We start from the raw sequence: 60,948 nt of genomic DNA on the forward strand, positions 1-60,948 counted from the left end.
GTACCCGTGGTTTTCGCGTGAAGATTATACCTTTAGTGAGCATTCCGTTATCTTCTTATGTGCTATATTTATTTCGGATGTCAATTGAAGATAGAAATGGTGAAGTAAACTTTGGGTTGTACTAGCCCGAAGGCTATAAACTACACTGGGTTTTATTACCAGGGGGATTCTGAAGTGGCAACTTTATGTCATAACTTTGGTGCCTTGTGTTAGGTGTTGAGAGTTAGTTTTCCATTTTCTTGAAGCATGTACGCTTGCGAGTGCCTCTTGTTTTTGTTAAACTATGCTGTTGCAATGTAGCAGAAAAAGGTCATTGCATGCGTGTGGGTGGCAGGGACCCTCTGTAGCCTGCGTAAGGCATTGATGTGTGTTTTTATTTTTAGTTTGTGGCACATCTCTTATTAACTAATTTCTGAGATGCTTAGCTCTTTGTGGTCTCAGTTATATTTAAGAGTAATTTTAGATGATTAGAACTTTGTGATTTTTGTCAAAAAGCATGCTTCTTAGTTTAATTTCTTTGTGTTTAAATAAAACAATAAATAAATAAATAAATAAATAAATGGGGGGTGTTATACTTGTTCTTTAAAAAAAAAATTAATAATAATAATAATAATCATGGGGTGTTATACTTGTTTTTTTTTTAAAAAAAAGAAAAAAAAAAAAAAAAAAAAAAGAGGAGCCCAGACCGCTCGAGCGGTTGGGCTCGCCGCACGAGCGACCCAGCTCGAGATGCATACTGCTTAGCGCCGCTGGAGCAGCCCAAATGCGCCGCAAGAGCGGCCCAAAATCACCGCTCAAGCGGCCCACTCGGCGCACGAGCGGCCCAGGTCCAAGCCAACCCAAAAAAATAAAAAATAAAACAGCCCAGACCGCTCGAGCGGTTAGGCTCGCCGCACGAGCGGCCCACTCTAAAAAAAAAAAAAAAGTTTTATTTTGTTTATAATTTATAATGCATAAATAAATAAATACATAAATACATACAATTCATTTTTAAAGAAAAAAATAAATACATAAATAAATTTTAAAAATAAATAAATAAATATACAATTTTTTATTACATATAAAAAAAATTAAATAAAATAATTGTTTATTATTTATTTATTTATTTATTTAATAAATCGTATTTTATTATTTTTTTATTTCCTATTTTCGGGAAAAAAAAAAAAAAAAAAAAAAAAAACTTATCTAAACCCCACAAACCCACTCTCTTCCTATCTCAATCACTCTCATTCTCAGATCTCTCTCTCTCTCTCTCTCTCTCTCTCTCTCTCTAAACCCCACAAACCCACTATCTTCACCATCTTCTTCCCTTCTCTTCTTCTTTCTTCTTCCTCCCCAAAACCATCTCACCGCCGACGTCCTATAACCCTCTCCGTCCGTCGAATCTCCGGCGACCACCATTTTTTCTGGCGAATCACCACTCTTTTTTTTCTCTTTCTCCACTTTTTCAAGGTAATTTTTTTTTCCTTTTATGTGTAGATTGTGGAGTCTTTGATGTTGTTTTTCTGTTTATTTATTTATTTTTTTTAGATCTATTGTTCATCCAAAAAAATAAAAAATAAAAAATTTTGCGAATCTGGGCAAGAACACCATCGCCGCACGTGCGGCCCCCACTCGGCGCACGTGCGGCCTATGCTAGAATTAAAAAAAAAAAAAAAAAAAAGAGTTAATAATAATAATTTAGTTTATTTTTATTTCCTTCATTTGTTTAGTTTAAATAATTTCATTAGTGATTCTAGTTAGTTTAATTAGTTAGTGGATTATTTTTATTTTTATTGTGTTTGTTTAGTTAGTGATTTCATTTTTATTTTTATTTTTATTTTTTTTTATTATTATTTTTTTTTAACTCTACGATGTAATTGTTCATTTAATTATTCAGTAGTTTAGTTTTTTTTTTATTTTATTTCATGATTTTTTATTTCATTTTATTTCGTTTTCTTAAAAAAAAAAAAAAATAATGTTTAGTTTAGGTTATTTTATTCTATACTTTAACCTCTTCTGTAATTTAGCTATTTTATAGCTTCGTTTATTTTATTTTATTTTATAGTTTAGTTACTTTAATTTAATGTCATTTTTATTCATTTATTTAATTATTTTCATTTTTATCTTTTAAAAAAAAAAAATTGGTGATATGAGGATGATCCGGTTTTGAATGATTTATGCCTGCATGCTATTTTTGATGAATGTTCATATAATGGTTCCATATTTTTGGTTGTGTTGGTTGAACTATTTTGTGCAGATATGGCTTTATCATCCCGCCGAGCACCCAAACGGCCTCGCACTACCAACATTGCATTCAGGGATACGCCAACAGATGCTTGGGCCACCAAACCGGTGGTATGTGATACATCATTTGATGTGGACTTCTTTCGTCGGCATCAAACCACTACATGGAGTATTCAACAACTTGAAGACCGGGGCATCTGCACTGTCACTGAACCGGCATACCCGCACATTGTGCGCCTCTTTTATCAGCATATGTACGTCAGCGACGAGGCCCCGGGAGCTCTTTGCTCCATTGTTGACGGAGTGGAGTTAGTGGTCACTCCAACTTCAATTGCCGAGCTCCTCCACTGTTCTATGGACCCTATCAATGCAGAACAGTTCCCGGTATTCACTCGGGAACTCACCATCCCGGAATTGGTGACTGAGTTTTATGAGGGGCGTCAGGAGGATGACAACCGTACGAGCATCAGGCGGGCTAATTTACCACGTCGCCTTCTCTTTCTCGATGTGGTCCTGAAAAAGAATGTCATTCCTATTGGCCACAAGAAAGAGCGGAGAGGGGACTTCCTCCGTGCCTTGCATCGGTTTGACCTCGGGTTTTGGATTGACATCCCTACCTTGATCTACAATCAGATGTATAGAATTCTAAATGAAGTCAAAATCCGCAATACACGGGGTAGTTCTACATGGGTCCTCCCTTTTGCCAACCTCCTTACAGCGCTCATAAAAGACCAAGGGACATACCCACTGTAGGCCATTGAGGTTCAGCTTCCGCCGCCCCTATTTTATGGTAGAACTCACTGGCGTCAAACCACTGCTCGCCTGCCGCCTCCACTAGTTCTTCCCGAGGCCCCAGCAAATCCTAATGATGCCCCAGTTGAGCCTGCAGCCGCACCAACGCCGGCACCACCGTCATTCCGTATGACGAGGGCACAATATCAGGCTATTATGGATAATCAAGTCGCCCTTCAGCAATCTATGGTTGATCTCCGGAACGACTACCAGGCTGACCGGGATTATTCACGGGTGGCATTTGATGGGTATCAGCAGTCAGTTGCCTCTTTGCACACTGACTTCTATGCATACCGGGATTCGAGTGGGCAGCGGTTTGATCAGTTTGATTGGCAATTTGATCAGCATGGTACTAGGGTTCATGATGAGGCGTTCGAGACTCGGACACTGATGCATGCCCTATTTGAGCAGCATTTCCCACCACCACCACCAGATCTACATCAGTGATTTCTGTATATTTCCTTTATTTTCTTTCATTTCATTTTGTTTATTTTCTTTTCCTTTCTCTTTTATATGTACTTAAAAAAAAAAAAACAAATATCAAAAACTGTGTTTGGGTGTCCTTGCCTCGCTGGATATGTGCCCATGATGTCTGGTACGCTCCTCTCTCTCATTTTACGATCTCATGCCTACTTGCTTACATTGAGGACAATGTTATATTCCAGTTGGGGGGTGAGGGTATTTGTAATAAATATTCATGTCTGTACTTGCTGCACTTGATTTGCACCACTTCACTTAATGTTTACTTTGTGCCAGTATGGTAATGATATGAACATATGTTAATTGGGGAACATAGTGGGCATGTATGAAAAGGGTTTATTGGGTAAATACTCACATGTGATGTTTGCACTAGGATAGTTGTTTGTGTTTGTGGTATTAGTACACTTGTCATGAGTATGCCTTAATTCACATGAACACACTATCATAGCAGTGACCTCTTTCTTATAATCCCTGGTGTACATCATTGATAATGGTTGAGGTTGCAGAAAAGAATAAATGAGTAGCCAAGATTCTCTTTAAAAAAAAAAAAAAAAAAAAACAACAACAACAACAACAACAACAACAATAACAACAACAACAACAACAACAACAACAAACTTGACTTGTTTGGGTTTGTAGCCTCTTTAACTCGAGTTATTAAGCCCGTAGGGGTGTCTCTACACCTAGTGCCCTAAAACCGTCTGGTTTGGGAGTCATTGGCCCAATACTTGCTACATGGGTTAATTAGAAAGCTTAAGGGACCTAGACATTGCACAGTTAAGGAAAAATAAAGAGAATGACTAGTTCAGATTCGTAGCCTTTTCAGCTCGAGTTATTAAGCCCGTAAGAGTGTCTCTACACCTAGTGCCCTAAAACCGTCTGGTTTGGGAGTCATTGGCCCAATGCTTGTTACATGGGCTGAATAGAAAGCTTAATGGATCAGGACATTGCACAGTCTTTCATATAAAAACAAAAAAAATAAAAAAACAAACAAATTTGAGAAGCTTGGTTGCAACAGTTTAGTTTTTTTGTATATGTTGAGTGTTATTATGAGTTACACTGGGCTATTATAGTGGACAGTTAACTAATATGGTGATGGCACTTTACACCGAGGGTACTAATGATGTGTCTACTAGCATTCACAAGTACAGGGGACTCTACTTTTATATTAACTGAATTGTGGTTTAAGCTCAATAGATTCCTTCATACTTGTCCACTATGTCTTTAATGAATCATCATGTTTTAATATCACACTGTAGTGACACATAAGTTGGTTGTTGTGTGGAGTAGTGTGGTTAATTGTTGTTGAGCGGATTTGAATATGTTGATGTTTGTGGGCATCATTTCTGAAAACCCTCACGAGACTATACTTGTCCACTTGGGGTAACCTTGTGGTTTAAAGGCTTGTTGCATATGCTAAATGCAATCGTGTTCCCTACGAAAATGACTGAGAGTATTTTACTTTTCTTATTTCTTTTGTTTTGCTTGAGGACTAGCAAAAATGTAAGTTGGGGGGTGTGATATAGGCCGAAAGGTACCACATTTAGGCCACTTAGGTTATATTTTTTGTCTTTTAATTTTATTTATTTGGTGGAGATGATGTGTTTCGTGCACACGTACAGATTTGACTTGAAATATGAAAATTCAATCAAAAGGAGGCGCGAAATCAGATTCTCCGAGGGAGACGTGAAAAATCCAAGTCCACCAGACCACCGCACGTGCGGCCAACCTAGGGACGCATGCACGGACTTTTTGGTTTATTTTGCTCCAAATAAAAGATAGAAAATCAGTCACAGTTAGGGTTGGAAAATTGAATACAGAAAGGAGGGAGGCTAGGGTTCCAAAGGGGGAGACACTACCAAAGCTTGGAAAACACTTCCATGGGGGCTTCTTCTTCATCTTCTTCCTCTTTCCACTCCTCCATGAGTGGGTAGTCGTCTTTTCTAGAGTTTTGATGAAACCCTAGCCATGTAATGGAATTTTTCACGAGCTTTCATTGTAACTTGGTTTGAATGAATGTATGGATGTTTTAGAAGTTTATAAATAATTGTTTCGTTCTTCTCTTCAAGCATTTTACTCTCTGTGATTGTTTAATGTTTTCCATACATTAGTATTCTTTGTATTTGTATTCAAAGTACAAAACGAGTCATGCTATGAGAGACGGGTCGTTTTGCTAACATAGTTTAGAGCAAACGACTCGTACTACTCGGGATGATTCGTGCCTATACATTGAATGCAACAACCCTCTTGATCAATATTTCAAACTTGTAGTTGTGAAATATTGGATAATTCAAACCGAATTGCGATTGATGGTTGATGTTAAGTCTCATTCATGTGGTTAGTGGTGAATTCTCTACCCTAGGAATTTTTTTCCCGAAAATTAATATCTTAAACCCTAGATTTTAATTATCAATATAATTCTTCAATTTTATTTAATTGCTGTTTAGGTATAGAATCAATCTTATCTTTTTAATCAAAATTAATTTAGGAATTTTGCGATTGAATTAATTTAATTTCACAATAGTCCCTGTGAATCGATACATGGACTTGTCATTATTCTGATTTAATTTGGTATAGTTTAGTATTTAATTTTGGTGTGTTCAACGACCCATCAATAACACCAGTATATTACTATTAGTTGTCAAAGAACATAGACAGTATATTACTACTATCTGGCAAACAATATATTAGTATTATTTGTTTTTCAAATAGAATATTATTTTGTAAAACCACAGAAAATAATTTCTGTAAGAAGAAGAAAGAGAAAAGGAAACAAACGAAAAATTCTGTAAATAGAATAATTCGAATATGTCTTAAGATTGCTAGAACAATCTTCTGTGTACAATAAATAAATAGAAACTAAATCAAACAAATAAAATAAATCACATACCAAATTTCTTTAATCGAACCAAAAAAATAATAAAACGATCAAGTCGAGTGTGTGACACTCTGTCCTTAAGACAGATTCCCCCCGCTACGGTGCTTACGGACTAATGCCATCTATCTCCCAGAATACAATGATCTTCACAAATTTGTAATAGCTCTCTAAACAAATTTGTCCGGCGAACTAGAACCTTGTGTTCTATATACTCTTTAATTTTCCTAAAAATTAATATGAAGAATTTATGCAAACAGAGCAAGAAAATGAAGAGAACATATTTTTTCTGAATGATTTTTAGACTGATTTCAAATCCCCAAACTGCTAGAATTAAACTGGTATTTATAGGCAAATTTGACAGCCCTGAACAGGTGCTGTTTGTCACTGAACAGGTGCAACACTGTTTCAATAGATACAATTTCGAATATAAACAAATTTGGACACTGTTGAATCTGTAAACTGCTGGCAGTTTCAACAGTTAAAAAGCTAGTTAAATAGTTGGAAATTAAGTGGAATTCGGAGGCATTTTGGATAAAAAAAATTGAATTCAAACAATTTCCTGTAAGAATTTTGGAAAAAATTCAAAATAAATTAATATTAGAACCGACCAGATCCACAACCCACAGTCGCGCCCGGCCGCGGCGCGTATGTGTGTGGTTGGGCTAAGGTTTACGTTGTCCATAATTTCTCCCTTCTACAAACTTGGGGTGCCCCTTGGGGCCCAACCCAAGGTAATACACCAAGAGCTTATATACACACAAAAGCTCTCTTAAAGTTTCAATGTGGGACAACCCATTTTAAGGAAACTCACATTTACTTCTTTAATTGTTCATTCCACAAATCCGAAAACGACGTCAACTTCTCATTCACTCATAAATGATTTTAACGAACCATCTTTATCATGTGACTTGCCATGCAGTAAGGAACACGTCACCTTTTCGAACCCATCCCAAAAGACATTTGGGGCCCACTCAATTTTGGACTCAAAGTTGGCCCAAAATAAGCCTTATAAAACCAAATTTTCCAACACTTCCATCAATCGGTGCAGCTTCGAGTTGTCTAATCGGTCAACCGCGGCTCAGCCAAATATTGCTCAATCCATACAGAGGACGATGTCATTAGCTCGGAATATCCTTAGGTCAAGCCATTCCACATGCAGTCCAGTCCTTTGTTCAGTGTGAATTCCCCTCAATTGCACACATAGCTCGACCCACACTCCTCAACTGAGCACAGACATAACTTGGCCCATTCTGCTCATTGGAATTTCTCCTCTTAGTCAACCTTTAATAATTCTCAATATTGTTGCACTAGAAAAGATTAAAGAGAAATGCGTGAGAGCTCAAAATTGCAAAGCTCGAATGCCCCGAATTCCAAAACAACGTCGTTTTGGTAAAGAAAGATTTTTCAAAACAATGCGTGAGAGCTCAAGATTTTTCTTTTTCCTTCTACCTCGAAACTGGTTTGAGAGAAAGAGTGAGAAACAGAGAGGCCAAAGAAAGAGAGGAGGAAGAGAGGAGAAGAGAGGAAGATGAGAGAAGAGGCAATGGCGGTGATGGTGGAAGAGGAAGAGGAAGAGAAGGAAGATTGACAATGATGGCGGCGTAAGATCAACGGTGGGTATCGTCGATCGCCTTTTTCAGACTATTTTCTCTACTTTTTTTCTTTTTTTTTCTAGTAGATCTGGATTTGAAGATGAAGGAAAAAAAAAAATTGTTGATAATGATGATGTGTTGATGAAGATGTTGATTTTCTCTCTCTCTCTCTGTTGATGTTGTTGAAGATGATGATGTGTTGATTCTCTCTCTTTCTTGTCTATTCTTCACCTTCACCTTCATCTTCATCTTCATCTTCATCTTCTTCAGAAATTGTTTTGTGTTTGAGAGAGACAGGCAAGGAAGAGAAAGGAAAAAAAAAAATTTGGACCATTTGAATCTTATTTTTTTGGGCGACGTAGCACAATCGAAGATTAAATAAGATTGTCACTATTAATGACTGTTTAGTAGAAAGGCATCTGTAAGTTTTGTTGGTACAAATTAAGCCAAAACTGGACAGTTACAAAAACAACGATGTGGGGTCCTATTACCGTAAGTAGGCTTTATATTTGTATTTATGATTTGGTAGGGCCCCACTTCCTTATTATATGAGGAAAATGTTTTAGATGTCCAAAAATCTCTCACAATTAAATAAAGTTATATTCATCGAGTAAGTTTTATTTGAGGGCTAAATATTTTAACTGAAAAGTTAAAAAATAATTATAAATTGTTATATTATATTTTTTATTTTTTACATATCTTTTCATAAAAATTTAAAAATTTGTTAAAATAATATGCTCCCAAATGAGATTTTAATATATTAATTAGTATATTAATGGATGATGTGATATAGTTTTATTAGTTTTGAATATTTATAGTTTATATAATGGGTGTGTTCATAATTTTGAAATTATATTAGAATAATGTTAGATGCACCAATTAGTGCACTAACTAGTGTATCAATTGATGATGTGGCATACTTTAAGAGGTTTTTGATATTTGTAATGTGATTAATAAGTGAAGTTAATAATAATGTCATAACTAATGTTGATATACAAGTTAGTATACTAATTGGTGCATGTAACACCACCAATTATGAATATTACTATAACATATGTTGGTATACTAAGTGATATAATAATTAGGGTGTAGTACCATTGCGCACAATTCAACCCACAATAATATAATCTGATAAGTATCAGTTTTTTATTAGTTATACACTCAATTATATGAGGCTCGCCACCTTTGTTACATTATTGTGAATGTATTTATGAGCGTAAAATATGAGTTTCTAGCATGATTGATTATACCCAAAAAAAAAAAAAAAAAAAAAAAAAGTAGTGTACTTGAAACAATTTATTACACATGAAAAAATGTTATCTACAGGAAAATTGTACATAAAATGTCCATAATCTCTCACATGACGCTAGGTAAGTCTCACATCTGTGTGGGGGCCTCACTTTCATGATTTTGATAATTTATTTTAGAAAATAATTATGACGGCATCGTGGGGTTATGCGTGTTTTATTAATCTTTTTTTTTTATTATTATTATTGTTGTAAAATCCTTACCATTCTGTAATTGTAAAGGAAGATATTTATTACATCATGTAAGAGTTGAGAAATATTTATGTGAATTTATTAATATTTTAAATTTAGAAAAAATTATTATAAATTCTTAAATAATGTAATAGAGATCTTCAATTACAACTTTAAAATAAAAAAATTCAATGACACTATAATATAAATAATTTAAATTATCAAAATAGATTCGGCTAAACCTAATGGACTGTCACAGTACGTGTGTAACAATACCCATTCCCTGTCCTTGAGCACATAGCACCGTTGCACGAAAAACAATAATGATTCATATTACTAAAAAAATATCATTAATAACACTAATGCATTGAGAATGTTAAAAAAAAAAAAAAACAAGACATAGGCGGTGGAAGAAAAAAAATAAAATAAAAAATTTTATAAATTTAAATCGGCTGTAGTATTAGGCACAGTGGAAACACTGTAGATAATCTCTCTCTGTATTTATGTCATATATATATATATATATATATAAACTTACAAACAAAGTTTGGAATTATATAAAGATTTGCCAACTTTAATATGTCACTCCTTCGAAATTTCTTATAAAACACTTAATGAGAATAACGAGTAATTATTCAATATTTTTGAAATATGGACACGTGATTTTTTATAAGATTTTGATAGGTAGAGAGCAGTAGGTGTTCACGACTTATGTTGGGAATAGGAGAACAACATTGGAGTTAAGTAATTGGTGATTGATTTAGAGTATGACTACGTGGTATTCCGAGATTATTAAATAATTTCCCGATAATAACATAATAATGACATTTTAAAAAGGAACACAATTAAGATGATTACATTTGGATATTATTCAATGAAGTTTCTTATATAGTATTAGTGTATGTCCGTATCTGTGCCTGAAGGTACGATGTAAACAAAAATAAGTGAACAAAAAGGAAAAAATAAAATAAATAAATAAATAGGGAGGAAATAAAAAAGAGAGGAAAATAAAAAAAAATAAAAAGAAAAAGAAAAAGGTGGAATCATGGGATCATTCACGAGATTATTCATGGGATTTTGGGGGAGTCGGTGAGAAAGGAAAAAATAAGAGAAAAATACATCACAGCTATTGTTTTGTACTTTGAACAAATCTGAGTCGTCTAAATGTCCTAGTAGCACGAATGTGTATAGGACATTTTCAAAAACTTTCTTATCTTATTATATAGATTAATCACATTATTTAATTGAAGTTGCTTAGCTAAAATTTATTACATCATTTTTCTATAATAATTTCACTACTTCAATGATTAAAAATAGTCTAATAATTTTGAGGTTGGTTGTAAGTTTAAAATTAAAGACAGTCACTTGATATAAATTATACCAAAAATTAAGTTTATAATCAATCTATTGAGTGGTGACATATAAGTCTCTGCCTTTTGTGCGACATGTATATCACATTTTATAAAATTCTATGTACAAATACATTTTTTTTAAAAATAATATTATTAATATTTTGTTGGGGGGTGGTTGCAAATTTTGGAAGTGCAAAGTGACCATAACCACTACTCATCAAAGCAGCATTGAGTTTGCAGATATCATCCAATGGTGAGTTGACACGTATACAAAATTGGTCCCCATGGTCAAGGTGCACCACGATGTGCTGTGTGCGCGCGCGCAAGTTCGAAATAAAACACGTGGGGAGTAAGATTTTGTAATACTTTCTGATTTTCAAATCAATCGAGCATGTTCATAGGGAAGCACTTACACGTACCGCGCACACACAGAGAGAAAAGAATCAATTTCACTACGGCGCCGTATTTTTTTAGCTCAATTACAAAAAATTCATGTGTATATACTATGAACTTGGATTCCCTTCTCAAGAATTTTTTCGTTCATAATTTTACAGTTTTCTACCACTATAGAATAAGATATAAAATACATATGAATAAATAAAATTTTATAAAATTTGTCAACAAAATTTATTATAAAATTTTCCATCGGAATCAATTTTGAAAATTTCTATTCATTTATACATATATTTTGTATTTGATTTTATGATTTATTTATATTGTTATATATTTTATTAATAATTACGTTATGATAATTCAACTACTCATTTTTAAAAATGAAAAAGAAAAATAAAATCAAATTGGATTGTTATATTTTTATTTTTATACTTGAATAATTGAATGATGTCATTTGTTGACATATTTTTCTAGCCAATAATATTACCCATTAAATTTTTTTTCTTAAATATCAATGTGCTTTAAATTTATTTAATGTGCAAACTCCACTATATTTAAGTCTTGTTTGTCAACTATACATTTTAGTTAAAAAGTCACTATAAATTGTTACATCACTTTCTTTTCTTTTCTACATATTTTTTCGTAAAAAAAATTAAAAAATTATTAAAATAACATATTCCCAAACGGGGCCTTATATTTCAACCCCTCATTCACATTGTACATAAATTTCTTGACAGAAATTCAAGTAACAAGGTTTATTTTATTTTTAACAGCAATAACTAGTTATTTAAAAAATAAAATATGTTGATGAGATATATTTCATGTGAGATTCGTATTCTATGAATCTATGCAATATTTATTATTCTCAAAAGGATTTTGATCCTCTTCTATTTTATATATGTGATAAAAAAAAATTTCACAACATATTTAATGGTTATAAAATAGGAATACAAATTTATAATCAATTTAAATTAAAATAAATTATTACACTTATTATTAGATGATCTAATGAAATCTCTCTATTATAAATATGTAAAGGAGAGACTCACAGTTTTTTTCAAAATACTTTTTAAATTACTTTGTATAATCTATACTCAAATTGCTAAAATCTTTTTCTCTCTTTCCCAATACAAATGATGTCATTTGGAGTGATTTAAGTCATTTGAATCACAAAATTTTGAGTTGCTCTTTCACAAGTGTAGACAAGGATTTTGAATACCACATCACTATATATATCACTATCACCCTCCATGCACCTCTCACCCCACCATAGCATATAAGGTTCTCTCTCTCTCTCACGTAGTGTGTCGCACCATGCATATCAGTTTGTTCAGTATTATATCCATTTTACTTTAAAAATCACATTTACACTCACAAATTCACATTCACCATTATCACTATCACTATCATTATCACCGCCACCTCCTCTCTCCAACCAGACACAATGAACTCCTTACAATCATGGCCCGAACCAATCATCCGAGTTCAATCCCTCTCCGACAGCGGCCTAACCTTTATCCCAGACCAGTACGTAAAACCACTCGCCGACAGGCCATCTCTAACCGAACCACCACCACCAGCCGAAATCAACATCCCGGTCATTGACCTCTCCCAACTCTTCTCCCCCGACCGCTCAATCCGATCCGCTACAGCGCGTCTCATCTCACGAGCGTGCAGCGAGTGGGGGTTCTTTCAAGTGGTGAACCACGGCGTGAGCCACGAGCTGATGAAGCGGATCCGAGAGGTGTGGCGCGAGTTTTTTGAACTTCCCTTGGAGGAGAAACAAGCCTACGCGAACTCACCGGCGACTTACGAGGGGTACGGAAGCCGGCTCGGAGTGGAGAAAGGAATGAAGCTGGATTGGAGTGATTACTTCTTTCTTCATTACCTTCCGGAGTCGCTGCGTGATCAGAATAAGTGGCCGAGTCTTCCTCTCTCGTGCAGGTTAGCCACGCTCCTCCTTCATGCGCGTGAGACATCAATAAATATTTCTCACTCTAATTACCCTACGTTTGATAAGATAATGATAGAGATATTAATTTTTTATCAATTTTTCTACTACTAAATATGGTATCCATACTGGCAGGAGTGCTTGATAAAAAAAAATTAAAGTCTCGAGCATTTTTTATTTGATAATCAGTTAAAATTAACAAAAAAGTCAAAATAAAACGATAACTCATTCTCTCTCTATTATATTTTGGTAAAAAATTAAAAATTTATTAAAATAATCAATTCACAAAAGAATTCTAAATCTCTATTCCATTTTAGTAAAGATACTAGTTAAAATGAAATTTTGAAAGATGTATAACATACACATGTATCATAAATTTCATACATCCCACATCATGTAGGACCTACTTATTATAAAATTTGTGTCTCATTTTATATTTTGAATTTGTGCACTTAAACTTATTGTATAGTATAAAAATTGCAATGGGACTAGGTGGGGCCAAGTTTGGAGTATCCTGTTCTCGCTCCATTCTTCATCGAGGCAAGAACAGGAAAGTTTTGCTAATAAATATTGGTAATTTAAATCTCTGATCTTGTTATTTACTGATATATTGATTGACAAAGACTGATATTTGATCATATTGTTGATACAAATACGTAATCCAATATTATTATTTAAAATCATGAGGAAAACTTAGTATCTAAATTATAACAATAGTGTAAGTACTAATTTCACACAAAAATTTGAAAAACAATTATACAGAAAACTCATATAATGAGATGTGTGACTATGATATTGAGCCTTTTGTTTTCCAATGAATTGATAAGATAAGCCACATCATTTTTCAATAATTTTTTATATATAAATTTTATTTGTACAACAACTTATGCAACAATAAAAATAAAAATAAAAATAAATAAAAAATTGGTTCCTTTGTTTTTCTTAATTTATTGTACAACATATTTATGTTTTAATGATATTATTGTAATTAAACAGCATTTTAAATTTGTTTTGTTATGAAATGATAAGTTAAAACACATTCACATAATTTTATTTAAATTTTTACATGTTGGTTTTGTTTAATAATATTATTATAGCACATATCACTTTTATCATAATTCGAAAGCAATTATTCTATGAACATAAAAGGTTTTTGTAGAATAGAACATAAATGTAAGATAAATGACGACTCCCACTTATGTAGTTTACTGTATGTGAGATTCATTTTTATTTTACATCTATATATCTTATTTTATGAAAAATTTCTAATTATCACATCATTCTTGATGAGTTGGACGCAACAAAAATGTTAATCATTCTAACTATTAGTTGATCAGAGTAGGCCGATTTCTGTCTCTATTAAGATAGTATTTTTTGCCCAAAGTAATTAAACTACTAAAAATATGTTTTAGTATTAAGAGTATACTAAAAAAGTTGAAGCATGGCATGAAACTTATCAATTTGAAAAAGAAAAGAAAAGAAAAGAAAAAAAAAATACATACATACATACATACATGTATCAACTTTTTTTTTTTATTTAAAAATTAAAAAATTGGTAGTAGGGGTTGGCAAACACCCACCTGAGCCCAATGGAAGCGGACACATGTTTGTTTGTCGGGATAAGGGATGCAATTGGAGTTCGTGAGCCTCAGCTGTTCCTCTTTATTCTTCAATTCAATTATACTAATCCCGTGTTTGGCTGACCAAAGTATTAATGAATTATCTTCAAAAATGGGCATATCACACTTGTCTTAATAAATAATGATCTGATTTTGTAACATTTATAAGTCAACTCATTTAATTTATTATTTAAATGATTTGATTAAAAAAAAGTTCATTAATAGTGTTTGGTTGCAATTTTAGATTATAGTTTATCTGAATTTTTAAATTTATTTAGCCAAAAAAAAGGGGTGAGATTTTCTTAAGTTACGATTTATAACTTTTTAAACTTATTTGAAACCCTTTAACGTACATGCACAAAAGAATCATAACTTTTTTGCCACTTTAGTCTTTGTGTAATTTTAGTTTCTATAATTTTAATTGGTTCGATTTTGACTTTAAATTTATAATTATGTTTTAATTTTGTCCAATTGATTATAAATTAGCCCTTTTTAATGAAAAATATGCATATAAGTAACATATGTCATATTTTTTAGAGTAAAACTATAAATTTACTAAACTCAATGAGCTAAACTCAACTAATTCAGTAATAAACATTTTTGACCTTGTAGAAAAAAATTTAAATTTATAAAATTATTTTGTTTGAATAAGTAATCCATAAATTAATAAGAATAAAAAAAAGACAAAAAGAAGTAAGCTTTAGAATAAACATGTGATGAGATGTCCCTCTATCCAAATATAGATTTTTATAATTTAAATGTGATAGTGAATAACCATAGTTTAAGTGTGAACACGATTCATATATCCACTGAATCCTTAACCATATATATGGTTCAAAGAATTTAGTCAAATATGTTGTATGGGATATGTGAGGTTATCAAATCAAATTAAAATCGTTAGTGTAATGTCAAAATCATGATAAAAGAGGTCAATCATTTGATTGGATTTTCAAGGATTTGTCGGGTGAAAAGGAGTGATTAAAGGGCATAGCTTCTTTGATGATTACATTCTATTATTTTTAGACCCTTCTTAGGGTTTGTTCATGCATGGACTAATTGCACTTTGATAGTGGTGGAGTAACCACTAATGGGCAAATGAGAGGTGGTTTTTGTGAATATGAGTGATGATATTTTTATTGTCTCTCTTTTTATCATTTATAATTATATGATTTAATTTTTATAAAAATTAAAAATTATTTTTAAAAAAATGTGTAACTATGAAACAAAGTTTTTAGACATGGAAAATCGCTATTAACATTGTATAGTCTAATATCCTTTAATTATGCATTAATTAGATGTGTGCAAGACAAATTATCTGCAAAAAGTCAAGTCTTGCTTCACAAAAATTATGACTTTTGAGAGGACACCGAATCTTTTATCTTGTGTTTGAAAACACTCACAATTGATAAATCATATCTTAAGATTTTAAGATTTGTTCACTTTAAAATTTTCGTATGATTCAATATTATTAAGTATTTTCAAACAAAGGGATAAAAAAAAATAAAAAATAGAGAATCCTTGACCTTCTACAAGCCTATATTTTAGTTATAAATAGTTTTTTAAAAAATGTAATTCAATTGAGATTTTAAAATCTTGAAATTAGATATTACTCGACATATCTCTTAAAAAATAATAATCTGCGAACACATTATCAATCATTTATTCAATCACAGAAAATAATAATAGTCATAAGATAAGATGGAGAGTATCTGTATTATCTGTGGTTGGTTCTATGAAATATTATTGACCTTTTTTTTAAATACTTGTAGGGAATTGGTGGCAGAGTATGGAAATGAACTGGTTAAACTGTGTGGAAAATTGATGAAGGTTTTCTCAGCGAACCTGGGATTGGAAGAGGACTACCTTGGAAAAGCTTTTGGAGGAGAAGAAGTAGCTGCTTGTATGAGGGTGAATTTCTATCCAAAGTGTCCACGACCTGACCTCACATTGGGTCTCTCCTCACACTCGGACCCTGGCGGCATGACCCTTCTCCACTCCGATGATCATGTCGCAGGCCTCCAAGTCCGGCGAGGTGATGACTGGGTCACTGTTAAACCTGTTCCTAATGCCTTCATTGTCAACATTGGTGATCAAATTCAGGTCTCTCTCTCTCATGAGTAGTTTGGAAGAAAACAAGGGCAAGAACATAAATATTGCAAGAAAATTATAATGTTTTCACCATATTAACAAAATAATGAGACTCACTATATCCAAAAAGAATGAGAGTTATCATTATTTTTTTGGACGAATATGTTATATATGTATCTACAAAAATATCAAAATGTGTTTAGAATTTGAATATACAATATAAATTTAAATTTGGTGTGACGTCAGTTACATTCAGAATGAATCTAATCCACACATTTTAAATTCTCAATACTTTTCTTAGTTTATTTATTTATTATGGTTATGTAGCATTATTTTTTTCTGAATATAGTAACTATATGTACACATGATATATGTTGTATCAAGCTACATAAGAGGTGAAAAAATTGGTGAAATTTATCAACCCCTATTTGTTCTTCATTACCTTGCAACCAAATGGAATTTAATTTATGTAAATTCTTTTTCTTTTTTTACTTTTATGGGTTAATTTAATTATTTTTTATTGTATTAAATGACTAATTGTAGATTCTAAGCAATGCAACATACAAGAGTGTGGAGCATAGGGTGATTGTGAATTCAGCCAAAGAGAGACTATCACTTGCCTTCTTCTACAACCCTAATGGCAACATTCTCATTGAACCCGCCAGTGAGCTCGTGACGGAGGACTCACCGGCTTTGTATCCGGCGATGACATTCAATAAGTACAGATTGTTCATCAGAACAAAAGGTCCTCGTGGCAAGTCACAAGTTGAAGCACTCAAATCACCCCATTAATAATTAGAACATAAGTGCTGTGTTTTTTTTTTTTTTTTTCTTCATGTTATGGTTATAAAAAAAAAATTGCATAATGCAATTTATCTTTTGCATGTTAAATCAACTTTAGACTATCCCTTTTTTTTTTTCTTTTTTTTTTTTTTTTGTGAAGAGCTTTAGACTATCCTTTTGAATATATATAGATGCACAAATATGTTGTCTGAATTCATAATATCTCTGTTTATGTTTTTAGATTGTATGATTTTTAATTTGGTAACTAAAACTTATTGGAAGCTTAACAAAAAAGAATTAAAAACAAAATTCCAAACCCAGCTTCAAAAAGTTTAGATTTACTTGGTTGTATTTTTTGTTACCACTCATGTCTATTATCAGTATACAATATTATTCCTTTTAAATTTTTTTTTTTTCTTAAGACTCTAAAATTGATAAGTAAATTAAATCACCTTCTAATCGCTAGGCTTTTTTTTTTTTCAGATGTCTTTCCATTCAAATCATATGATGATCGCCAAAAAATAAATAAATAAATAGAGCTTGAGCTTTTATGACATAATATTAATAATATAATGACGACACAAAGATGCATGGATTTAGAAGAGTCCACATTGACGCCTAAGATAAAAGAGAAATTGTAAAGTCTTTTATTTACTCAGATCACACACCATATTTTGCACGTGCTCTATAGTCTATACTCAAGACTCTGTCCAAAGTAGTAGCTGTAGTTTTTCCAGCGTAGAATCGTGTCCTATTCATATTGTGCTATTTTAAACTTTTATTACAATTATTTAAATACTAACTCAATTTATATATTATTTTTTATTAACGTATTACATTATTTTGAAGATTTTTTTTTAAGATCCCTAATATTAAGATTTTATACCATAAAGGACACTCAATATTTTCATAATGTCTAAGATCCCTCAATATCGATCCACAGAAAATTCGTTCCAGAAAATTTCTCTACACAAATCACAGAGAAAATTCCAAATTTTTCTGGACACATCACAGAGAAAATTTCAAATTTCTCTGGACAACAATGAAGACTAGTGCTCTGCTTCAGAGAAAATTGAGTTGGTCCAGAGAAATTCTTTGGTTTTGGACTGGAGTAGTGCTTTGCTTCAGAGAAAATTGGATTGATCCAGAGAAATTCTCTGGTTTTGACTCAATTTTCTCTGGGTAGTAGTTTTGGTCATATTGATCGTTTTTTAGTTCTCAAATTATAATCAAGACACTTCATAATAAAGTGTAGCATATTAAGTAGGGGTTAAATGTGATGATAGTGTTATTCATCGAACTTCCTATAATTGCTTAGTGAGATCTTTATGAAGTTAAATGGAGTAGGAAAAAAATTAAAATACCGATTAGCTGTTACATTGAGAAATGGAAGACAATTAGTGGGTGAAAAATGAATACTTTCATATGATGTCAAACCTTTCTCACTTTATTATCCGCATTGTCAAAGTTGTATATGAACACATGTACATACATTGTAATTAGAAATAATGCATTGCTATAAGGTTGAAGTTGCATCAGCTGATGAGGGAATGAGTTTTTATTTTTTTATTTGTGATGAGCAATATTCTAATTAAAGCACAGAATATGAGGGGAAGGGAAAGAAGAACAGAAATTATTTCTTTTATCTTTTAGATTCAAATCTAACTGTTCACACTTTTAAAATTCTATGCTATCATTAATTGCCATTGTGTTATGATGGGTCTGGTGTAAATTATGCATAGCTAACCATGGTAATAAGTAGATAGATGTATGTTATGTGTACACAAATATACTTGTTTGTGATACTTACAGTAAATGAATTAAAAAATTTATTTTAGTCTTGGTAACTAAAAGTTGGGGAAGAAATGTTAGTAACTTGTACATGGAATATGGAATCACACTTCATTATGCACTTTTTTCTCCATACCAGGTGGCCTCAAACTACTGTTCCTAAATTCAAAATTATCGCTTCCGAATGTTTGCAAAAGGTTTGAATTGGTGAACAGATATCATTAGTGAGGTATGTTATACTTTATAATATTTTGCTTATCCAGAGAAAATTAGTTTCAAAGAATTTCTCTAGACAAATCACAGAGAAAATTCCAAATTTCTGTGGACAACAATGAGGACTAGTGCTCTGCTTCAAAGAAAATTGGATTGGTCCAGAGAAATTCTCTGGTTTGGACTGAATTTTCTCTTGTTTGAACTCAATTTTCTCTAGGTTGGTCTAGAGAAATTCTTTGGTTTTGGACTGGACTAGTACTCTGCTTTAGAGAAAATTGGGTTGGTCTAGAGAAATTCTCTGGTTTGGACTGAATTTTCTCTTGGTTGAACTCAATTTTCTCTGGGTTGGTCTAGAGAAAATCTTTGGTTTTGGAGTGGACTAGTGCTCTGCTTCAGAGAAAATTCGGTTGGTCAAGAAAAATTCTCTAGTTTGGATTGAATTTTTTCTGGGTTGAACTCAATTTTCTTTGGGTTGGTCCAGAGAAATTTTTTAGTTTTGTCTAGAGAAATTCTCTGATTTAGATTGAAATTTATTTGGATTAATTTGAGGAACCTTAGACATTCTCTCCTTGGCATTTCATCAAACACCTTCTTTGCTAAATCCATGTCCCCAACTCTGTGCATATTTTGCATATTTTCAAAACAAGTTTGTGCAGAATTAGAATCAAGCATTTTCTTTGATGAAATATGATCATTTGTTCAAATTTGGAAAATAATATAACAAAATTATTTTGAGGGACCAAAAGCACTGAGAGATTTGGAATTATTCATAAAGTGGTAAGAGAGCCCAAACCCTAGCTGGTTCTCACTCCTCTTTGTGCTCTTTTTCTCTCACTATCGCTGTTGTCTCCTCTCTTCCTCCTCCTCTTCTTCTGACAGCGCCGAGAAAGAAGGTGAGAACAATTTCAAATACTATCGCAAAGTTTGGTTCTTTCATTTATGTGGTCTTTATTCTGGATTTGTTTGTATATTTTGCTGAAGATCAGAAAGAAAAAAAAAAAAAAAAAAAAGAGTCAAATTTCTCTGATCTAATATATGGGTTTGTATTTAAGAACCTTAGACATTAAAAAATAATATTGTGGACCTCTTCCATTACTAAAAATGGGAGAGGGACCTTAAACTAATTTTCTCTATTATTTTCAGTCTGTATTCGGTATGTATCATTTAGCATACTATAATAAACTCAAAATTCAAAAATTTTACGCTTATAGCACACTTTATATTTTTAGAGTATCCACATCATGCTAGCTATTATGATTTTAGGACAAATTTGGTTAACCAAGTGTAAAATCACTCATCCATCAGTCTCGCTTCACCAAAATTAAATTTAACATTGCTACGCTAAATCGTTATATGTAACAATGCATTGTTCACAGGTTATATAATATTTTATCATTTATTTTTAAGAGTGATCGGACATCATGCCGATCATTCTGCCGGACATCCTGTCAGACGACTGGTTGCTACACCATTTTTTTTTTGGAATATGAAATATAATATTTTATCATTTATTACCAGACATCCTGTCAAATAACCGACTGTGCACCATTATTATTATTTATTTATTTATTTATTTGTTTTTTGTTGAGGAATATGGCAATTTTTCCTAGAACCTTTTAGAAGCTGCTTTGGACAAGGTTGTTTGCATAATCTAACAAATCATAAAAATAAGTATTTTATAAAAATAAAATTTTAAAATAGAGAGTCTGATGTAGGTGTACATACAAAAAATATCGATAAAACAGAAAAAAATAACTTTTTAGTTATGATCTAACTCAAAATTTGTTAAGACTAATGGGAATGCTCTTATAGCCTCCCTTCCCTCGTAGAGCTGGTTTTGTCAATGATCATTTTCCTATTGTTTTTTATTTTTTGGTGTGAAATTGATTTTTGAAAATTCAAAATCAACTTCATATTATGAAATTTAAATGGGAATTCTCAACTTTTATTTATTTATTTATTTATTTATTTATTTTCAAAAAAAATTGGTCCAAATAAGACCACATATCCATGTTTTATGAAGAAACTATGGTCACATGGGCATTGGTTATGCTTGTTGCAATTTATTTTAAGCTAAAATTTTAGAAGTGGAATCTAAAACATATTTCTCTCAAATTTTTATAATAATTAATTTTTTTTATTTATTTTTAAAAAAATTAATAAGATCTAAGCATCAACTGCAACCTTGGCATCAAACAATCTCGCATGACTTCAAAATAAAAAATAAAATTATAATTACCTCCAAAAACTAAATGGAACTATGATTGGGTTGTTTTGAAAATAGGTTATTTTAATAATTTTTTAATTTTTGATTAAAATATGAGGTGGAAAAAATTAATATATTTGAAATATTTTTTCTTACTTTAAAAAAACAAAAAATAGAGAAAAAATAAATATTTAACTTTTTAATATAATTTTTTAATTTTTTTTTGATATTTTTAATAACTTTTTAACTAATATAAGAGATTTCCAAAGCCTTTTTGTACGGGGAGCCCTCTCACTTTTAAATATGAATTAAGTACAAGTGTCATATGGGCCACCAATAAAATTAGCCTATTGACTTAAACGAGCCCTTAAAAAGTGCACTAATCTCCTAAGGTGCGAGTTCCAGTGATGAAATTTTATAATATATAGTTATAAATTAAAGTGATCTTAGTTATTGGACTTTTATGACATTTTTTTTTTTTTTGGTTATAAAGTATTATTTGATAATTTTAATTATGATTCAGATTAATTAAATACCCATTATATGTACCTTTGTACCCTGACACTTTCCAAAACAGTCTTTCTTTTAGTTAAAGATTTGAATGGGAGAATGTTGTTTGAGCCTATGAAATTTATTACGGGTCTTATTTCAATAATTTGAACAATTCGTTTTATAAGGTCATTTATGGATATCATTTACAAACAAAAATTAAATTGATTCAATAATCGTAACTTGATTAATTTATCAATTTTTTTTAGACAAATATAATAAATTAAACAAGCTACATAATTATTTTTGTCAATAATATACGCAAAGAATTCTATAAAATAAATAGTTTGAATTATCAAAATGAAATTCATAGTGAGTTCCACCAATTCACGCAACATTCTCTAAGGTCTTATTTGGAGAGTGACTGAAACAATTAAAAAATCAAAAAATCACAATAAATTATTATATTATACTCAACTTTTATTTATATATTTTTTCATAAAAAATAAAAAAATAAACTAAAATAATAACTCTCCAGCAAACACTAAAACGTGACGGAGGCCCAACTCCACCCTATAATACGATAGCAAGGGAAGAAGAAAAAATTTATATATGGCTTTAGAAGTCCACATTGACGCCTTAGGAGAGAGAGAGAGAGAAGGAGAGAGAGAGAGAGAGAGAGAGAAATGCTCAGCCCCAATAAATTTTCAATCACATCAACACAACCTGCATGTGCTCTATGTTTAATTAGAGGTGGTGTGAAATTCTTTTAAATAGTTTTATTAATTTTAATAGGTTTTTTTATTTTTTTTAAATATATAGGGTCAATTTTACATAAATAAATGGGTGAATTACGTTGACGCCCCCTGAGGTTTATTTTATTACAGTTTTCTTTTCACCTTTTGAAAATTATATCACTTCCCTGAGGTTTAAAGTTTCATTACAGATTGCTGCCTGAGGTTTAAAATTTCATAACAGTTCCCCCCTCACGGTAATGATCATCATACATAAAATTAGGCAGTGGCTTTGGTCCAGTCCAAGATCGGACTGGACCGTACTGTTGGGCCCGTGGGGGCCCACTACAAGTCCCGTTTTGATAATTCGAACGGTTCAATGTGTAGAACTCGTCGAGTACTATATGCCTGTAAAAAATCACATTGATCGGATATCGATAGCTATGTGAACAAAATAGTTTTTTATCAACCGTTAATTGTTTTACTGTCCATTTTTTTTTTATACAAAACTGATTTGATCGCATAGCTATTGATATCCGATCAATGTGATTTTTTACAGACATGTAGTACTCGACGAGTTCTACACATTAAACGGTTCGGATTATCAAAACTGGCCCAAAAAATGAACCCCATGGGCCGAACTAGACGGGTCCAATCTTGATCTTAACTTGAGACAAGCTGAACCCATAAAATTAAATTAACAATGGGGGTCTGTAATTTTCCTCATCGTAATGATCATCATACATAAAATTAAATTAACAAGGAGGTTAGTGTAATTTTCCAAATGTAAGGGAGGAACTGTAATAAATATAAGTTTCAGGGGGTGTCAGTGTAATTTACCCTTAATAAATTTAAAAAACTCAAATGGGTTTCTTTTTTTTTTAAAAAAAAAAAAAATTAGTAGCATCAATTGATCTCACACCGATGTATTTTGCGCAATCTATGAATACAACAAACAAATATATGAGTGTAATAAATAAAGCAATGGGTGCAAATAGATTCACTTTAAAAATGTATATTTTTTAAATTTGAAAATTTTGGCTAATGGGGTCAATCCAAAATTCATATACAAAAAATAATCAAAAATTGATCTGAATTACAAAATATTTTTATGTATACATGAATCTTATATATATATATATATATATATTTATTTATTATTTTCTATAATGTGACGACGCCATTATTAGCACCTAAAATTCTAACTATTATACAGTAAAGCGGTAATATCAATCAATTATCTAAAGATGATTGCAATGTTAAAAATTGACCACACTCATGTCTTTTTTTAGTATTGACATGTTATAAACTAAAACTTCATAAATAACATGTCTGTTCTTCAAAATAGTACAATTTTTGAAAAAAAGTACATATATATAAATTTAGTATTGAAAAATAGTAAATGATTGGATTGATTTGATCTTTAAATTAAATTTTGGGATACCGCGAGAGGTCAAAGAGGTAGAGAAGAAGAGTCTGAGATGGAATTGGACATCAATATTGAATAATTTGAACGAGGTTTTTCATTAAATGAATAGTTCAATTTTAAGTTTACATCCAATTAACCTGAACCAACACAATGATAAGGATGAATAAAGCACTGAAAAGGCAACAAGGCCAACAATGAGTGGTGGTTATGACAAAAAAAAAAAAAACATTTGACTGCCATACTTTTCAATCAAATAAAACAAAAACAAACGGTTGTGAAAAGCATGCGTCGCCAATTGCACAGGGTATAATTATGGCATCTGTTGGTTGTGTAATATTTTTTCAACAATGATAGAGACCACTAATTTTGGAACTCTAAAAAGATCACTAATGACATGACACTCAATAAAAAAAGAAAAAAAATACAACACCAAGACCAAAACATCAAATCATTCATGGTGGGACCCACTGCCACATCATTAGTGGTAGCACTAATTAGTGCTCTCACTCATTTTTCATATTTTTTTGCCTTTTATAACAGTAGATTTCGAATTCTAACTCATATGAAAAATAATTTTATACTTTTTGTGATGATGGTTGATTTTTTCTCCCATTATGTTATTTATAGTTAGCAGTAGCTATTGAACTTTGGCTATGTTAGATTTTGTTGGCTTTTTAATTATTATAAATTAATAATCTATTTAATGATATAAATATTTTTTATATTTATAATGACTCTCTTCTCGATTAAAAAAAATATACAGAATACAAGTCAAATGTCACTAGCCCAAATTCCAATTGTGGAGATTAATTTCCCTCCAATTTGTTTGCTTTATAAATTTTGAGGGGCGATCTCTAAATTGTAAGTTTATATACATCTAAGGTAGGCCTAAATAATCTAGTATCTATATTTGATTCTGTCAATCGTGAGATGCTTTTTTCCTCCAAAAATGATTGAGACCTCAAATTTGGAAACTTCTATACCACTCAAAATGATCTGAACCACTCATATATTTATTTATTTTATTTTATTTTTGTCTCTATGTCTCTCACATGAGTGATCCAAATCATTTTAGGAGTCATAGAGATCTCCAAAATTTGGAGTAGTTTTTTCTCTTTAGGAATGGCAACGGTGTGGGACAGGGTTAGGTTTTAGTCCCTATCCCCATCTCCTATTTTATCAAGGCGGAAAATTATCACCCCTATCTCCATTCTTAAAGCCGGAATGGACCAAACAATTGGGTCTTTCTTTTCTTTTCCTTTTAAAAATAAAAAAAAAAATTACAAAAATTGGTATGATATTGGAATGAAACCCAATCAACTATAATAATATTGAAGATCAAATACAAAATAAATTAATACAAAAATATATAGGTGTACGGGCAAAGAAAAATCACGTACTTGTTAATAAAGAAATCCAGCGAATAAGATGAATCAGCACCACCACGCTATCACTATTTGCAAGACAAAACACCCCAGCCGTAGCCGGGGGCCCTCCGATGCCCAAGTCAGTCCTCCAATATTATCAAAATATTTAATGGAGTAATTCATATAGAGAAATTGCGTACCTCAACCCATAAGGGTGTTTCCTATTTATAATATCCAATGACTTATTTCTCAAGTAATTTGAATGTTCCAGAAATCCTATCCCAAACAATCTCCGATTGTTCAGGACTTCTATATCAATAAGATTTCATATCCTGATAAGTTTTGCATAACATAAAACACTAATGCAGTGTTTGATAAGAATTTGATAACTGTCATATACATGATAATCCATAACCATGTCACGTGGCAATGCATGGACCCACATAATTCTTGTGGTTATTTTTATTCCCTCTCAATTGCCTCCAAGCTTACATTCTCTTTGAACCCAGTTAAAGAGTGAAAGCTTTTTGTTGTTATAATAAAAAATAGCCGTGTAATAATGCCTAGCTAAAACCATACATAGGTGCTAGGACTTATTCCAAAATGTATAACTTTATTATGACTTATTTCGAAAATGCCTAGCCTTGCTAAAACTTATTCCAAGAATGCCTAACCTCGTTAGGACTTATTCCGAAAATGCCTAGCCTTGCTAGGACTTATTCCAAGAATGCCTAACCTAGTTAGAATTTATTCCAAAAATGCCTTGTTAGGACTTATTCCAAGAATACCTAACCAAGTTAGGACTTATTCCGAAAATGCATAACCTTGTTAGGACTCATTCCAAGAATGCCTAATTTTGCTAGGAACTACCAAAACACCAACTTGCTTATCGGCAAGTAAAACCTGCTCGGCAAAGGAATCCTACTGTTGGACAAACCACCAACCTGCTCTACAAAAATTTTCAAAGCTGGTCAAACCTGCCAACCCACTTTGCCAAGCAAAACCCGCTCAACAAAGATTTTTCAAGTTGGTCAAACCTGCCAACCTACTTTGCCAAGCAAAACCCGCTCGACAAAGATTTTTTAAGTTGGTCAAACCAGCCAACCTACTTTGCTTGACAAAGATTTCAAAATTGGTCAAACCTGCCAATCTACTTCACCAAGCAACACCCTCTCGACAAAGATTTTTCAAGCTGGTCAAACCTGTCAACCTACTTTGCTGAGCAAAACCTGCCCTACAAAGATTTTCAAAGTTAGTCAAACCTCCTAACCTACTTCACCAAGAAAAACTCGCTCGACAAAGATTTTTCAAGTTGGTCAAAACTGCCAACCTACTTTGCTCGACAAAGATTTTCAAAATTGGTCAAACCTGCCAATTTAGTTCACCAAGCAAAATCCACTCGACAAAGATTTTTCAAATTAGTCAAATCTGCCAACCTACTTTGTTTGACAAAGATTCTCAAAATTGGCCAAACCTGCCAATCTACTTCACCAAGCAAAACTCGCTCAATAAAGATTTTTCAAGTTGGTCAAACCTACCAACTTATCCCTTGCCCAAACTAGCATGGCAAAGAGATAAAATTTGTAACCAAAGAGTAGGGTAATTCATATTGCCTCCATGATCCATAAAGCGCGAACTCCATCTCAGCATATTTGACCTAAATAATAGTCTTCATCCACGTTTGGTATAAAAAATCATATTTTTCAGATAATAAAAATCTGATATAATAATTTGATCTTCCATGTATTCGTGGTTGGGATAATAATGCATAAACTCCGTACTCCATAGATAATCAAAATTCGACATAATGTATTAAATCTATGCTCCGTAGAATAATAATTGATAATAATACCTCCATATCCAGCATAATAATGCATAAAACCCATACATCTTAGATAATAAAAATCCGATATAATGCATAAGATTATTGCTCTCAAATAAAATTGGTGATGTTAGGCTTTAGTACTGCTCGATGTGACCCAAATTAAATTCAGAGACAATCAAATTGCATCCACGAAGCTTACGCATTGTCCCACTAGCAAAGCTACTACAGCATCATTATGGACATATTGCTTTATATGGCTTGGGAATATGTCCCTTAGCCAATTTAATACTCTTTCGTGTTTCGTTGGATGGTTAACACTAGATACATCCAAACAAATAATACCATATGAACAAATCTCTTTCAACTTGAATTTAAAAAGGTTTTTGCCATAACCTGTTCTAATGTATCTCTGGCTGCAGTTTAAAATTAATGTTGATGTATCTTAATGTTGATAACTGTGAATTCATCTTCTTTGTAAGATTTAGTCGATTCCCACAGACGGCGCCAATTGTATGGGCAAAAAAAAATCACGTACTTGTTAATAAAGAAATCCAACGAAGAAGATGAATCAGCACCACCACGCTATCACTATCTGCAAGACAAAACACTCCCAGCCGTAATCGGGGGCCCTCTGACGCCCAAGTTAGTCCTCCAATATAATCAAAATATTTAATGGAGTAATTCATAGAGAAAAATTGCGTGCCTCAACCCATAAGGGTGTTGCCTATTTACAATATCCAATGACTTATTTCTGAAGTAATTTGAATGTTCCAGATATCCTATCCCAAATAATCTCCGATTGTTCAGGACTTCTATATCAATAAGATTTCATATCCTGATAAGTTTTGCATAACATAAAACAATAATGCAGTGTTTGATAAGAATTTGATAACTGTCATATACATGATAATCCATAACCATGTCACGTGGCAATGCATGGACTCACATAATTCTTGTGGTTATTTTTATTCCCTCTCAATAGGTATTAAAACCTACACTCAAATGGAGATGCTTGATTCACTGATCTTCTAATGAAGTGCAAGGATTTTGGCCAACAGACTAGCCTCGTTGATTGTCTATGTAGATTTGTCTGTTAAGTGACCTATTTTGGTGATTAATTTAGTTATTTTTTAAAATTATTTATATAACTCATTCATAAAGGGGTGGAATTTTTGCTGAGTTAATAATCATAACCTCATAATTTGATCACATTTACTGTCAAAAAGATAATCAAATTTACATTAGTGGAAAACTTTACAATATTAAAAGATCAAATTATAATTTTTTTCACTAAACTCATCCTAATTAACATTTTTCCCCAAAGATTTATTATAAATGTATTGTATTGTATTGTATTTTTTTTTTTTTTTACAGTTATTAAGATGTGAATAAGGGGAAAAAACCACACTTGATAAGACTCGAACTTATATATAACGTCTGATAAAGGAGTGTTGAATTTGTTTTTTTTTAAAGTGAGAATCAATACTATTGTACCTTCAATTTTTGTAGAATAAAATTTTAATCATATAAAAATCACTCTAACATTACTCTAAAAAATCACTACTCCGCTACAGAATTCGATGTGGGTTTATCCAAATGATCCGAACTCGATACAAGTAAGCTAAGCCCATTTGGGAATTGGTTTTTTAGTAATTTTAAAAAAAATTGACTAAAATACGAGATAAAAAAAAATATTTATTTATTTAAAAATGACTTGAATTTTTTATGAAAAATGTGTAAAATGTGGAATAAAAGAAATAGAAATTATAGAGCAGGTGAAGCTTTCAAAAATAATTATACGTTCATAGAAAAGTTTATGATTTTAATTATTAAAATTTATAAATTTTATCGTTAATCTGACTTTTTTTTTTTCAACCATCCACTGATGCGTTATTTTTCCCAAAAAGAATCTTTAATTTTTTTTTTTGTATGAAGTGAAAATTTGTTTACTTAACTAAAATATGCAATTGCCAAATGACCTCTAATTTCATGAACAAGAGTGAAAGATCAAACATGACTTTGAAAATTAGTACAGACAATAGTACTTGGGCAATTATACGTTTAATTAGTGCTTTAAACCTATTGTCAAAACTTTTGACATTTCGCTTTTGTCTGATTAGAACATGAGAGAAGAGGGAGACAAAAATCACATGGTTTTCTTATTGCAGTAGTTTACTTAAAGCAATGACGTACCCATTGTAAGAATTTGGACGTTGGGTTTTTTATATGTGATAGGAAAATTATTTTTTTTACTTTCTCTTATTGATTAAAATAGAAGATAGTTGGATTTAATATTTTTGTGTTGTTTTTGAATAAATAGAAGTAAAGTGTCACAAGTTGAATAGTATGAAGCATTTTTGTAAGATTACCAAATTACCTCTCGATATTCAGCCACAACCCACCCAATGAATTCTTTGGCCTAGTTTAGTTTGTGTTTTGAGATATTATTTTAAAAATATTTTTTTTGAGAGAGTTTAAAAAATTTAAAAATTTATTTGGCTGTATATTTTGAAAATAGTTTAGAATTTGAGATGATTTGATATTTTTTTTGTAATTGAATAGGTGAGTGTAAGAGAAAAAGTGATTGAGAACGAGAGAGGTAAAAGAAAAAATGATTGATTGATATGTAACAAAGAAAAAAGTAATTTTGAAATGTTTTTCCAAAATATTTCAACCAAACATATTTTTGAATTTTTTTTTTAAAAAAAAAAATGTTTTGAGATTCAAACCGAACATACCCTTTATATTCTTCGAGCAACATCCCCTTCCTATTTTTGAGAGAACGTATTTCATTTTTGAAAAAAAAACACACCATCTCATATGAGAATTGAATCGATAGTTGGCATATGTTCCCATAACACACCCAACATTTGCTTTCAATAGAGCTTCTCGTTTTCACCTCTTGTATTTCTTGCTCAAGTTCTACGTTGGGAGAAAGCATTTAATTGGTTTGATTTATAGCATACATGATGTCCCTTATCAGTAGTAGAAACTCACATAATTAGAGTCCTTTTTTTTACTTTTTTTCTTAACAAGTTGGTTATATGTCCTCTATTGTTGAGTGGATACAATGCCATGTTATGGGTCTAATCTACTAAATAACTTCCCTTACATTAGATATATGTATGCATAACTTGAGCTTGATCCAACCCTAAGCTTAATGATACTTGGCCCAATCTATGTCCTTAAGAAAAAAAACAGTTTAATATATTCGTATAACACATTATTATGAACATGACATCTAATATTATCATTCAATATAAATGTAATAATTATTGGATATTTAGGATTTGATAGTTACGGCTGAATAATGAGATTCATTATCTCATATAATAGTTTATTATTGAAGAGCAATATTATGTATTGGTGATGAAAGATATAATTTTTACTCATATATGTATGGCACTTTCATTTTCCTTCATTTCATTTTCATGTGTATTTTACTTTAAATTATTATTATATTTTTTTATTGGAAATTTCTTTGTTGTTGAAGGCTATGAGAGTAGGTGAAAACAACCAAAATGCAAGCAATCCATGCCGAACCTAACTTCATTAAGTTAATCTTGGGCTAAAGTACCTCAGATTAGTCTAGTCTGATCTCTAACCCACCCGATTTTACAATACATTAGTGTTACCTCAATCATCTCACTCAATTATTAGGGGGTGTAACTAAGTTTTCGAGAGGGAGTTTTCTATCTGAGTCGAGAACATAATAGTCAAATTCTTCCAAGTAGACTCCAAGAAATCCAACTTCAAGCTGTTCTATGAAACTTAATCTCGCGTAACCATCATGATTTGAATATACAGTTTGGGATAATTCTAATATACACAATTTTGATAACAAATATCATTTACTGCAAACACAATAATTAAGCATCGCATAAAGTACATTCAAACACAACGCCCCCCCCCCCCCCCCCCCCCCCCCCCCTCTTCAACACTGAACCATTAACATTCATAGATCTGCACAATGAACAGCACCATTCTCTGTAGCAATTTTATCTTAGCGAAAAACATATAGGCTAATAATTATAAGGGTAATATAAAGATGGCATTAAAGGCGATTTGTAGGTTGCAACACTCCATGGAAAGTGGGTTTCATAAGCTGAATATCGTGCTCTGGCTCCATGCTGAAGAAGCATGCTTTGATTAAAAGATTCAGAATTCAGTGATGGTACCATATATCTTGACATCAAAACGTTTTCCTCTATCCTAAGCCTCTTTGGAGCTCGATATTCTTCTTCGGAGGTGATTTCAGCTTTGTCTATCTCTGAGTCGGATTCAAATTCCTTGCCAAATGAGTCGGATTCTTCACAAAGGGAAGGTGGTGATATAGGTGAAAAGGCCTTGCCATGTTTTGAAATGATAGCTCGATTTTTGAAATCTTCCGCAATTCCCTGTAGGAATCTTGCTTGGGCTTCGATTTTTAGTTTCAAGCTCCTTTGAATCTTTAATGGAAAAACAAAAAGACTAGTAAAAAGGACTAGTATAAATGATCTAAATTAATATTAGTTTCAATGTTCTTATTCCCTTTTAATTTATTTAGGGGTGATTCGAGATGTTATAAATAAATGCATTTTTTGACTTTTTATATCAAAAAATTTGTAAAAAAATAGAGAAAATGCGTAAAAAAGTAGAGAGGAAATGTTAATAAAATTAATGTGACCCAAATAAGTATATGTATGCAAAAAAAATACACTTTTTTAGTGCATGCCAAACACCTACTTATTTTGTTTGTCTCCTTTTCTTATTTGCTAAAACATCCTAGGCCAATGTTACATGGACTCAATATGGGTGTCTCCATTTGCATTGAGGGCTTGGGTGAGAAAATAAAGGAAAAAAAACAGAGAGAATGAAATTTATCATTCACTTGTGGATAAAAAACCATAATCATTTTTTTTTTCTTCACATTTAAGTCAGAAATTACAATCATTTCTTTTCTTTTCTCACCTCACAATCCAAATGGAGTGTGTCAAATTTATATAATTCTCATACATACCTAATGACATGACACTACAAGTGTTTTCATACTTTTAAATAATTATTTCATTTATTTAGGCAAATATGGTGTTTATAAACTAACATAGAATATGTTTAGAATGGGAGTCTTATGCATAGTATCATAGTAAATTCTACTACTTTTAATTATATTTGTTAGGTGTGCATGTCCAACTAAATATGTTGGACACGACTCCTAGAAGAGTCCACATAACATAGTCTTGAATTTATGCATTTAAGTTTTTTAACATAAGAAGTACTACCTCGAGTTGATCACTCAATTGACTTTCTACTTCCTTCTGCATTTGCAATGCTTCGTTAAGCTGAGCACCTCTACACCGATTACACAATCACAGCAACAATAAGATGAGCTAATATTTGTAATGGATACATTTTTTCAAGAAGCCATGAGAAGAAACAAGAAAAAAAAACTCACGATGTTGTGCTGAAGTTTGGCATCATTTCAGAAATGTTTCTCCTCTCAAACTTGCCTCCTGCATATTGTAAAGGAAAAAGCAAAAATTATTTAAAAAAACATCAAATAGTTAAATTTATTATGTCTTCGTTTAATTGGTGAAAAGTAATTTCTTTGCAGTTTCTGTAAAAAGAAAAGTAAAATTTTGAAGCAGAAATCCTAATGGATAATTGGTGAGTAAGGTAGCCAGACTTACTACTGCATGATTCTGAAATAAACTTTGATATCCTGTATTTCTGAAAACAAAACAAAAAGCAAAAAACTCATTAATCAAAAATGTTGGCACAACCAACCTTAAAGCTTCATGTCATGGCTCTATAATTCAGAATTTAAAAGATAAACTACTGGTTTGCGATTGTTCAAAATCTATGAAGCATAGGTACTTCAAAAAACATGCCGTATCCGTACCGGATATTTACCGGCGTATCGCACCTTGTATGGTACTTCTGTATACGTACCGGATATACAAAAAACATACCCAATTTTGTTCTTCTTAATTTTTGATATACCAGACGTATCTAGTATATACCCAAGTCATACCGTACCTCAGTTGAAATAATATTTTCTTCTACTACAGAGATAAAACTCCTTTCACTAGACTTCTTTTTTTTATTTTTTGTTTTATACTTGGCATGATTTTAAAATTAAACTATAGTTTGTAAGCCATTTAATATATTGATATTTAATTTTGATTTATACCTTTACTTTTGGCATTAAATGTTAATTATAGGTTGGACCTTAACAAATTAAACCATTTAATTAATTTTTGCATTACTTTAAATTAAAAATAAATATTTTTTTACAAGCGTATCAAGCCATACCCATATTCTATTTTTTTGGAATTTAACCGTATCGACATACCTGTATTGTACCAGTACAAGTACTCGTACCCGTACTTCATAGTTCAAAATAAAAGGAACTTGGCTCCAAGTGAGACACGAAAAATGGAACTTCATTGTATTAGAGACTAAGGCTGTGTTTGAATCATAAATTTGAGTAGACATTTGGAAAGAGAAATGAAAAGGTGGGTGAGATATTGATGAAACGTAATTATATTTCATTCACATTTCAGTTACATTTTCTTTTTCCTTTTCTAAATTCATTATCCAAACACAACCAAAAAAATAAAACTTTGACAAGCCAAACCTAAAGCAATCCAAGGCAGAAAGCTCAAGAACCACCATCTTGATAGCCACAGAACACCTAATCCTATATCTCAATAATCCATTGCATTTTCAGAATTAAGGTCTTAGTTTTGTGGAGTAAAAATCAAAGAAAAAATATAGGAGAAGAAAACGAAGCTTTTTCTAGTTGAGCTACGAAATGAAAATAAAATGAATAGGTATTACTTATAAAAAAAAATCAACTTATTGTTTAAATACCCAGAAAAATAAGTCTCTCAATACTCTGAAGTCAATTGTGAAGTTAATTATAAAGTAAATATTTGATTGGGTCATCTCATGCCAATCACTCTTTTTATCTCATCTGATTAAAGAAATTTAGGATTATTTTAATCAATTGGAAACATTGTTGTGGCATAGTTTTTATCTCACCCGATTAAACAAATTTCTTATTTTAGGATACTTTTAAAGAGCATTTAAACACAAGTTTTAATTTATGAACTTATATTTCATTAAGTCTTAACTAAGATTTTTTACACCTTTTAAGTCTCATTAAATTTTTAATAGTCAGAATTGCCCTATTGTTCATCAGTTATAATTATCTATAAAAGAACATGATGATTTGACATTTATTTTGATTTTCAAAATTTTAAAATATCAACTTTCAAATTAAAAAAACTAAAAAAAATTATACGCAAAAAATTGAAAAAACTAAATTATTTTTTTGTGAAAATTTTGTGTCTATAAAAGAGCATGATGATGGAACATTGATATGCAAAAAAAAACAAAAAAACAAAAAAAAAAACTTTAAAAGTGAAAAAATTGATAATGTTTTCGGTTTTATCGGATAATTGAATCAAACTAATAGGTAGAAAGACAAAAACATACTCTCAGGCTCTCTTTTTTTTTCATCAGTTAGTGAAACAATTATCTGAAACATTACTATGCAAGATTGATAATATTCTTAGTTTTGAAAATTGGAAAAACTGACAGTTTTACTAAAAGACTTATTGGTTCAAAAAAATTTAGATAGAACCTGAGCTATCATAACATTTATAAATAAGACTTTTAGGTAATTACCTATTCTTTTAATCAATTAGAAACATTATTAATATTATTACATTTCTGTTTGCAAAATTAATAACTAACATACTTATTCACATGAGCTAATATAAAATTTACTAGTTTGCAATTAACTTTAGAATTCAACCAGAGGATCCTCTGTTTTTTTTTATTTTTTCACAATAAAAAAAAAAATCTGGATTAAAAAATTCAAAAAAATAAACATTACAAACATCATTTCCCTAACATTTTATTTCCTTTAACAAATCCAACATCCCTAAAAAAAAAAAAAGAAAAATATTTTGGAGTTTTAAAATATGAGAGGTTCAGGGGTGAGTCCCATTCATTGATATTCTGATTTTTTTATTTTTTTATTTTTTTTGAATTTTCTCATCAAAATTCGATTAGAGCTCCAAAATTAGGAATGTATCATTGCTGAAAAATTCAACATTCAAACATAACCAAAACAAATCCAACATTTTTAGAGCAATTCTGCTATAAACATACAAATTGATCATCATATATGCATGAGAGAGAGAGACAGAGAGAACCTGCAAGTGGCTTTTGACATGGTAGATGGTTAGTGCAGGAATCCCCATTGCCTTGAGAATACCTTTTGGTGTTGCCCCTGCAACACAACACACACACACAAACACAATAAAATAAAATAAAATTTACAAAACCCTAAATCATAAAAACCCATCCCAAATCATGAATCACAACACAAATTGGTTCCAAAATTTAGGGTTTCAAAAACTTACGATCAGGACCACCAAGCTGATTCACTGCCATCTCAAACAAATCGTGAAGTTCAAGCGTCCATTTCAGACGCTCTTTTCCAGACCCATCCGAACCAGTCGAACCCATATCGGAATCAAACGTTCTATCAACAACACTCCTACGCATTGATGATTCAGACAAAAACAGAAAGAGAGAGAGAGAGAGAGAGAGTCCGAAGATTTTCGAACAGTGATGATAAATCTGATTGCGGAGCAAAAGCGATGGGGGACTGCCTATAAAACAGAGAGTGGTGGTTGATTGTGAGATATATATTTCGGAATTATCAAAGGGAAGGGAACGGAGAGAGTCCAGAGATTTTGAAACTCGAGACTTTGAATTTTGTATGTAGGGTTGCAATTCATATCATTGGGTGGCGATGAAATCTAAAATGATTGTGATTTTGGGTGTGCAGTGTAGTGTGTGTATCTATATGTTTATATGTAATGTATGAGACCCCACAAGATCTTGTTTAGATAAGCAAAGCTCAAGACCCCAAGTCAACCCCTACTCAAAACCGTTTTGACCTGGAGATAGGCTCTGTAATAGATAGAGATAAATACACATTATATTTTGTTAATGATTTAGATTTAAATTTAAATTTATAATTGTTGTTCAATTTTAAAAAAATAAAATATAATTTGTTTATTTGTTTAGTAATGTTTCGTGATCTTTATGATGTGTTTTGAGAAGTTAGTAAAAAATTGATTTTTTAACTTTTTTAGTGACTTCTTTAGTAAAAAAATTGACTTATTTAGTTAAAAAGATTAAAAAATCAAAATTTGACTTTTTAGTTTTTTCCCAAAGTGCCTTGATGTAAGGATATATTTGTCAAAAATAAATACATGATCTTTATTAATGTAAGGGTGTATTTGTCAGAAATGTGATTAAAATAAGGGCATTGATTTAGACCTCCTTAGAACACCCACCCCCACAACCCCCTCACATACATGGAGGTTGGGAATTGGGTGAGAAGAAGAAGAAGAAGAAAAAAAAAAAAAAAAAAAAAATTGACCAATCAAAACTAAAGAGGTCAAAGGAGTCCCAACCTTCATTCTTAAAATAAATATAAAATTTATATGTTCTCCGTCTCTAATCTGCCCATCTTATCCCGCAATCATACATAGATAGAATTAAAACAAATATGAGACTCGTAAGTTTCCACTCTCAATCTTTCAATTTTGTCTTAAAAGACTTTAATCTCCCACCTTATCTTACAACCTAACGTAAAATTAAAATAAATTTCCACTTCCAACCTCCCAACATTGACCTAAAAACATGTAGGACTAGTATTTAAAATTTACATAAGCCCATCAATAAAAAATTCTAGACCCGCCATTGAACCCCACCTACCCATCGCAATTATTACACAACTGAAAAGATATAAATAGAATTTACTACATGATAATATCACGCAGAAGTGTTTTGAAAAGTTGATAAAAAATTAATTTTTTAATTTTTTTAATGTCTTTTTTTGTAAAAAAAAAAATTTGACTGTTTTAGTAATTTTTTTGAAAAAAATTGATAAAAAAATCAAAAAATTAATTTTTTATCAACTTTTCAAATTGCCGCAGAGTACATCCTACACGAACCCAACAGTTTTCCATTTGGGAACCAAGTTTAAAAGCTGCGTTTTTGCAGCTTGGGCTAAAAAGCTAAAAATTGAATTTTTTAGCTTAAAAATTGAATTTTTTAGCTTGAAATGATTTGGGAAGTTCAAAAAAGTTATATATGAAATTACAATTATGCCCTTTATATAATTTAGGGTTATACTTAGGTAAAAATGTAAATTTACTAAATTGGGTAGGAGTAATTTGGTCATTCTATTGTGATGTGACATCATAAATAATTATTAACAAAAAAAGCCTAAAGCAGCTTTTTATCAACTTTCCAAATCACTTTTCAAAAAAGTCAAAAAACCTAGTAAAAAAAATCAAAAATCAACTTTTCACCATCGTTCCAAAACACCCAAGTGCTGGATGCATGTTGCCATCATTTAAAAATGAAGAGAATGTTAATTTATAATTTGATTTTAATGGCGTCTATAATGTGTTGGATAATTATATTTTAATATGATATATATTTACACAAAATTAGTGATAAACATATGCGTCAATGTCGCATGAGATGGTAGAGAAATTATTTATTTATTTTTTTATTTTTTTGGCATTATCACTAAGACACTGAATAATTTTGATATATGTTTTGAATTCAAAACCTGCATACAGGCACTTTTATTGTTGTCTTTTCTGCTTAGAGGCGGGGAAATGCTATGGCAAAAGCAATCAACATGACTGAGGCCTTATAAATTGATTGGACTCAGTTCAAGAAAACTCAAATTGCCAAAACTCCATCCCATTTGATCTGGCCAAGTTATGCATATTATTGCCAGCTCTGCCCTCAAATCTTAGCATATTGAACCAACTCTTTCCACTTCATGATCAAATTACAAAACATGTTTCACATATACTACAAGATTATTTCACCTCATCTCTATCTACATGAACTGCACAGATATAAACATATGTCAAGCTTTCCTCAAAATCTTAATTAGTAGAGTCTCAGGCGAACAAGCCTTTACACTGGTCTGAGTCCATGACTATTACATTCATAGCAGAAAACTGATTTCACTACACTTTAACTACACTATCCACTTACTTGAGATCAATGCATGCCAACAATGTTCAATTGAAAATGTGTAACATCAAATATCTTTGTTCAAAAAAACAAAAAACAAAAAAACTTGCAGCCACAACAGATCAAACTTTTTCACAGGCAAACAGCTTCAATCCAAGTACTTGGACCTAAACCAACTCAAACCCAACAAGCTGAATATATAGTAACCAAGTGTTCCATTTCATGTCATTTTCCAGCCCTTCAAAATCAGTCAGAATGAAGGGACATATGCTCTGCCAGGTTAAGATGTCAGTTTGTTGTTGGCAACTTTGTCCAAATCACCAATCAGAGTTTGCATAAGGGTTTAACCAGCAGAGCTGAAAGTGAAGAAATTTCAGCGAAAGCAGTTAAGGGTTCTAGAAATTCACCCGTCTTGTTCTTCTCGGTTAAACACCCCTTTTCCTGTAACGATACCGAAGCTGAAGTATCTAATTTCCCATTTCTGGTGTCAGGAAATTCATTTCTTATCCTCAGTATAAGAAAAATCAAGACCAAATTACTGATCAGGGTAAGACGGAGGGGCTTAGGATTGAAGCGGCGGCACCAATATCAAAGAAGGCAATTGCAGGAATGGGTTTCTGATGATGTTGTGCAATTCTATCAATAGCACCAAGGAGGTTGAGTTTAGAAAGGGCATAGATTTTTTAAGATTCCAATGACCCACGGATTATCGAGTCAAGAAGGTCAAGGAAAATTTCTTTTAAACAAGAACAGAAAGCAAAAGAGACAGCATAGCAGCCACATAACAAATATTTTTTGATAAATAAAAGAAAACTTTTAAACAACTGTTTCGACGAAATCTCCAATTCAGCAACGCATGAATTTCCTTTCCAGAATAAAAGGCAATCAAAGGAACACAAACGAAAGCTTACATGAGGTTGGTAGAAAGCACTAGCAATAATGTTCATGATGCTAACAATCTCTTAATCCCAGTTTTCTGCTCCGAAGTAAGCCTCGTAGGGAACTTGATGTTGAACTTAATTCTCAAGTTACCTTTTTTGGAAGGTTCCTTTGGGATGGGCATACCTTCCCCTTTAACAACTTCTTCATAGGTGGGACTGATGATAGAGTTGATAGCAACTGTCAGATTTCGGCCATCAAGGGTCGTGATCTGTGCAGTGAAACCAGTCAGAGCTTCCACAAGGGAGATCTTCTGGGTAACAACGAGATCGTTGCCATCCCTCTTGAAGACGCTGTGAGGCTTCTCATCAATAATGAAGACAAGGTCTGAGGGTATAACACCTCGCTGTTCATTTCCCTTCTCTGGAAATGTTATTTTTGTTCCCTTCTTCCAACCTGGCTTGATCTCAATTGTAAGAATTTCCTCCATTGTGGTGGGTCTCCTACACAAGAAAATAATAATCAAAAAGCATAAACCCATAAAACACAAACAATAATAAGTTTGGTTTAAAATAAAACTAGCTTGAAAATTGGTAATTGACTTCTGATAACGAATGAGAAAATACTTAGAACCTGTAATCCCAATTCCCAAAACCAATTGGGTTCAGGAAACAAATATAAGTATGAGTGAGTATTCAATCTAACAACTAAGAGTTGAACATATAGAAATAAATTTTCCAACGGCAGACAGTTGCAGATTTCCTTGTGCAACAACTGTAGAAACTAGAACTCATCAGTCACTGGACAGAATACACCTTTCTCTGCTCTAGATAGTCCAACAGTTTAAATTGTTTAATGATGGAACTTTGTTCCAATGTAAAAACCGGTGTTGACATGTAGATGAACGTCGGTTCAATTCTAAGGACAGGCCCATTGGGCCATTGGGCTCTATAGTCAGACTTCAATTTGTACCCTGTGTACCCCTTGAGAGGAGCACTACCAGTAATGGCATTTCACTAATGAATTAGTCATGAATTAAAGTTTAACAGCATCAATTGCTTATAGTTTCACACCGATCAAAAAAAAAATTGCTTATAGTTTCACAGATATTATTAGCCAGACGATGCTGAATGAAGTAGATTCTCAGTCACAATGATCTATGTACTACTTTCTTTCTCCTTTCTGTCACCACAACCTGCCTGCCATTTTACAAACAGTGAATTTTTGTCTTCTATATCTTGGGGTTTTAATTGCTTAGCAACCAATAGAACATGTTCCCTGGAACTATTCACAACTCAAAGCAAGTTCTAGGAAAGGGGATAGCTCTCAAGGACATGCTAATGTGGTTCTGAGGTCTCCTTTGGTTATGCATCCGGAAGAAAAGGTAAAACAATTACCTTCTGAAATACTTGCACGGGGGAGAATAGGTTATCAACTTATCACAGGTAAATTATGCAGGAAAGAAAACCACCCAAAATATCAGTTAAAGTTTCATGAGCTGCAACAAAATGACTTTACCTTGACTTCAGCCCTGGCCCTAACTGGCTACAGAATCATGCCCTTCATTAGTGATAAAAGACACAAGGAAATTATGTTTTCAAAGGGGTGGACCACCTCTTAGTAATAGCAAAAAAGTGACCCATTCTATCTTGTCATAAGGGGTTGGCTTAGTGGCAAGGCCTTGGGTCTTTGGGGGTGTGCTGGTTCAGTGATCAAAACCTCTTAGGTGCTAACAAATCATTGGGCCATCCGACTGGGGAAAAATCTTTGAATTAACTGTGGTGCACTTGCGGGAAACTTCTTGCCGAAAGCCTATGCAGCCCTGGGATTAGTTGGGCTTTGATCCAGACACCCCAATGCCAATCAGAAAAAAAAGTCACAACTTTTCCACACACTTGCTTGAGCGAAGGTAAAATTTGTGTGTGCATGTGTGCGTGCAGTGTTTTTAAAGGCTCAAGGCACACTAAGGCACTGAAGGTCTCTCGGGGCCAAGGCGCAAGGCGAGGCGCGGGCTTTATTGAAGTAAGGCGCACAGTCTTAATAAAAAATAAAAAAATTAACATAGACTAATCATTCATAGTACTAAGACAATTTTTTTAAAAATAAAAAATAATCAAGATTCAAGACAAAATATAGAATAATTTTCAAAGCCATGAAAGTGCATATTACATAACATTTCAATTTTCAAAGATAAAATAATCCACATTCAATAAAATAAAAATAAAAATAAAAATAAAAACATAAACCCCAAACATCCAAAACATAAATATTCAACAAATACTAATATATGTCTTTAACACTTAAAAACATCAATATCAAAAGAAAGGGTAGGTTAGGTAGGTCAGTCAATCATCATCCTCAACATCAATGGCAAGCAAACTATCATCTTATTCTCCATCAGTTGATTTATGTTAAAACCTACCATCACCTACTCCACCTACCACCACCTACTACCACCTACTCCACTACATCTCCTATATAAGGAGCCCCTCACCATTTGTAAGAAAATAACATACATCAATCAATAATACAATCCATATATATACAATTCTCTATTTCTCTTTATACATTGATTTCTTACATAGTATCAGAGCAAGGTTAACAACCTAGTCATTCTGCTTCACCGGCGGGCGGCAGTCTCGCCTTGGCCGCCCGCCGGACCTCTACACATACCTTCACTCCGCTGCCACCAATTATTCTTCTTGATCTTGATCTTCTTGTTGTTGCTGATTCAAATGTTTGGTTTTCATCATATGAGGAACATTCTCAGATGACATAATCACTACTGGTATATTTCTCAGAGATGAAGATTCCTTAATTTTCTTGAGCAAATCATAGCCTGTCATTCCAGGCATACAGTAATCTGTAATAATCAGATTCACTTCCACTCCCTGATGATTGTTTGGAGAAACAGAGGGTTGCTCTGGGTCGCTCTGCTCATCTTCATTCAAACCCAAGAAGTCTCTCTCCATTTCAGATTTCCACCAGCAACATTAGAACCAAACCCAACTCTAAATCCAAGTCAAAGCACTCAAATTCAAGTCAAAGCACTCAAGTTCAGTGGCCCTTGTCAACCAAGGTTTCGGCCCTTCCTCATTTCATGTCCTTTAAGGTTGCTCAAGATGAAATGAAGCCAAAGCACTTTGCAGGTGCAACTATGAAGCAACAATTACTTGGTGGGATCCCTGTTACGGCACCACATCCAATGCTTTCTTCTCTTGGTTCTGTTGCAGGAACCACTGAACCGTGGTTCAATTCCAAGTCCTCTGAATCTCCTCCTGAGGACGTTGCTTCCGGTGCCGCCGCCATTGAAGTCAGCGGAGCCACCAGCGGAGTCATTGGTTGCATCAAAAGATCTTCAAAGTACTCTTTGCAGATTTCTTCTCCAGAGTCATCAATGTCGGCGGTTGCTACTTCCTTCTCTGCCTCTTCGTCATCCAAAACCCTAAAGCCAGTTTCCAAAACCCTACCTCTCAATCTTGGGCTTCTCTCGTCTTCGTCTTCGAAGACAACTTTGAAATCTCTCAAAACATCTCGATTTTTGCCTGGAAATAAGGTTGGTTCGGGCTCAGCTCTCGGAGCTCGCATGGTCTCTACGCCCGCGATGAAGCCCTTGACTTCGCTTGATTTCGACAGTTCAATTTTCAACACGGAGAAAATTACTCTCGCTGGTCACGACGAGTATATTGTGAGAGGAGGGAGGGATCTGTTTCCTCTGCTACCTGATGCCTTCAAGGGCATTAAGCGAATTGGTGTTATTGGTTGGGGTTCACAGGGCCCTGCTCAAGCTCAGAATCTGAGGGATTCTCTTGCAGAAGCAAAATCAGACATTGTGGTCAAGATTGGCCTCAGGAAGGGTTCTCACCGACTCCCCCAAAAACAAAATAGACTCATCATCTAACCTCCACCAAAGACATAATCATCATGCTGACCATACACCATCCTCTAAAATAATAATTCTCCACGCACTCACAATTTGACCCATTCTTTTTATTATTATTATTATATATATATATATATTTTTTTTCTCTTTTTCATCCCACCGTTTCAGAACCCATTAAGAGTCTGTTCCCCACTCCCACCTTTATTATTTTTATTCCTCATTATATATTCATCATCCCCATGCTCATCATTTCATCACCATCCCCTTATTTATTTATTTTTTTATTTTTATTTTTTTTCGATTCCCTTCTTTTCACAAAAAAAAAAAAAAAACAATTTACAAATTTGCACAACAACCCATATTTTATTCATCTCAGGGATCCATCCCGATCCCAATTTTACACCAAAAAAAAAAAAAAAAAAAAACCACAAACCCAAACACAACACCAAAAGCTTTGTTTTCTTTTCTGCAGACGGCCACCCACCGACTTCACTTCTTCGCCTATTCCGCCGGTCTTTTCTTCTTGCCTCCGTCCTGGGCGGCCCTTGCCGGTGCTGCCTCCGTGTTTCCCACTCCACTGGGCACGATCACTACTCCCTGCTCCTCCACTGCAGCATATGGCGGACCTCCAAATCGGAACATAACGGTGGCCTTCCGCTTCAGCTCCTTATTTTCCGCCTTTAGCACACTTATCTCTGCTCGCGCATCCTTATACATGCGTTGGAGCCAAGGTTCTGAAAAGCGGTTGCGGTCACCGTAACAGTGGCGGTGACGCGGTTGCGGTTGCGGGGTGTAAAGGCCGTAGTGTAACGGTTGCGGTAACCGGAACCGTGAATTTTTTTATTTTTCGCACAATTTGAAAAAAACTTACCGATCCGCATATTTTTTTTCCATGATCATATTTATTGGGTTAAAAATAAATATTGATCAATTTTTGTAAATTTTTAAGTATGATGCAATATATTTCATATTTTTAAATCACTATAAACTGAGTTTTTTACATTTTATTTTAATAATTAATGACTTTATATTATACAAAAAATCAATCACTAACTATTATACATAAGATAAACAATGACAAAAGTAAGAGAATAAATAAGAGCCTAAATATATACATATATATATATATATATATACATATTTTAACTAAGCCAAATAGATAATGACCACACTTATTATTATTATTTTCAAACAATATATAGATAGACACACACAAACAAAATGGTTTAGTGATAGCAGCTGAATAGAATAGCATAGGTCTTACAGTTTCAACAAATTAATAACATGTTCTTCATCTTCCCTCTTCTCTCTATCTCTTGCTCCTTCATTTTCTCTCATTATCTTCTCTCTTCTCTCTTCTCTCTATCCCTCTTCTCCCATTTTTAGCTTTTTTTTTTGTGTGTTTTTTCGAAAGAAACAGTTTGGAACCGTTACGTAACGGTGCTGTAACAGCCGTAACGGCTTGTTACGACCGCTACGGCAGCCGTTGCGGCCGACACACCTGTGAATCTCAATCACACTGCAAAAGCGGCCGTAACGGGTGGCGGTAACTGCCAAAACCGTTACGTAACGGCGTTACGTAACGGTTGCGGCCGCTTTTTAAAACCTTGGTTTGAGCAGAGCCAGTTGGGCGTTTAACTGCTGCACCTCATTTGTCCTACTCTGCAGCCGGTGCGACAAGTTTGTAACCGCCGTCATGGTCTCCACACATGACTTCAAAGTATACTGATTAGCCTCAACATCCGATTGCACTGCCATTCTTTGCTCCACAGAGCGCATAGGGAAGTTCAACGGAGCAAAATCAGGGGCGCTTGGTTGAGGTTCACGGGCAACCGCACCGGTTATCTCTCTTGTGGACTCGTTGAGGTCAGGAAAGAGAGTGAGCAGAGGGCGGGAAGAAGAAGCCATTTTCTGGGCAACAGAGTGTTACAGAGTATCTCTCTCAGAACACAAAGAGTTTTTCAGAGGTTTTTTAGCAGGTTTTTGTCTCTGCCTCAGCCTCAACCTCCGTCTTGGTTAAATAGCCAAGGCAGACACGCGTATCGTGCGCCGCTCGGCGCTAGACGACAACATGGGCGCGCAAGCCAAGGTAGTCACGCGCTTCGCCATAATGTCCGGCACACCTTTTTATGGATTGGGCACGCCTTTTGATGGCACGCCTTTTGATAGATTGGGCACCCCTTTTGAGGGTGCGACTTTTTAGGGGTCCGACAAGACTCTGTAAACTGTCCCGACATTGATTCCGGTTAGCTCCTTCATGGGTCCGACAAGACTCTGTAAACTGTCCCGACATTGATTCCGGTTAGCTCCTTCATGGGTCCGGCAAGACTCTGTAAACTGTCCCCACATTGATTCAGGTTAGTTTCTACAAGGGTCCAGGAAGACTCCGTAAACTGTCACAATAACTGTCACAACATTGTCTGCTACAACAGTCCGACATGACCCCATAAACTGTCTTCTACACCGGTCCGACATGACCCCATAAACTGTCTTCTACATCGGTCTGCCATAACCATACAGTCTTCTACAACGGTCTGACACGACCATACAGTGTCTCCTATCCATTTTTTATTTTTCAGATTATTTTCTTGTTTTGTTACTCTCTCCAAACTCAAGTTGGTTAGTTCCTATCCCCCTTGAGTTTGCGGGGGGCTGTTAAAACCTACCATCACCTACTCCACCTACTACACCTACCACCACCTACTACCACCTACTCCACTACATCTCCTATATAAGGAGCCCCTCACAATTTGTAAGAAAATAGCATACATCAATCAATAATACAATCCATATATATACAATTCTCTATTTCTCTTTATACATTGATCCTACTACACCTACCACCACCTACTACCACCTACTCCACTACATCTCCTATATAAGGAGCCCCTCACCATTTGTAAGAAAATAACATACATCAATCAATAATACAATCCATATATATACAATTCTCTATTTCTCTTTATACATTGATTTCTTACAATTTGTATCCCTCAACATCTTCCTCCTCTGTGTCATCTGAGCCCGCTTCCTCTTCATCTATTAATTGAAATGGAGTTAATCTTGATGATTTAGATATCCTCGGTTGTGCCTTTGAGCGTGAACTTGTTGCTCTACTTGCATGGCTACTTTCTTCTACTCCAGAAGCTCTAGCAACAGTGGCCCAAGTCAAGCCATCATCATCATCAAACACAGGCTCATTATCTTCATTTGATTCTCCATCCATCCTCCCAAGCAACCACTCATTGCTTTCATCAATATTTTGCAAAGATATGGGATCAAGAGTGCTGCGCATGTCATACCTAAATCTCAATGTTCTATTATATTTGACAAACACTAAATCATTGAGACGTTGTTGTTCCAATCTATTTCTTTTCTTGCTATGAAGCTGCAAATATTAAAAAGATATTATATTCTACATAATGAGAATAAAAAATATTTGAATTGAACAAAAAATTAGTTAGAATGTTAAATACTCACATGTTCAAATACACTCCAATTTCATTCACAACCCGATGAACTACATGTTAGGCTAAGGACTTTTATGGCAAAAGTTTGCAAGTTTGGAGTTTTAAAACCATATGATGCCCACCAATCAGCTACGATAATCCACTAGTTAGAAATAATTGTTACCAAGTATTGAATTTTACTAAAAGTATTACTAAAAATAAACTCTATGAGTCTATAATATATTACCTGGTGCCCTTGTATTTTTTTGCCTAATCGCAACAGACTTGCCAAAAAGACTCTCAGCCTTCATATAAATACTCATCTCATTAGTGATCAAATCTTGAACAGTGACATCCGGGACCAACCTTTGCATGCATTCAAAAAACCCACTCATCACTTCATGATCTTTTTGCACCTCTAACGCTTTTGGGTAAAAGAATTCTGGGTTAAGAAAATACACAGCTGCATGTAAAGGCAGATGCAATTGGACATCCCATCTTTTGTCGATGATTTTGAAGATTTCATTATACTTCTCTTCTTTATGATCAAATGAACTTGCAATGCATTCTTTTGCCCTATCCATTGCCTCATAAATGTATCCCATGGGAGATTTCTTCTCAATATCAACCAATCTAAGCACTTTGACGAGAGGACCCGAGACCTTAAGGGCAAGCACAACAGTATTCCAAAATGAAGGCATCAACAAAATTTGTGCCATTCTTTTACCTTGTGGCTCATTTACCCATTTGCTTGAGGTCCAGTCTTCGGAGGTGACCATCTTTCTCAAATTGTTTTTTTGTTGATGCATCCTAGACAAAGTCAGAAAGGCGGTTGCAAATCTAGTTTTTGCAAGTTTGATCAAATTCTTTAGATTTGTATAGCGCCTCATCATGTTTAGCAACGTAGGCCGGTTGTAAATGTAGCCATGTACTGCAATACCGCTTTCAAATGTTTTTTTCAATCTAGGTATCTTAAAAATGTCTTCTAACATCAAGTCCAAGCAATGAGCAGCACATGGTGTCCAATACAAGTGTTCATACTTAGCTTCCAAAAGCCTCCTTATAATGTAACAATAACGAAGAATTATTATTTTCAAGTTTTTAAATACAAAACAAACTATGAGTAAACAATTTTGATGTAAGGAATGAAGAAATATTCTTACCGGCCAACACATTAGCAGCAGCACTATCAGTGATAACTTGCACCACATTCTCTTTTCCAACTTTCTCCACAAACTTGTCTAGTAATTCAAATAGCTTTTGCCCATCCTTTGAATAGCTAGAAGCATCAACCGACTCAACAAACATAGTTCCTCTTGGACAATTAGCTAAAAAGTTAATCAATGTCCTTCCTCTCTTATCAGTCCAGCCATCAGCCATTATGAAACACCCGTATTTTGCACAATCCTCTTTATGATTCTTCATCAAATCTTCAGTATGTTTCACTTCTTTTTTGAGTTGGGTAACTCGCACTTCATGGTAAGTTGGTGGCTTCATACCAGGACCATATTGCCCAATGACTTCAATCATTGGTCCAAAACTCTCATAATTTACTGCATTAAAAGGGATACCAGCATCATACATCCATCTTACAAATCTTTACACTGCCCAAGCTCTCATTTCTTTTTTGTAAGGGTCATTTGCATCAATTTTGGTTTGCTTCCCTTTTGCCTGGTCTCTTCAATTTTTCACTACTGATTCAGGATTGGGTGTGAAGTAAACATCCATAGGCCCTTTTCTCTTTGGCATTTTTGATTTGGATTTGGATGAACCTTGGCTGCTACTTGTCAACTTAAGACGTTGATTGACATTAATCTCAACAACATCATCATCTTCATCTTCATCTTCATCTTCCATGTCCATGTCATCGAAATCAGGCAACATGTTCATTTCTTCTTTTTGTCTTCTTTTTTGACATGAACTCTCTAATCTCTTCTCTTACATGAGTTGGACACTTCGGACAAGCAGTGACATTCCTATAACCTCCCACGAGGTGTTGTTTCACCCGATAAACACCTCCATTTGATACTTTACCACAAAAATTACACTCAAACTTGTTTAAATTATTCTCCTCTACCAAATGGGCATATTGCCACGCCGGATCTTTTCTATTACTTTCCGATGTCATTTTCTACTTAGTACTTACTACACAACACAAAAAATAAATAATAGAAAAACAATTTCAGTATAATGAATGTAATGTATGTGATGAATTAATTAATGTATGTAATGTATGAATCAATTTTCTATTTTTTTAATTAATGATGAATTAATTAATTTCAGTATAATGATGAATCAATTTCAGTATAATCATAATGAATGTAATGTATCTATTTTTTTCTATTAATTAATGATGAATTAATTAATTAATGTATGTAATGTATAAATTAATTAATGTATGTAATGTATGTCATTTTCTTTTTTTCTTTTTTCTTTTTTTAACAGAGACAGACTCAAAACAAAGAGAAAAAATGAAAACGAAAAAGAAGAACAGAGCTAACTAGCAGAATAAGAAGGGGAAAAAAAAAAAGAAACAGAGCTTCGGCAGAATAAAAAGGAGGAGAAGAAGAAGAAGAAGAAAAAAAGAATTCACCCAACCCAACCCAGCAACCCAACGAGCGAAGCAGAAGAAAAAAAAAAATCGATCGAAGCTTTCTCGAAGAAGAAGAGCCCAGTCAGAAGGAGTCGAAGGAGCTTCGACAGAGGTTCGCGACAGAGGTTCGAAGAAGAAGAAGAAGAAGAAGAAGAGGAGGAGGAGTACCTAGTTCGAGCGAGAGAAGAGCCCAGTCGGAAGGAGTCGAAGGAGCCCAGTTGAAGGAGAACACAGATTAGGGATTCGATTTGAGTCCTCTTTTGATTTCGCTTGTATTGTATTGCATATGAGTTGTAATCGTATGTGTTGGAGGCTATTGGAACACAATTTTCAGCCATCAGATATGAATTAAGCATAAACAGAGAAGCCCGCCTCTCTGCGCCTCTTCCAGTCGCATCCAAGGCGCGCGACTGTTATACTGCGCCTCGCCTCGCCTCACCTGGCGCCTAGGCGCGCCTTTCACAACACTGTGTGCGTGCGTGTGTGTGTGACAATTGTTAGGACCTACTCCAGCCTAGATCTAAGATCACCCCCAACACCCCACATGGGGCTTGAACTCACAACTCCACTATGGGGGTTGGAGAGCCCTATAACCTTGTGGGATCATATCATGCTTAGTTGGCACTAGATTTGTTATGCCAAGCAAGTACATGAATAGATTCCCTTCACCAAACCAAGATAAAAAGCACAATACACGCCCTACCCCCTCTGAGAAAAAAATGAAGAAAAAGGGTGCAATAATAGTAATAATAAAACAATACAAACAAGGAAAGAGACACTGAATAATAAAAAATATAAACATTTGAACATATTTCAACTCAAACATCCACCCCTATAAAATAAAAAAGGGGCAATAATAGTAAGGCCAAGTTTGGCAACATCAAAATAATCCATCTTTTTATCTTTTTATCTTTTTTCCATCACATCATCTCTCTACTTTTCTGCACATCTTTTCGTAAAAAAATAAAAAGTACACTTATTTAGGTCATCCCAAACAACCCCTAAAACTATAGCATAATACAAACAAGGAAAGAGTGTTGAATCATAAAAATTTTGACTATATTTAGACTCCAACATGGAATTTACATAATTCTACTAATTGAATAATTTTTAAGAATTAAAATCTCTTGTGACTTTTTGATGGGGCAATTCATTTCCAAATAAGAGACATAAAAAAGAAAGGAAAAAGAAAATGCCATTTCACAAGACATCTAAGGGAAAAAAATCCCTTTTATGATACGATACCTAAGAAAATACCATTTCCTTTTATGATACCTAAGAACATTTTGATAGGGCTTGGGCAGGCATTTTGTTAGAACCTGGGTGGGCCTAGGTAGAATTTAGAGGCCCAAATTAATTTGGGCTGGGCTTGGGCAAAGGGGAATGGGCAAACTATATATGTAAATTGAATATACCTATAAATTATAAGCAATTTGATTAGAAGTAATAAATCTAGACCGTTAGATCAAATGAACTATATATATCGTCACAAACCTTATTTCTCATTGAGTGAGACTCACAGTCACAACAGCAGAGAGAGAACCTATTTGGGTTTTCCATTTTTGGCAGATGGGCCGATTTGAGCTCGTGTTTCCTAAGCTTCCTATAATTTCAGAAAATTTCATGTTGGTAGCTTTATTTCTATAGAAACACAATCTGACAAAAGGTCCTCTCTTCATCTTTCTCTTGATGCTTCCTCCTAGGTTTTTTTGCAGAGTGACAAACCTATTAGAATAGCTAGTTAATTATAAATTAAGCAAGAAATGTATATTCATCTTTCGTAAGGAGAGACCAAGAAATCTTTCATATGCATAGATTGTATATCCATTCCTGTGAATCATAAATCGTAATAGTTAATAGTCATGTCTGTGGTATATATGGATTTATTAGGTTCTCATTGATTGAGTTTGGAATTACTTCTCTGGCAATAGGCTTACCAAATTAGGGATGTTTGTATTAGGTTCTCATTGATTGAGTTTGGAATTACTTCTCTGGCAATAGGCTTACCAAATTAGGGATGTTTGCTGGCTTGGGAAATTCGGGCAACTCGGGCTAGCCCAAGTTTGAGTTGAGCTTGGGCCGGCTTGGGCAAAAAAGATTGGGTTGAAGGTTGGGCTTGGTCAAGCTTAGGCACCTCTCAGCACAATTCGGTCCAGGCCTAAGCAACCCCTCTATGATGCATGGACACGGACACGGGACACGACACGAGCACAGGAAAACGTAAATTTTAAAAAAATAGGAGACACGACACGCTAGGGACACGCTAGGGACACGTTCAATATATATAATATTATTTATTTATTATATGTAAAATTAAAAAATATAAATATGATTTATTTATTTTAATATCAAATATTATTCACAAATTAAAATTTTTTTGTAAATAAAAATAATTTATTTAAGCAAATAATAATATCTAAAAAATAGAAAAAAAGAAAAGAGGAAAAAAAGAAGATTTTTTTGTTCAAATATATATACCTATATTAGTATATAAATATATATGTATACATATTAGTATATAATACTCCCTCCGTCCCAAAATAATGGTCCTTTTTGGGGAATCCAACTTTTTTTGGTAGTACAATTATTGCATTTGAAAAAAGTTGATTTTCCAAAATTATCCTTTTGATAGTACATTTTTTGAGAATATCAATGCCTAATTGTACTTTTTATGTTGTTTATTAATTTAAAAGAAGGGTAAAATAGGAAATTTATATTATTTTTGTACTTGATTTTTGAAGAGGGACTAATATTTTGGGACAATGAAAAATGGAATAAGGGACTAATATTTTGGGACGGAGGGAGTATATATTTATACATATTATCAGAAAAAGAAAATAGAAAAAAAAAATAGAAGACACAGAGAGAGAGAGAGAGAGGGAGAAGGAGAGAGAGAGAGAGACAGCGACTGAGAGAGATCAGAGAGAAAGGACGAAGAAGAAGAAGAATGGAGAAGAGCAGCGTACCTCAACGAGTAACGACGAGACGAGCTACGACGAGCTACAACGACCGACGAGGAGTGACGAGTGACGAGCGACGATGAGCTATGACGAGCGACCACTGAAAAGTGACCAGGTCCTCTCTTTCTCTCCCTTTCTCTTATGTTCGCCGTTTCTCTTCTGTTCTAATCGAATTAGGCAGATATTACTCTATTTTTGTTTTTTACAAATCAACTCCAAAAAAAGTTTTGTAAATTATGAAATTACCCCTGAACGTGTCCCCAAAGTGTCCAAACGTGTCCACAACGTGTCCGGATGTAAAAAAATCAAAAAAAAAATGGGACACTCTTTGCTGCGTGTCGGACACGTGTCCATCGCGTGTCTGACGCGTGTCCGTGTCCGACATGTGTCCGACACTGGTACGGAGCCCTCGGAGAGGTGTCCGTGATTCATAGCAACCCCAACAAACCTGGACAAGTTGCACCCCTAACAAAATCATTCTAAAATCTCAACAATTCTCCTGCCAGCCAAAAAGAAAATACCAACTGCTGACAATCAACAACCTTTAAATTAGTTATCAAAGCCAGCAACCATATGATGTCAACAACTCCAACAATTCCCAACCAGGGCATATAACTTATACGTGCAACTATTCCCCTCATCCACAAGATTTTACAACCCTCTCAATCCTTCCAAACTTTCTAAGGAGATCTTTGTAGTAAAAAATCTTTCAAGCTTTTCAATTAACACTCTTGAAATTACAAATAACATATCCAAAAAGGCTCCAATTTCTTAAATAATCAATTCAAACAAATTCTCTAAATCTCTAATACTACAGCATGTATTCTTCCCCCTACATCTACCAACAATTGAGCTCAAAAAAATAAATGAAAAAAAACAAAGTAATTGGAAAATGAAAGGAAACATCAAAAAAGGAAAACATGACTTGGTAAATAGATGCCGCCTTCAGCTGAATATGACATGAAAATCAGGTCTGACTTTTTGCCTTCCAATAGGAATAGTAGAGTAGCAAGAACAATAAAACCAAGCTCTAAGAATATAATCCACGTTTTCCTTGCCTATAATTTTGTCTAATAAGCACGAGCATTTAATCACACGCATTAATTAACACTCTTATCGTAATATTCATAAAGTAGACACGTGAAGACAACACTAGAGAAGCCTCTAAAAAATCTGAGTCCATCTTCAATCCAGCCAAAGCATGCATGCAAATGCAAGATAAGATAGGATAGAATAGAACTACGGAATAATTAGAAAGTAAAATTTGTCGCTTCCTATATAATCACAATTCCAATCACATACGAGCATAACAAGAAATCACAACTAGACAACTCACATTCAGTTTGAAAGCAAATCGTAAGATTCATCATTTTCCTCCAATTTACAACCACCAAGCAAAGCACAAAGGATTCACAAATTTAAAGCTCATATAGGACACACTTTAACAAAAAATGAAAATAACTTTCTGCATAAAATTATGCAGAGTATCGCCATAAAATGGTGACATGGAGGGTAGAAAGTTCCTAATTCTACGGATAGGAAGACCATACTCAACTACATACCCATGTGTCAGAATTCACTATATTTAATCAAGTCTAACAAAGGTGTAAACTTCATAGCTCCATACAAGAAAAAGTCAAAACAGTGACTTCACCTGCTAATCTCAAGCAAGTGTCTTACAAAATTATAGGTAAAGCTTGTATATTTTTGGCAATATTCAAACTACATAAACATAGCTAAAAACAACACTCTGTGCATCAATATACCAATTAATTGTAAATTCAATTGAACCCAATTAAAGTCAATTTATGCACTTGAGATCATTACTAAACAAACTTCAAAATTTTCAGAAACTATATATTAAATCCGAATCTTACCCACTAGCATCAATGACATCTCTCGAAATCTTCATTTTCTTAGTAGTCCCCTTATACAAATCCTCCAAACTACATGGCAAATTCCGCTCTATCGCCGCCCCTTTTCGAGGCACATGACCGGACCCTTCACCCCCAGCTCCGCCCCGAAACGAAGAGAATATATCCTCCCCAAACATACCCCTCGGAAACCCCGAAGCACTGGCTCGAGACCCACCCATATCCCCCATTCCTCCGAAAGGGCTATTAAACCCGAAAAACTCAGAGAAAATGTCATCGGCGCTTCGAGGATTGAACCGGAACGTCGTCGGACCACCACCACCACCGTCGGAGCCAGCATAAAAGCCTCCGGCACCGGGCGGCGGAACCTGGCCCTTCAAACCCTCTTCGCCGTACTGATCGTAGACAGCTCGCTTTTGGGGATCACTCAAAACCTAGAAAATTGAACAGGAAGATGATTGGGAAATTGAATGAAAAAGAGAAGAGAGAGACAGAGAGAGAGAATTAGGGGGATTTTGTGAACATACATCGTAGGCTTCGGAGATTTGTTTGAATTTGGATTCGGCGTCTTTCTTGTTGTTAGGGTTTTTATCGGGGTGCCATTTCATGGCGAGCTTGCGATAAGCTTTCTTCAAGTCATCGTCTTTGGCGTTTCGGTCTACCTGAAGAACCTTGTAGTAGTCCACACCCATACCACCCTCTCTCTCTCTCTCTCTCTCTCTCTCTCTACTTTCTCTCTCTTCTGTGTCTCAGAATTTGGTTAGGAGGATGGAGGAGGAGTGATCGATTGGGTGGGGCTGAGTCATCAACCACGAAAAATTATTCAATGTTTCTAGAACGTTACGTGCTCATCATCATACCCTTGCTTATGTCTTTAATTATTGATACAAAATCTTTAATCTTATTTCCTTTATTAATCATAAAATCTTAGAGGGCTAGCTACAGTGATTGAGAGGTCTGGAATTGGGATTCTATATGAGCGCTACTTGATCGTACTTCATGACCACCTAATAACACAAACAGTGATTGAGAGTTCTAGAATTAAGACTCTATATAAGTGTTCCCTTACTATACTTCATGACCACTCAATAACACGAACAGTAATTGAGAGTTCTAGAGTTGAAACTTTAAACTCAATTCTAATAACATGAAAAATCAAAAAAATAAAAATAAAATCAAAACATTATATCACACTAAGGCTTATTTTGAAAAGATGATAAAAAATGATTTTTTGGCTTTTAATCAAGCTTTTGGTTTTTTTAAATAAATGATTTGGGAAGTTGGTAAAAAATGACTTTTGACTTTTTTTATTAATGTTTGTTTATGATGTCAAATCATAATAAAATAATCAAACTACTCCCATTTATTTAAAATATTTACAACTTCACCTATGTAACACATTTTGACCCATAAAGATAAAATTATAATTTCACCGTTAGCTAAAAATCAACTTCCCAAATGAAAAAAAGACAAAAAAATTAACTTTTAACTTTTATTACAAACCAAAAAAAAATGACTAAAAGTCAACTTTCCAAAATAACCTTAAGAATCACCCATATTAAATCTCTTTTATCGGAGTTGTCAATCATTTTTACAATAGTCCCTCACCAGCCAGGAGAGGGAGTGGGCCAGAAACTGAGGTGGAGGCCCTCATGATTAGACCAATCCTTGTTGGATTTGACAGCCTATGAGCCCATTTATGTCTATTTATTCATAATAATCCTATTCCTTCATTTCCATCAGTACCATTTGAAATTTTTCATTTATCTAAAATTTCATTATTATTAATTCATTTTTCATTGAATTATATAGGTGATGCAGCTATGTTTGGTTTAGTTTGGAGTTTTTAATTTGTATTTTTATATTTTTAATGATTTTTTAAAATTTTTTATTTTTTAAATGCACTTAATTTTGATATTTTAAAAATATAAAATTTGTATAACAATCTTTAAAAAAATTATTGAACACAACAAAATGTAAAAATATATCAAAAAATTGTTGGAACAATTTTCTGTGTAAATAAAATAACTTGAAATAAATTCAAACAAAATAAATAAATAACATACCGGATTTATTTATCAAATTAAATTAAAATTAAGACCAAGTCGAGTGTGTGACACTCTGTCCTTAAGACAGATTCGTCCCGCTACGGTGCTTACGGTTGAGTGGCGTCTATCTCCCAGGATACAATGATCTTTACAAAGTTGTAGAAGCACTTCAAACAAATTTGTCCGGCGAACTAGAACCTTGTGTTCTATAACTCTCTGAAATTTATTCCTAATATTTTATATGAAGAATAATGCACTAAAAGAAAATGGACAGCAAAGAGACAAGAATTTCAGACTGAATTTTTCGGGATCAATCAAAATTGGAATGGGGCCGCCTTTATATAAGTTTTGTTGGCACCTATTCAATTTGAATAGAAAAGGTTTGAAGAAGGGACATACCCCTTCCTTTAAAATAAAGAGACACCATAAAAGGTTTGCACCCTTTCATTCAAATAGAGGTTTGACCCTTCCTTTAAAATAAAAAGACACCATGAAAGGTTACACCCTTTCATTCAAAATGGAGTCTATTTCAATTCACAACTACCTCTTTATAAATTTTCCAACAATCCCCCACATGAATAAAATTGACAGAGAGAAAATGCAATAACATGATGAAAATACAGAGAGTACAGAAATTGAAAACATTCTGCAAAAGATAGGTAGCTTTTGGCTTTGAACCTTCCCTTGTGAGATACTATCGGATTTACTAGCTAACCAGTGAACATGATGTCTTGAACTGTTCAGCCGTTTATGTAAACCAAGACAATAAAACTCACACAGTATATCTCCAGACACAGTTTAGTTCTCACTATTGTGTTCATTTTGGCCCTGAACAACCTGGTCTTTCATGAGTGCTCTAAAGACTTGTAGCCCTTCACAAATCTTATAGAACCGGCCCAGTTCACACTCACATAGGTGATTCTTATGAAGAGTATCCTGCTATACTCCAGTAGGTTAACCTAGATATAAGAATCATTAAAAGTTTTACTTAACCTAAAACGCTGCAAACATCACTATTTCATCATAGAAATGAGTAGGAGTTGGACTCCTCAGTGATCCTTCTGAGTCAATCACAACTCGGTTGTCCCTTTGAACTTAGATCTTGGGATCTCCAGTCAACTAGGTTGGGTTGCCGTTGTGGTAACTCTTATTTAATAGGCTTAAGTCCCATTCCCCTCGATGAATTCTCAACTAACTCTCTTGCTAACCCTTTGGTTAGTGGATCCGCTATGTTGTCTTTAGACTTAACATATTCTATGGACATAATTCCATTAGAGAGTAGTTGTCTTACGGTATTATGTCGACGACGAATGTGTCAAGACTTACCGTTATACATATGACTCTGTGCTCTACCAATTGCTGATTGACTATCACAATGTATACATATAGCAAGCACCGGTTTTGGCCATATTGGAATATCTTCAAGGAAGTGGCGAAGCCATTCTGCCTCTTCCCCTGCTTTGTCTAAAGCTACGAATTCAGATTCCATAGTAGACCTAGCAATACAAGTCTGTTTGGAAGATTTCCAAGATACAGCTGCCCCACCAAGAGTAAAGACATATCCACTAGTGGACTTTGAGTCTCTTGTATCCGATATCCAATTTGCATCACAGTATCCTTCAAGTACTGCTGGATATCTAGTATAATTAAGCCCAATGTTACGAGTAAATCGGAGATATCTAAGAACCCTTATAATTGTTTTCCAGTGTTCTTCTCCCGAATTACTCGTATATCTACTTAATTTACTTACTGCATAAGCTATATCTGGGTGAGTGCAGTTCATCAAGTACATTAAGCTTTCAATAATTTGGGCATACTCGAATTGAGAAATACTTTCCTGTACATTCTTAGAAACATACAAATTAATATCTACAGGTGTTCTTACAAGATGATCATCATCTTTGCTGAATTTGTCAAGTATTTTCTCAATGTAATGAGATTGTGACAAAGCATATCCTTCTGATGTTTTGGTAATTTTCATACCAAGTATTACATCAGCAATGCCCATGTCCTTCATGTCAAAATGTTTATTCAACATTTTCTTGGTAGTTTTAATCATGTCATTTTTACTACCAATGATGAGCATATCATCTACATAAAGACATACAATGACATAACCTTTATCTGTGTTTCTAATATAAACACATTTGTCACACTCATTAATTTTAAATCCATTTGACATCATTGTCTTGTCAAATTTCTCATGCCATTGCTTTGGCGCTTGTTTTAAACCATATAATGATTTAACCAATTTACACACTTTCTTTTCTTTCCCTGGAACAGAAAACCCTTCTGGTTGTTCCATATAAATTTCTTCATTTAACTCACCATTTAAGAAAGCGGTTTTAACATCCATTTGATGAATTTCTAAATTATATAGAGATGCAATGGCAATTAGCATTCTAATGGATGTTATTCTAGTAACCGGTGAGTATGTGTCAAAATAGTCTAAACCTTATTTTTGTCTAAATCCTTTGACCACAAGTCTTGCCTTGTATTTGTCAATTGATCCATCCGCTTTCATTTTTCTTTTGAAAATCCACTTGTACCCAAGAGGTTTACAACCTGGTGGCAAATCCACCAATTCCAAAGTGTGATTTTGCAAGATGAATTCAACTTCACTGTTGACAGCTTCTTTCTATAAAGAAGCTTCAGGACTGAACATAGCCTCTTTAAAAGTTAAAGGCTCATTTTCTAACAAAAATGTTAGAAAATCTGGACCAAAAGATTTTAAGGTTCTAGCACGTTTACTATGCCTAGGTTCTTCTTCCTCATTTTAGTCTAACTCTTACTCTTGATCATGTTCTTGATTATTACTAGTAATAGTATCAAAAGATCACTTATTATTACTAGTTTCTTGTCCAGTTTTATTTGGAAATACATGTTCAAAGAATGATGCATTCCGAGACTCAATAATAGTATTTACATGCATTTCGGAATGTTCTGATTTATGAATCAAAAACCGATATGCACTACTATTCTTGGCATAACCAATGAAAATGTAATCAATGGTTTTAGGACCTATCTTAGTCTTTTTAAAACTAGGAATAGCCACTTTAGGAAAACACTCCCACACTTTTAAGTATTTGTAGGATGGTACTCTACCATGCCACATTTCATAAGGTGTTTGATTCACTTTCTTTCGGGGTACTTTATTTAAAATATAATTAGCAGAAAGTATTGCTTCCCCCCACAAGTTGTGAGGTAATCCAGAACTGATTAACATGGCATTTATCATTTCTTTTAAAGTCCTATTTTTCCTTTCAGCAATTCCATTTTGCTAAGGTGAGTAAGGAGCGGTGGTTTGATGAATTATTCCATGTTCTTTACAAAACTCACCAAAAGGTGATTCATATTCACCACCTCTATCACTTCTAAGTTTCTTGATTTTCTTACCAAGTTGATTTTTAACTTCATTCTTATATTGAATGAAAGTTTCCAAAGCTTTATCCTTGGTTCGAATTAAATAAACATAACTATATCTAGTATAGTTATCTATAAAAGTGATAAAATATTTTTTCCCACCTCTAGTTTGAATTGATTTAAAATCACAAATGTCACTATGAATTAATTCAAGTGGTTCCGTACTTCTTTCAATTAAATGAAAATGAGTTTTAGATAATTTTGCTTCAATGCAAATTTCACATTTATGATTTGAATCAATGCTAAATTTAGGTAAACATTCCATATTAATTAATCTACGCAAAGATCCATAATTAACATGTCCTAGTCTACCATGCCATAAATTTGAAGACTCAAGCAAGTAAGAAGAAGATGTAGTATTATTAATAACTGAGGGTACAACGGTCATTATATTTAACTTGAAAAGGCCATCAGACATGTAATCTTTTCCTACATACATCCCGTTTTTGGTAAGTACAAACTTGTCACTTTCAAAAACTAGCCTAAACCCATTCTTACTCAACAAAGATCCGGAAACTAAATTCTTGCGAATGTCCGGTACATACAACACATTGTTGAGAGTGAGTTCCTTTCCAGATGTCATCTTGAGTACAATCTTTCCTTGTCCTTCAACTTTGGAAGTTGAGGAGTTGCCCATAAAGAGTTGTTCACCATTGTCCACTATAGAATAAGATGTGAACATCTTTTTGTCGACACAAACATGGCGAGTAGCACCAGTGTCCACCCACCATTCTTTAGGATTTCCGACAAAATTTGCCTCGAAAACAACTGCAGAAAGTTTAATATCATCTATACCATTGGAAATATTGTCCACTTCAGTTATGTGGGCTTGAGCAGGCTTCTTGCTTGTTCTTCTTTTGCTTTTGCCTTTGCTACGGCAATCTTTGGCCCGATGTCCCTCTTTGTCACAGATGTAACATTTGCCATTAAACTTGTACTTTTTATTACCCCTCCCTTTAGAGCCTTGTGATGAACTTTCTCCAGAAGACTTTCGTTTCTTGGTTTTTGAAGCATGTTCCACCACATTTGCCTTAGACTCCATAGGATGCTTACCAGCCCGCTTTTCAGAATTGCGGTTGTCCT

At 33.5% G+C, this 60,948-nt stretch overlaps 3 protein-coding genes across 3 annotated transcripts; 1 reads left to right on the forward strand and 2 right to left on the reverse strand.

Annotated features, from left to right (window-relative positions):
* The first annotated feature begins 12,202 nt into the window (after positions 1 to 12,202).
* On the forward strand, positions 12,203 to 17,845 carry LOC114278078 (jasmonate-induced oxygenase 2). The gene is made up of 3 exons (XM_028220063.2): positions 12,203 to 13,135; positions 16,531 to 16,861; positions 17,393 to 17,845. The coding sequence occupies exons 1-3, from the start codon at positions 12,636 to 12,638 to the stop codon at positions 17,639 to 17,641; spliced, it is 1,080 nt and encodes a 359-aa protein (XP_028075864.2). The 5' UTR covers positions 12,203 to 12,635; the 3' UTR covers positions 17,642 to 17,845.
* A 13,673-nt stretch (positions 17,846 to 31,518) lies between these two features.
* LOC114278079 (protein PHOSPHATE STARVATION RESPONSE 3) lies at positions 31,519 to 36,648 on the reverse strand. The gene is made up of 6 exons (XM_028220064.2): positions 36,104 to 36,648; positions 35,894 to 35,970; positions 33,356 to 33,395; positions 33,121 to 33,178; positions 32,948 to 33,017; positions 31,519 to 32,134 (listed from the first exon to the last, which is right to left on the reverse strand). Exons 1-6 carry the CDS (start codon positions 36,246 to 36,248, stop codon positions 31,709 to 31,711), a joined length of 816 nt encoding a protein of 271 aa, XP_028075865.2. The 5' UTR covers positions 36,249 to 36,648; the 3' UTR covers positions 31,519 to 31,708.
* A 2,890-nt stretch (positions 36,649 to 39,538) lies between these two features.
* LOC114278081 (uncharacterized) lies at positions 39,539 to 55,493 on the reverse strand. Its single transcript, XM_028220065.2, has 3 exons — positions 54,922 to 55,493; positions 54,398 to 54,828; positions 39,539 to 40,138 (listed from the first exon to the last, which is right to left on the reverse strand). Exons 1-3 carry the CDS (start codon positions 55,084 to 55,086, stop codon positions 39,700 to 39,702), a joined length of 1,035 nt encoding a protein of 344 aa, XP_028075866.2. The 5' UTR covers positions 55,087 to 55,493; the 3' UTR covers positions 39,539 to 39,699.
* Positions 55,494 to 60,948: the final 5,455 nt, after the last annotated feature.

Source organism: Camellia sinensis, chromosome 10 (assembly GCF_055761805.1).
Source record: "Camellia sinensis isolate YWXY chromosome 10, ASM5576180v1, whole genome shotgun sequence".
Lineage (NCBI taxonomy): Eukaryota > Viridiplantae > Streptophyta > Magnoliopsida > Ericales > Theaceae > Camellia > Camellia sinensis.

Bases quoted from the DNA above. Each gene is read 5' to 3' on its own strand.
- LOC114278081 (XM_028220065.2), bottom strand. From the start codon at position 55,086: ATGGGTGTGGACTACTACAAGGTTCTTCAGGTAGACCGAAACGCCAAA. The intron at 54,829-54,921 runs GTATGTTCACAA...TCAATTTTCTAG, and splicing joins AAATCTCCGAAGCCTACGAT to GTTTTGAGTGATCCCCAAAA. The intron at 40,139-54,397 runs GTAAGATTCGGA...TTTCTTGTGTAG, and splicing joins GATGTCATTGATGCTAGTGG to GAGACCCACCACAATGGAGG.
- LOC114278079 (XM_028220064.2), bottom strand. From the start codon at position 36,248: ATGCGTAGGAGTGTTGTTGATAGAACGTTTGATTCCGATATGGGTTCG. The intron at 33,396-35,893 runs GTTCTCTCTGTC...TTTTGTTTTCAG, and splicing joins ATGTCAAAAGCCACTTGCAG to AAATACAGGATATCAAAGTT. The intron at 33,018-33,120 runs GTGAGTTTTTTT...TAATCGGTGTAG, and splicing joins CCAAACTTCAGCACAACATC to AGGTGCTCAGCTTAACGAAG.
- LOC114278078 (XM_028220063.2), top strand. From the start codon at position 12,636: ATGAACTCCTTACAATCATGGCCCGAACCAATCATCCGAGTTCAATCC. The intron at 13,136-16,530 runs GTTAGCCACGCT...AAATACTTGTAG, and splicing joins AGTCTTCCTCTCTCGTGCAG to GGAATTGGTGGCAGAGTATG. The intron at 16,862-17,392 runs GTCTCTCTCTCT...GACTAATTGTAG, and splicing joins ACATTGGTGATCAAATTCAG to ATTCTAAGCAATGCAACATA.